General features: G+C 40.4%; 1 protein-coding gene across 1 annotated transcript; it reads right to left on the reverse strand.

The window, feature by feature from the left end:
• Positions 1-18,900: 18,900 nt before the first annotated feature.
• On the reverse strand, positions 18,901-54,457 carry SEPSECS (Sep (O-phosphoserine) tRNA:Sec (selenocysteine) tRNA synthase). The gene is made up of 11 exons (XM_059381885.1): positions 54,249-54,457; positions 53,294-53,448; positions 50,593-50,711; positions 50,103-50,261; positions 46,537-46,690; positions 44,657-44,759; positions 37,688-37,817; positions 37,483-37,574; positions 26,612-26,705; positions 24,786-24,876; positions 18,901-23,384 (listed from the first exon to the last, which is right to left on the reverse strand). Exons 1-11 carry the CDS (start codon positions 54,360-54,362, stop codon positions 23,081-23,083), a joined length of 1,515 nt encoding a protein of 504 aa, XP_059237868.1. The 5' UTR covers positions 54,363-54,457; the 3' UTR covers positions 18,901-23,080.
• Between the last annotated feature and the right edge of the window lie 17,632 nt (positions 54,458-72,089).

Raw genomic sequence — 72,089 nt, forward strand, 5'->3', positions numbered from 1 at the left:
TGAATCTTTCCTTGATGGCGTGGGTACCAACATGGGGTATGTTCTGTGTACCCTCTTTTCCATCCCTTAGACACTGTGTCCACTCCCAACCTCTGTAATTTACTGCTTGGGATGACCCTCACTTTCCTGTGTCCTCTCTTCCATGGTGTTGGCTTGTTTCTGTCCAAAGGCAGGTGCCCCCCACTCCAGGTCACACCTGGTTCTCCATTTGAGCAGCAGCAGAAATGACGCCTAGCATGGCAACAGACTTTATAAATATTTTCGATCTACTGCATTTCATATATATTAAGTATTAACCTTGTTTCAGGCCCTAAGCTAGCTGCTAATGAGAAGACAGTAGACAAATAATTCTAACCAAAATTGAAAAATAGCACTGAAGGTAAAGTCTAAAGCCTCAAACCTGTTGGATTGGCCTAGGTTGAAAAAAGGAAAACACCCAGCGTTGGCCAAGGTGAGGAGAAGCTCTGACAGTGTGTGTAGGGCTATAAATTGGTAGGACCATTCTGGAAAGCAATCTGGTGATATGTGACTGAAATAAAAATATCTATTCCCTTTGATGCTAAAATTCTAGTTCTAGGAACTTTTTCTAAGGATAACAGAACAAGGACACAAAGTTGTTCACTTGAGTTGTTCCGCAAACATCTACTGGGGACCTTCTTTCTATACACCGGACCTGGAGCTGGGTACTGGGCGGAGTGTGATCGAGCAGGCAGGACGATGGGAGAGCGTGGATCCTGTCCATGTATGAGTGTCGGGGGTGGGGCGGAGAGGGGTTATCAGAGCAGAAGGCCGGCAGCACCCTCAAAGTCATTCCAAGGCTGACCCCTGCCACATTTTGACAGAACAGCATACTAAGCAGCCATTTAAAACGTTGCTGTGTGTCTGTCGTCACTGTTGGAGGAAGCTCTCTGTGATACTGTTGAATAAGAAAAAATGCAAATTGGGAAACAGAAAATGTCTCATTATGTCAAGTGACACATAAATGTCTACATGAGTGTATACATAGAGAAAGGTGTCGAAAACTTCGCTATCAGATGTCAGAATGTTCAGAGGATTTGTTTCTGGCTCATAAGGTGTTGTGTATGTTTCTTTCAGACCTTTCTGTATTTAATTTTTTTACACGAGCAGGTACACCAAATGCAAATACCATCTTTGTAAACAGGAGGAATGAGTGAATGAGTGAATGAATGAATGAACCCATAAGGGAAAAAGCAAAATAGTATCAAGGCTTGTCCAAAGAACTCAGTCCCTGGGAAGGCAAAACCCTCCCACTCTGCCCCCAGGAAAATGTGAGCTCCCGGAGGGTATGGACTCGGGGAGCCAGTAGTAGGTGTGCATTTGCGTGGCTGCTGCCCTTCTCCTGTGTCCTAAGGTGACCCCCTCTCACCCCAGAGAGCCTCACAGGTCTTCCCTCCTCCAACAACAGTTGCACCCCGTGATTTTCCTGGGCCTCTTCCACCTGGGAAGCTCAGAGAGGCTGAGACTCAGACAACGGTTGAAATCAATCCAGGTCCCATCGGGCTGGGGTTGGCTGGCTGGCCCCGGGTTGTTGTTTCTTATCTGCAGAGGCTCCATGGAACTGGCTGAGTGACGAGGCACAGCTGAGGCTGTTAAATCTTCCCCGGCCACGCATGTGCTGTCAGGATTATTCACAGTGGCTTCGGTCCCCTGCCCGAGACCCCGTTTCTCCAAAGACACCCTTCCAAGCCCGATGCAAGGCTAATAAGCCCAAACCCAAATTGATCTCCCAGCTGTTCTTCAGAGGTGCTGCCAGCGCCCTTTGCCGAGCCAAGCGGTTTGGGATTGCCATAAATTGGGGCGAATTTTCATCCGGGGCTTTTCATCGGCTTCAGAAACTGTTCTCATTCAGCAAAGCCTTTGTGTTCCGGGTTTTTTGTTTTTAAGATTTAAATTTTTTGGAGCTGTTTTAAGTTTACAATAAAATTGAAAGGAAGGTGTAGAGACTTTCCATATATCCCCCTTACCGCTCCACGTGCATAGCCTCCTCCATTACCAACAACACTTATCACAAGGTGGTTGTTTTTGTTTGTTTGTTTTTATTAAGGATGAACCTACGTCACCACATCATAATCCCCCAGAGTCCATAGTTTACTCTTGGTGTTATACATTTAGTGGGTTTGGACAAATGTGTAATGGCATGTATTACCCGGAGCCATAATGGTGTTGGCAGTTGTGGCAAAGGAAGAAACAAATATAACAACAAATACTTATGTAGAGCTTGACCTTTCATAAAGCATGTGCCTGTATATAATCCCATTAGCTTCCATTGCAAAGCCAGGTTTTCCCTTAGATGCATAGCACTCAGTGGCCAGGCAGGATCCATTTACTCATTCATTCATTCACTTATTGAAAAACACTTTTGTCTGAGCTCTAACTTTTTCCCAGGCACTCTGCTAGGTGATTGTATTTTCCAGGGTATGCCAGAGAAACAGAGCTGTTATGATATTTAAATATAAAGGGAAAGGTTTATTTATAAGGAATCTACTTACAGCTATGGAGGATGACAAGTCCAAAACCTACAGGGCAGACAACCAGGAAGAGCTAATCATAGTTCAAGTCTGAAGACCGTCTGCTGGCAGAACTCCTTCTTGCTCAGTGGAAGTGAGTCTTGTTCTAGTCAACTGATTGGATGGGGGCCTTCAACTGATTGGGCGAGGCTCACCCACATTATGGAGGGCAAACCCTTTTACTCACTGTCAACTGATTTAAATGTTAGTCTCATCCAAAACACCTCACAGAAACATCCAAAATAATGTTTGACCAAATATCCAGGCACTATGGCCCAACCAAGTTGTCATCACATAAAATTAAGTACCATACTAATGAAGGCACTCAGCTGAGTAAACTCAGCCCTCCACAGTATGTACTGGAATGGTAGTACAAGACAGGAAGTGATACATGCTATGAAAGAGACACAGATAGTGCTAGAAGTCTGAACCGTGCTTCATTTGGCCATGAGTAAGAGGTACAGGAGCAAGGGGTTCACAGGAGGCTTTCTGGAGCAGAATGGGCTCTTGAAGGATGGGTAGTCTTTAGATGGGTGCACATAGAGGGAGGAGCATAGATGGCACGAGGTAGATGGAAGGGCGTGAGAAAAGAAAGATTCGAATCTGTTCATGGAGCAAGCCAGGAACAGATTACAGGTATGTAAAGAACTAACAAGCAATTTTGCAATCAAGAGAGCAAAGTCATAGCACCCTCGATGTTCTTTCTTGTCCTTTTGTGCCTTCCTATTGCCTGTGATCTGACTTCTTCCTTCGCAGAGTTATAGTTAACCATGAGTAAGGTAGGCTGTGCAACACACACATCCACTGCCTGCCCCAGCACCCGCAAAATGCCACCTGCGCCTCCTCTGGGAGATACTTTTCTCCAATCTTGAACCCGTCAGAGCCCACACTCGCGCTGCTAGAGTGATTGGTTAAGAATGAACACGTGATGCCACCGGGCCAATCATGCCTTATGGGGTGAGGGTTTCACTCTTAGTCTCCCCATGAACGTGAGAGGTGGTGGCAGTGAGCCAAGGCACACACAGGAGCGCAGTGCAAAGAAGGGAGAGAAGACGGGTCCTGGTACCTCCACACAGAGCCCTCAGAACATGGAGGAGGCTTCTGAGGGACAGAGTGTGAGCTCGAGGTCTACAAGCATCTGGCAATGATTAAAACCTTGACAGGAATATGAGCAACAACTGTTTACTGAACACTTAGTGTGAGTCAAACACGAACAAGTTGTCCCACCCTTGAAAGGTAATTGCTATTACCCACCCCCACCACCATTTTATCGCAGAAAAAACTGCCTCCAGAATCTAAGGAATATCCCCGAGTACCTTCATCAAAAAGTAGCAGGAAAATCAAGTTCAAACCCAGGTCTCCCTGGTGTGGAACCCCAAGCTCCTGCTTCTTCAGTGGTTCAGAAACACCTGGAAAGAATCTGAGGAAGTATGGAAATCCAGGACTCCCGCTAAGACAGGTGGGTCACTTGACCTAGAGGGGGGCCCCTGACACCCCTAATGGGCAGCCACCGCAGGAGATCGTGTGGGAGGCATTCCTAGTGCTGGCCGCTTGCACAGAAGCATGTGACCCCCACCTCCCAAACTCCCAGCAGCCCAGGGCGACTCTAACTTTGACTAAACACCGCCCTTTGGATTACATGATTCCAGTCACCCCTGATTCAGAGAACAGCCCTGTCATCTAGGGGGTGCAAGTCAGGGGTTGGGGGCAGGGGGCTAGGCTAAAGCAGGAGACTGCTCCTTCTCTTTTTAAAAGCAGCCGGTGGTTTTTAGAAAATAGGCTATACAGTCCACTAGGTAAGGAAAAGCAGCTGCAGTGGGAGACTCAGGGATGTTGGCTCCTGGCTTGTCACAGCTGTGATCCACGTTCAGTTCCACTCCACTTAGGAGCGCAAATGGCCCTGTGATGTTCCGGGAACAGTGTACACAGCTGGTCCCACCATGCACATACAACCCCGAGGGCCAGGGAAGGGACTAAGGCAGGGCATGAGCCTGACTCCATGTCTGGGGGTGACTGGGATATGTTTAACTTCTGGGTGGTAGAGATGGGGGTTGGGGGGCGGATGGGAGAGAGGTTGAGGTTGTTTGCCTTTTTTCTGGAGTTGGGCAAATGTAATCATTTAGGATTTCTTTTCTGAACATTCTTCTTGCTTAAAAAAAAAAAAGCCTGGGCTGCAATTTTGTTTTTATGGCCTCTCTCATGAGACCAGCTTTTATTTCAAAAGTAAAACCCTAGCACAAAGGGTAAGGAAGGTTGCAAACCTTTTGAGAATGGCTATATAGCATGGGATTTCATTAAAATGCTTCCACAACTCCTGTGTTATCAGGAAAAGACCTTTTGCATTACTGTAGAAACTCCAAGTTCCCTCTGATTTTATGATCCTGTAAGGCTCTTGTGCCATACACAGTGCCTGGCATGTGGTTGGTATTAAGCAGTTTTTGTCCCCCAAGGAACAAGAGCAAGAAAGAATGCTTATTGACCAACTGGCTTTTGTCTTCATCAGCAAGTTGCCGCAGGGACTTCAGTATCACATGAAATGTGAAATTATTACCAAACTGAATTTTAATGAAACATTTCAGCGTTGGGGGAAAGTTTAAGAAAAAAATGCAAATGCACAATTATCCTATGTTGTTACAATTTTAACATGGTTCTACAAATGAACTTTAAAACAATGTTCAGAGAGAAAAAACAAACAGAATAATAGGAGTGGTGCTGGAAAGCATTGTATCTATTTCTAAAATGCAAAAGAGAGATGTTTGGAACCAGGACTTAAGCCTTCCTCTCAAACTGGTCATTATTCAACATTCTTTGGCTACAATCAAAGATGAATCAGCCTACCTGTGCTATAGTCAGATCACATTTCTCCTTCTTGTCCAAAAGGCTGTTGTTAAGGGCTCTGATGATAAATCTCTCTCAAGATCAGGGTCTTCCAAGTCTTCAGCATTTCCCAGATCCATATTAGCCCAATCCCCAAAAGACTTGGAGTGGGTTTGGCATGACTTACTTATAGTGAACCCATGAGAGTACCAGATACTCTATTTCTTCTAATCCAGGGATGACCAAAGTGTCTAATATTTTTACAAGGGATCGTAATCACATCAGTCTGGAGTTTCTACAATTTACCCTTTTCTCTTAAAAAAAATAATAATAATCAGGAGAACCCTTTCCATTCCTGGCTATCTCTCACCACTCCCCTATCTCTTGATTCCTAGGCGGATACTGACAACAGCTCTATGGCTACGTCAGCAAGTTTTTCAGGGTCCTGGGGGTACAATTTAGCTGAGCCTTGGGAGTGGCCCTATATGCTTTCTCTCTCTTCCTGGTCTTTGGAGTCAGTTGTCTCATTCTCTGGACAATCGTTTAAAGGTAAGCTCTCTGAAGAAGCTAGAAACAAACTAAGCATGGTCATGGTCTCTTCTGGGCTTCCCCACAGGCTCACAGGTTCTGTATAATAACAGCTTCATCTCCTGAAGAACGTTCAACCTGTTAGACATTGTCCCACAGGCTTTACATACAGACTAATAAGTGATTCTTTCAAGAACTAAGTGAAGAAGGTACAGCTATTAACCTTGTCAAGCAGGTGAGGAACCTGAAGCACACCAGCCTGAAGTAGAAAAGGAGAAAGAGGATACAGAAGTCCAAGAAAGCTGCTGGCCTGGGTGGCCGTGGAAGCCACAGGAGCAGAAATAAGGAAAGCCTGAGGCTGGGGACTACTTCTAGACCTTGATTCAATGGGCTTAGAGTATCCATCACCATCTGGTCACAGTGACCACCTGTGAGAAACCCACCTTGCTAATACCAAAGCTGTCCGTTTGGGGCCTTTGCCCAGGACCTGTGACTTGTGGGACTAATTTTCTTTTCACCTGTGGCTACCTGTGATGGGTGTACAATAAATCATGGATTCTGCTGTCTTAGCTAAAGAAAAAAATGTTAAAGAAGATATTAAGGGGCATAGTTCATGTGGGGTAGCACCCTGTATGCAAACATATGGATGTCTTCAGAGCAAAAATGGATACATACACATGCAAAGTGGATTAAATGAAAACTAAAAAGAGCCCTACATTCAAGTCAAGTCAGATTTTTTTTAAGATTTCATTTATTTTTAATTTGAGAGAGAGAGGGAAAGCACAAGCAGGGTGAGGATCAAAGGGAGAGGGAGAACCAGACTCCCCGCTGAGCAGGAAGCCCCATGTGGGCCTTGCTCCCAGGACCCTGAGATCATGACCTGAGCCAAAGGCAGACGCTTGACTGATGGAGTCACCCAGGTGCCCCAAGTCAGATTTTTCTTTTTTTCTTTTCTTTCTTTCTTTCTTTTTTTTTTTTTTTTTTTTAGATTCTATCTATTTATTTGACAGAGAGAGAGAGAGATCACAAGGAGGCAGAGAGGCAGGCAAAGAGAGAGGGGGGAAGCAGGCTCCCTGTTGAGCAGAGATCCCGATTCAGGACTCGATCCCAGGACCCTGGGATTATGACCTGAGCTGAAGGCAGAGGCTTTAACCCACTGAGCCACCCACGCACCCAGACTTTTCTTTTTTAAACTAGATTTTCAGAGGTTTTGGTGCTGGGATGATGTTAATGGAGTGTGGCTCTGTTGCTGAGCAAAAGCCAAACTGAGACCCACATCTCTTCTCATACTTCTCATTTCTAAGAAGGGAGAGTGCTCCAGCAAAGAGCTTTTCCCTTGTCTCTGCGTTCTAAGGTCACAGTCAAGGTGTGTTTGGGGTGGGGTTCCTGGAAGAACCTGTTGAAGATAAAACCTTTTGTTCACTATACAAAAAGACAGTGCTTTTGCTCAATCAAAAGGTGAGAGGCAGAGACAGACGTCTTCTCAATGAAACTCGAATCTTCCCTTTAGTTCCAGACTCCATCTTTCCCTCCCTAATAAACTTCATTTCCCTGGGAAAATGTTCCACAGACATCTTCCCAGCTATGCGGAGCCCAGCTGTCCCAAGCTGCAGATGGTCTGGGCAATATCCACGGGGAGCCCTGGGGAGCCCTCGGGGCAACTCCCAGGACCTGCTAAGCATTGAAAATGCTCCTCTCCTGAGGATTTGCCCTTGAACCTGGCTGAGCTTATTCGTGCATGACTGAGGCAGCTGCTCACATAGATCTGCTGTCACTCAAGGACCACAAAGCTGGTCCAAGCTCAACTTCCTCCACCTCATCAAGGGGTGAGGGTTAGAATAGGGCAGAGGGAGGAAAATAAGATTCAAGGCCAGGTAGATTTGGCCTGCAGGCTTGTCCTTCCCACTTGCTTTGTGACCTTCGGCACGTGACTCAATCTTTCTGAATTTCAGTATCCCCTCTGTAGAACGGGAATCATGATTTCTCTTGCAGGGTTGCTGTGAAGATGAGACCAGATGGCATATGATAATATAGGAAAAGCCTAGGCCCTTAGTTTATAGCAACTATTCCTACATTTGCTGTTCCGTGAACCGCCCAGTGATATTCTTGGAACACAGTGGCCCACGGTTGCCTAGGCGGTATGTGGGAAGTGGGGTGATGGGGGTGGCGGGCTTGGAAGACATTTGGAGCAAGGCCCCAAGCTTCTCCTTTACCAGTCCATACTCCCCAAACCTCGGGCAATTCCACAGCTTTGGCGGTCCTCCATGGACTCACCAAAGAAGGTTGTCCTGGGTTTAGGGCTGGTTCCTGGGTCAGTGTTTGCAAGCAGTCACTGAAGCTCCCACCAGCTCATCTGTGTGTGACCTCACCTCCCTGGGGCTGGTAGACCTCTGCAGCTGGCCCTGCCCCAGTGCACACACCCCGCAATCCTGGGCACAGTTGGGCAGGGCACAGCCCCTCCGTTCCTACCAAGTGAGCTGGTGCAATGGTTGGCAGTTCACAGGTGCAGGAGCATCAGGGAGGGGACTCAGCCAACACTGAGTGCTGGGATGAACACCCAGAATAGCACAAAGGCCTCCTTAGCTTCCAGTCCATGTTAGGTTAGTTTCTGGAAAGACTTACCATACCTGTCCCTCTTGTCTACGCTGTGCCCTTCGCTCCTGTATCAGTTTAGATCAGGTTTGGCTATATGTAACAAGTGATTTCATGACAATAGGAATTTTAAAAGGTAGCAGTTTATCTGCCTCTTATGAAAAATGCCTCAAATAGCACAGGGAAAGTTTTGTGAAACTATCATCTTCAGAGGCTCAAACTCCTTCCTAGTTACTCTACCAGGCTTAGTGTGTCCAGTTTGGGGCTCAGGGTGGTGGCTTGAGTTCCAGCCATCACATCTGAATTCTTGGTTAAGAATAAGGAAGCAGAAAAATGTGTATTGCTTCCCTTTCAAGGAAACTTTCCAGCAGTCACACACAACAACTCTGCTTATTTCTCATTGATCTGACCTTTCTATGTGGCTACACTAAACTCCAAAGCAGGCTGGGAAGTTTCACTGGAAGGGTGCCATGATTCCCAGTTAAAGTTGGGATTCTAAGGGAGAGGTGGGAATATTGAAAAGAAAAGAGCAGTCTCTAGCCAAAGCTCAGTAAATCTTAGAAGGATAAATGCTGTAGCCCTTCCCAACCATGCCCTGGGAAATCCCATCCACTCAAAGCCTAGTTGACCTGTCATTTGCACAGGCTATGACTATGGTCTGTGTCAGAGTCAGAGGGTAGGAGGCAGGCTCAGGAGAGATGGATGGACAAGGCAGAAGCAACCACTGTTCACGTTGTGGCATACCCCCTCCTTCCCATAAGCACGTCCCCCCAAATCACTGCCAGAGCTATCCCTGGGCACAGAGGAGGTGACTGACCAGCAACAGGGCTGCCTGGGGGAGTAGGCATGCCACAAGCTGAACTTCCTCACTCATGCTTCACCCCAGGATGCCATCTGCTTGGCAACCCATGGTTCTCACCATTCACCACCCCGGGAGGAAAAAATGTCACCTTGCAGCATGGTCAGCGGGACTGCCGGGGGTCCCCTGGGCACATGCAAACATTAGAGCTGACCAACTGGAGCTTCAGGCCTAAGAGGGAATACTCCGCACGTCTCTTGGGCTCCAAGAGCCCTGCTCTCACCTCTGGACCTGTGTTCTCCCAGGCTCAGGAGTGTAGAATCATCAGAGCAGGTGGGTCTCTAGAGGATTCCAGGGAGAGGGTCTACACCACAAGCATCTGCTCCTGAAAGGAGGGAGTGGGGAGGCAGATTTGGGCTGATTGGGGCCAGCTGCCCACATGCTGAGCAGACAGACTCAGGGCTGTTTCCTGGATTCAGCTCCTCGGCATCTTTCTGCACTCACAAGCACCTTCTGCCGGCCTCTGTCCCAGTCTTGTCTGTTGATGCCAAGCCCCATAGATGATGACTCCTGGCTGGGGTCTGAATTCTCTGGGTGATAGGATCAGAATGCTCTTCCCAAAGTTCTCACCCTCTGCGTCCTCAGGAATCAGAGGTGCCTGTGTGGCTAATAGACAATCCGCTCACCCCTGCACCACCACCAGCATTGACACCAATGCCAGTCTCACTGGAACCTGAGCCAGGAGGGGGACACTAATGAGGCACAGAATGGGGAGTTCATCTGCTCTGGAAGAGGGCTGACCCTACGCAAAGCACCAGCGTATGCCTTGTCCCCTATTATCCCATTTGGCCTTTCTCTGGAGCCTAGGAGGTAGAGTCTATTATTATCTTCCCCATTTTTCAGATGAGGAAATTGAGGCCAGAACACAGAAATCCCTTATCCTGGTTTCCGGTCAGGAGACCCAACAGGCAGCCTGTATTCATTTAGTTTGGGCCTTTATTGTCACTGATGAGATTATTTTTAAGGGCATAACTTTGGTTTAAAAAAAAAAAAAAAGTATTTCTGCCCTATGGGCATGTCTGGATTTCTCTTCAATACATGATTTTTCATTAGCACCAGGTGCAGAAAAGGCTGAGGTTGTTTGAAAGAGGCAAGTAGATTTGGGGAGGACAAACGATTCTCCAGAAAGTAGCATCAGGGAGCTCTGGCACCTCCCATCCCCCAAGGGCCGACTTCTAACGAACGTTCTGCTGAATAACGAACGAACGTTCTGCTGAAAGCTTCGCGGTCGTGACATTTCATCGTCCAGTCCCTGCAGGGAGAAATCATCACCTGTCCCATCTTGTGGCTGAGGACACGGGGGCTCCTCTGGATCTGCCCAAATGACACACTTCATGACCAGCCAAACCAGCTGTAAACAGGCGTCGGCCCACCGCGGCCCAGAGCAAGCTCCAAATGGCCTCCTTATTTTTGTACAGCTCATGAGCTAAGAATAGTTTTTACACTTTTAAATGATTGAAAAAAAAAAAAATCCCAAGAAGACGAATATTTCACAATGCATGAAAATTATGTGAAATTCAGATTTCAGTGTCCATAAATAAAGTGTTACTGGATCACCGCCAGGCGCATCATTTACATACTGTCTGGGGCCGCTTTCGAGTAATTACGGCAGAGGCTGTATGGCCTGCAAAGCCTAAAATATTTACTACCCTCTGCTTGAGAGGAAAAGTTTGCCTGTCCCTATCACACGATCCTGTTGGAAACCCTTGCTCCAAAGTGTCCAAGGACGCTCTGAGGCTGGGGTCACAGCCCTGAGTGCTAGGGTTTCTAAGACCCTAGCCCTCAGAATGAGGCCACACAAGACACCTAGGTCATCAAACTTCTCTTGGACTTCACAGAAAAATAAGGATCATCACAGGGGCGCTGGGGTGGTTCAGTCAGTTAAGCGTCCGACTCTTAATTTCTGCTCAGGTCATGAATCAGAGTGCTGAGATCGAATCCTGGTTGGGCTCTGAGCTGGGCGTGGAGCCTGCTTAAAATTCTCTCTCTCCCTCTCCCTCTGCCCCTCTCCTTCTTCACACACTTTTTATAAAATAAATAAATAAATAAATAAATAAATAAATAAATAAATAAATAAAATAAGTAAGATCATCGCCATGCCCTGGCTGGCTCCGAAGACTGTGAGAAGATGAAAAATCGATAATGTATACAGAAGCATTTTGTAATCCGGAAAGCACTCTCTAGCAATGGGAGGGATTACTGCCTTATTGGATTCAGAGAAAGGTGATTGGTATAAGGGAAGTAAGACAGTGGGGTGGAGAGGTGGGGGTGGAGGGAAATATACTTTGCTCTTGCATGATTCATAAGAAAATAGAACAAACCTGCTAGAAACGGGCTTTTGTCATAAACCTGGTGCCCAGGGCTCACACAGTGGTTTGTTAGGCATTGCCCTGTGAAACTGACCCTTCAGCATTCATATCTGAGACTGGTGCATCTGCCCTGAAGTGGCAGAATCCCAGGTCAGGGCTTCCTCCCCAGCAGATCTTAAGGTGCTAAGAAGACATCCCTGCCCCCAAAGGGGCGCTGTGCCTTCTGCTCACTGGTTTGCCAGATTTCACAGAAATGTACTCCTATCTTTTTTCCAAACGTGTTAAAAATGAATATTTCTAGAACAGGCTAACAGTCAACCCTATTGGTTATTGCTCTAGAGTGAGAACGTCAGTTGATCATTTGTTCAAAAGATATTTACTAAGGCCCTTCCACATGCAGAGGAGAAGGAGGAAAAGGTACAAAGTAGATCAATGACGCCCCCCAGAAAGGAGGCAATCCAGAGTATGGGCAGGGGAGGCTGGGCGGGCGAAATCAAATCTGGTGCCATCACCACTGTGCGCTGAATGGACTCCATTTCTCAAGGTGTACTAAGCAAGTGAAAGATGGGAGAAGAAAAGGCAGCAGGAGTCTCAGAAGCTATGGTTAGGCTCGAATAGTTTTGCAATACAGAAGGCGCAGGCATGAGCCACATCTTGAGTGTGAAGGGCTATTTGGAGTTGGTGCCTGGTAACTCCGGGCTGGGTTGAGCCCCCTCCCCCATACAGAAGCCCTGCTGTCTTGGAGGCCCTCCACACAAAGGCCAGGCTGGAGCCCAACAGCAGCCCTGCTCTCCGGTCTATGCGCCCCCCCTCCTACATCCCCCCACTGGCACTGTGCATGCCTGACACTCAGCCGATCTTTTTAAAAGTGAGAGACAAACAAAACTATGTGCAGAATTGGATGTTTATTTCCACCATCTGCGTGGCAATACAAGTTCAAGTTTTAATGGCATCCGCTCTCCATCAGTATTAGGGGACCATTTAAACATCCACAGCCATTTACTGATTATAAACACACACTAAAAAAAAGGCGGCAAGTGGCATGTGGCCCCCGCACCTGCTGCCTTTGTGTGCGTCAGTCAATTTCATGCCTAGGAAGTGCCGGGCTCCGTGGGGATGGCCATATACGCAGCTTGCTTGGTTGGGAGTTGTGCTGTTTTTCTTTTTTTCAGGGGGAATAGCATAAACCAGGTTGGTCCCAAAATACTCTTATTGCAAATAGATGGGAATAAATGGAAAATAGACAACGATCATAAATGCAAACCAAAAAAAAAAAAAAAATCCTCTGAATTTCCTAATGTCAAAAGGTCCATTTGCTTGTAATTAGTAGATTAAAACTGGAGAGTATTTTTACTGGCTTTCAAGAAAAGTCCCTGGGGTCGCTGTGCAAAAGGCTCCCGTTTCCCGCCCTCCCACTGACCCTCCCACCTCACCCACAGCCACCCCTGAACGTTTGAGTCACCCGGCAATGGCAAATAGGGCATACATTGGATACAGTGAGAGTAGCCATGGAAATTGAAGGAACAAAGAGAACTTGATGTGTTTTATAGGGAAAAGTTTACCCCAAAGTTTTGTGAATGTTCTTTGGATCAACTTTTTTATCTTGCAAAGGGTTTCTCCATCTCCTTCAGACCAGCCCCTGCCCTGTCACGGGTCCACCCATGGCTTTGGCCTCTATTCTGGCCTTGAATTAGCTGCTCAATTTTGGGTCGCATTCTAGAAACCTGTGTTCTTATTGGGGAAAGCTGAAGGGGCTGGGGCAGGGGTGTCCCATTGGACCAGTGTGCTCCCTAGGACCTGTGGATCTCACCTTTCCAGGTTAACCTCTCCAATGAGAAGGGTTTGTGTTTTTTGTTTTGTTTTTGTTGTTGTTATTGTTGTTTTTTGTTATTTTTGGCTTTGTTTTGCTTTGCTCTGTTTTGGAATTTTTTTTTCCCCCTGCCCCTAACAGCTTCCTAGCTCTAACTCCTGTCTGCATTTGTGGTGTAAAGGACCCATTATTGCCTATGACCCGATTTTTGGAGGGAGAAGTGCAGAACAGCACTGTTTCTTGCCTAGTCAAAAGCTCCAAGTACTTCCTAAGAGTTCCTTTGTCTTTCTGATATGATGTACAAGACACGTGAAACCCAAGGCTAACTCTCGCCACCAGAGCATCACCTTCATTCCTCTAATCCATCCCAGGGGGCTTGTCTGCCTCCTTTCCCTCTGAACACTGGTTTTGGATGGCACTCTAGTTTCCAAGGCTCATTAAACCTGGCCAGCTGGAACCAATATAATGGCTCACTCCTTTGATACATTTATTTAGAACAAGGGTTCCTCTATATATCCAGAACGATTACCTCCACTGCCCTGTGGGCCAAAGTAGTTGGGGTTCTAATTCACAGCCTTATGCTGAGGAAGCTGGCGTTGAACTTGTACACACATATGGACCGAAGTCCATTTTTTAGGTAAACCAGCAAAACTGGGAGCAGGTCCAATCAAAACTTCCCCAGCATCCTGGGACATCTTTGGGAGCCCATGCAGAGCACAAATCTCCTTCATGAATCCAGTATCACCCATCTGTGGAAAAGTTGTTAGAAAAACACCAGCTCAAGTGTTTTGCATCTCCTCTCTCTGCACTGGTCACATTTTCATTGGTTCCTCGAGCTACTTCTCGCCTCTTTGCCCTTTTCCACTAAAATCTACCCCCAGGAAATCTTATTTGGATCCTGATTCAAACATAAAAAGAAAGGTAATTAGAAAAATGGGACACTGACAGCATATTTGATGCTATCAAGATATTGTTATTATTTTTTTTAAAGTGTGATAATGGTATTGTAACTTTAAAAAAAAAAGTCTTTTACTTAGGAGATACATATTTAAATGAGCTATCTGTGAAATGATGCCTGGGAGTTAATTAAAATAAGGTGGTGCTGGGGACACAAAATTAGACGTGAGTTGGTAAGTGTCAAAGCTGAGTAATGGATATGAGACTTCATTATATGGTTCTCTCTGCTTTTATATATGTCTGAAATTTTCTGCCAGAAAAGGTCTTTTTGTTTTTGTTTTAAATAACCTGTTCCTGAGGCACCTGGGTGGCTCCGTTAAGCATCTGCCTTCATCTCAGGTCATAATCTCAGGGTCCTGGGACTGAGCCCCATGTCAGGCCCTCAGCTCAGCGGGGAGTCTGCTTCTCCCTCTCCCTCTGCCTCTCCCATCCCTGCCGCCTGGCTGGAACTCTCTCTCTCAAGTACCTAAAACCTTTTACAAATTAAATAATTAAACAACCCACTCCTAGGGAAATGTGATAAACTCATCTACGGTAAAATGTTGCTAACTGATAAGGATAAATGGCAGCGTTCTATTTCTTGATGTATCTGCATTTTATTTTACTCTTTTTAAGATTTTATTTTATTTATTCTGAGAGAGAGAGAGTGGCTGGGCAGGGTGAGGAACAGACACAGAGGGAGAGAAAATCTCAAGCAGACTCCATGCTGAGGGCAGAGCCCAATGTGGGGCTCTATCTCATGACCCTGAAATCAAGACCTGAGTCGAAATCCAGAGTCAGACACCTAACGGATTGAGCTGCCCAAGTGCCCCAACATTAGGGATCTATTAACATTAGGGAGAAAACAGACTTAAGACAGAACAATGAATCCAACCTTGGCGGGTGGGGCAGAAGCAAAGAGCAGGGCAGGGAGGGAGCGGGCCAGGAGGGAATAGGCCATGTGAACAAGACCTCACAGCGCAGTTCATCTCCGTGCTCTTGTTTTCATCTGACCAAATAGGATCTAATTAATATCACACAGCTGTACTGTGAAATGATGGTTTTTGGTGCTACTTAATAAAAGATACTCTCCGTTTCTCTCACCAGGTAAATAAAAATAGCTACCGTCAGACCACTTGCTCTGAATCAGTCTTTGCTCAGTACTTGACACACATGAGTTCATAGGACCTTTATTAACCCTTTTGGATTTTTTGTCCCCAATTTCACAGATGTGTCAAAAGTGACTTGTGCAAGTCCCCTTGGCCCAGGGGGAGCCTGCATTTTAATTACTTCACAGCCACGACAGGGCCTTGAACGAAACTCCAACCGAAGGTTGGTCCGTGGAGGGGATTTACTTCTCTCCCAGAATACTGACCACTCATCAAAGTTGTGCTCAGTGGGGTGCCTGGGTGGCTCAGTGGGTTAAAGCCTCTGCCTTCGGCTCGGGTCATGATCCCAGGGTCCTGGGATCGAGCCCTGCATCGGGCTCTCTGCTCGGCGGGGAGCCTGCTTCCCTCTCTCTGCCTGCTTCTCTGCCTACTTGTGATCTCTGTCTGTCCAATAAATAAAATCTTTAAAAAAAAAAAAAAGCTGTGCTCAATTACAAAGTCTTGCCACATAGTCAAAAACATTAATTAGTATTTTAAGTTACAAAACATCTAACAAATGATGCCAGACAAAAACAACATAAGAATCTGGGATGGCCAACAAGTGAAAGATTAATTAGGCTAATGAGGAACTGTATTATGCATTCATATTATTTAAATAGTAATAGGCGGATGCCCCTCTGGGTTTGTCTGGTCTGTTTAGAGCCAGGGAGAGGGGTGGGAGATGTGGTCCCGGGAAAGGCAGGCAGGGGACTAGAGCGCACCTTGAGGCCACAGGTGTCCTAGGTTGGAGTCTCAGGGAAGCAGAGGCGGAGAAAGAACCTGCATTTTGTACTTAAGAACACAAGGGGTTTATGGGGAGTGAGGCCTGTCAAAGAAGGGGGGGCAGGCTGCAGCAGGGGGAGCCAGCAGATTGCAATGCAGAACCCACCAAATTCAGCCTGCCCTGTGGCGGGATCTGAAGCAAAGACAACTCCTTTGAGGACTCCTCCATCAGGTGGAAAGAGCCAGGCCGTCATGTCACTGCCTTGCTCGGAAATGGGCCAAAGGTGTGACTTTGGCTCAAAAACGAGGTTTGTGCTAAACTTGAAGGAGCTCAAGGCAGGGAGGCCGTCAGCTAAGTTCCCTCCCTGCAGCTAGGTAGTTAGACTTTTCTTGAAGTGGGGTCCGAGCAAGGTCTCTGTGTCGGCCACAACGACCAGGAGTTTGGGGACTCTGTTCTAGAAGTAGCGGAAAACCACAGAAGAGTTTCAATCAGACATGACAGGGTTTCATATATAGTTCTAGAAGTATTTAATAGTGCCTAGCGAATCATTCCTACCACAAATATTTGAGTCTGTCACAGGCCAGGTACTCTTTGGGTGCTTGGGATACATGAGTGGACGAAACAAAGATCCCGCTCTAGTGGAGGTTCTGTTCCAACCGAATGGACAGAGACAAACAACAGGACACAATAAATATGTCAACTACATGGTACGCTGGCTCTCTGCTCTTGTGTGGTTCGTGAGATCAGTATCCCCGCAGGGCTTGCTAGCAATGCTGACTTCGCCCCAGATCTACTGATTCCAAATCTGCATTTTAAAGAGAACCCCAGGAGATTCTTACACACAGTAAAACTGAGGCTTCATTCTCAATTTTAAGACCATTTTTAGAGACACTATTAAGGGAGGGAGGGGAGTAACCATGGTCTTAAAAATAAATAGTCTGGGGGCATCTGCTGGCAGCTCAGGTTATGATCTCAGGGTCCTGGGTTGGAGCCTCAAAGTTGGGCTCCCCATTGAGTGGGGAGTCTGCTTCTCCCTCTTCCTCTGCCCCTCCCCCACTGCTCATGCACATGCTCTCTCAAATAAGTAAGATCTTTTTAAAAAATAAATAAAAATAAATAAACAAAAGAGATGGTCTGGGTAGACATCATCAAAAAGGAAAATTCTGATTAAAAACAAGAAGCAGGGGAGGCGTGTAGCCAGCATCTGGGTGGCAGGGTTCCCATGCGGTGGCGGGGCGGGGGTTGGAGGTATCCGGGATCAAGGCCCTGAGGCACAGCAAGGCAGCCAGGTGGGCTAAAGTGGAGGAGGCAAAGGTAAAGCGTGGGAAGAAGAGTCAGAAAAATCCCGGAGGTGGGGGCAGGCAGGCCACATGCTGCAGAACCTCTGGGGCCAGCCAGAACTTTGGCATCTGCTCAGTAGTCTACGGAGCCACCATCAGAGTCCGAGCAGACAACTGATAGGATCCATGTCTTAAAGGTTCACCCTGGATATTGTATTCCCAATAGACTGCAAAGGGGCCTGGATAGAAGGCAGGGAGGTTCTTTGGGTGGGGGGACACAACGTGTGGTGGGGTACTGCAATAGTCCAGACCAGGAACAGACAGTTCATAGGTGGCTGGGAGCAGAGGAAGAGGTAAGGAGGGGTTTGATTCTGGATACTTTTAAAAGGTAGACACAATATGATTTCTTGATGGGTAAGACATAGACTGTGAGAAAAGAGAGGAGCAGAGGATTTCTCCAAGGTTTTTGGATTAAATAATTGAAAGAACGGAAGTCTATTCAACTGAGAAGGGGAAGGCTGTGGGTGGAACACGTTTTCTGGGGGAAAAGATCAAGGAATCACCCTTCTAGCATGAGGGAGATAAATGTCTAGCACATCTAAAAGATGAACAGGCAGTTTCATTGAGTATGGAGTTGAGGGAAGAGGTCTACTAGAGATGTAAATTTGGGAGCGTTAGTCATTCTGCTGAATGTGGAAAGTCATCTAAGAATAGGGCTAAATATAATGAACTTAGCTATGCTTGCGGGTCTGCTGGCTATCCCAAAAACTTGAGTCTGTAATACAGCCAATTTGGAAGTCACTATGGCATGAACTATTTCTGTCCAACTCTCCTGAGTTCTCCTGAGTGATCCGAATTCAAGTCCATAAAATAGTGAATGCATTTTAAATATGTTTCTTGAAAATAATTCTCAAGTTTAAACAGAAAACAAAAAGAAATTCATAGAAACTCTGAAAGTTAAAAAAAAAAAAAAAAAGGTGGTCATCTAAAATCAACCACACTTTTTAACTTCCCCTGGAGAAGGGACAAAATCCATTGATGACCCCCCTCAAAAAGAGTTCTACTAAATTAACTAGAAAATGAATGTATTTTAATTTAACTCTAGTACAAATTAACTTTATGTAGAGCATCATAGCAGTTATTAACAGAAAGTGCTATATCAGGCACTGAGTTAAATCTTTACATATATTATCATCTTATTTAATCCTCAATCCTGTAAGATTGTACCCATTTCACATATGATGGGACCAATACTCAGAGGTTAAATATGTGAGCTCATATGGTTAATAAGTACCCATGCAGAGATCCAGCTCCAAAGCAAATGAGAACTACCTGCAAAATTCAAACAGCACAATTTAAAAATGAAATCTGAAGAGGGAAGTAACACATTTTATTTTCAAATAAAAGATAAAGCGTTTCTTTTAGAAAAGATGAAACACATCTAACTTTCTGTAGTCAACAGATCTTTTGCAAAAGGTTGCTGTAATGTCATCTCTTTAAACAACAAACTAGCCCCCAACCCTGTGAGACTCGTGATTCCCATTATAAATAGGACTTTTCTTGCTGACTGGTACTGATGACTGAATCAAAAAATGAGTAAGTAATCTGGTGTTCATTATCTGTACTTTTCAGATTTTCTCTGAAGCCATGATTGGGTAAACTAAGGAAATGCACTGTCAATGATTTATTAAAAATTTATTTCATGTTGTAAATTATATAATTCATTTTTAAACAGTCTACATCGAAAATATTTTTTGAAACATCTTTCTCTTATGGTAAAGCGTACAGGGTAGCAGGCTGACATCAGCTTCAATTCTAGTAGGTAGTGTCCCCTCACAATTACACAGTGGAATGTAGCTTTTCTTCACATTTCTCTAGAAGTTCAAGTTGACACTGCTTACTAAAAACAGGACAGTATAAACACTTCCAGATTCTGCCTAAGGCCTTAGATTGACCTAAATAGTATTTAGGAGATTATAAAGATATATTCATTAGCCCTGCACTCATCAGCTGATCTGTGCACACACCATATGGCTGAAGGGACAGGAAAACAAGACGAAAGGCACAAAGGGACGTGGTGGGGACGCCTCGTACCTGTACACTAGGCGCGGCCAGAAGAGACAGAGAAGCACAATGGGACAGACAAGGAAAAGCTGCTGATGGGAACTGTTTTTTAACCGCTAACAGAATATTCATAGTTTTTATTTAGAAGGTACCTAACTTCTGAGATGACCAGGCTTCTGTGTATACAAACCAGATTAGATTTTTGTTCCCAAATAAAGTCAACCCCATGAATGCAAAATACAACAAAATCACTTAAGGGCTTGGGAGAAATTAGGACATCTTAGGAAATGAGAGGAGAAACCCCAAGTCTTGTGTGCACCCGATGTGTATGTATGCAAAAACCTTTCTCTGAGCGTTACATGAATGAGACTCACCAGTTTGCTTCAATTATTTGCTGTTAGCTATTCTCCTCTTTGAAAGAACACAGAATTTTACTCTCATGATGAGCTACTAATTCAAGATTAAAGTAATATCACTGGTTAAAAAAAAAAAGTCTTTAGTTCATTTTACTTTTACTAAAGCCTCTCATAGACATATTGTCCACAAATGAAAACACAGCCTATAGCTTAGGCTTGATGACAGTCATGACGGGGTGCTTACAGAAACAGAACCACAGGAAAGTTATGTGCTGGGGAGAAAATCAGAAAAAACTTAATTTATATTTAAATTTACCATTCTGTATATCAAGGGCCTATTGGCTGAACAGAACTGTATTCAATAATTCACATTCTATAACTTCACTCAACTAATGCAAAAAGCTAACTAGAAAGATTTATGGTTGAACACTGAACTCCTGAGGCTGGTATCACGTATCATTCCCTGATAGAGTGAGAATTCATCAACAGAGGACAGAAGAGCCAAATTGAGAGCTGGATTTTAAAATACCTTTCCCTGCTCTCTATAGAAGTAACACATTGTGTAGTGACCTAAAGAATATTTTGTGTTATTCGATTTTCCTTTCTGGGAAGACTACCACAGTCCAATGACTTTAAAAACCAAATTCCAAAACTCTACCGGAGAGCCTTATGAAGGGCAGCTGGGTCGTAAGGACAGGTCATCTTAGTCATGCCTGGAAAATGGATCAGCCATTGCCTCTCCACCACAGTTCAAGGGTAATGAAGGCCAACTATGAGGTTTACCGATCAGTACTAGCAACTTGAAGTGGATTTAATTGTACATACATACTTTTTTACACTTACACGTGGAAATGGGCCAGAGTGAGCAAAAACAACACTGGGGTGGGAGCAAAGGCAAGCCCGAATCAGCAGAACCTACAGCACCCCTTCAAAAACTCTTGTGAATTCCAGGACCTCAAGGTCAAATTTAAGTCAGCAGGACCAGAGCTGTTACTCCAAAACCTCTGAAAAGAAAGAACTAATAATAAAAACTGCAGCTGATTTTATGCACCAGGAATGAAATGTTACAACACATCTATCATTCACATGTGGGTTCATGTAATTTATCTTCAATTAGAATTATTATCTATTCAGCAGCTGAAGCCCAAGAACTGCTGATACATTGCAGATGAGAAAACATTTGCTGGTCTCTCGGCTCCGGCCTTCTCAAGCTAAATGACGCTCACACGGTATAGATCACTTGTTCTAGAAACCCGCCCTGGCTCCCTCATCCAGGAAGCTGTGCCAGCAGCACTTAGCATCTGCAACACGGCTCCATTCCCTCTTGCAGACTCCAGAGGCACGACTGGGACCCTTTTGCTTTATCGGTTCTACAACTCAGTCCCAAATCCACATAAAAAACCTCACACCACCTTTTCACCCAGGTATTACTCTAGAGTGTGTTGTTACAGCTATTAAAAAAAAAAAAAAAAAAAAAAAGATATCTAAAATATTAGAACCCCAAATACAATAAACAACTTAAAAGTAACCTTTACAATATTGATAATTAAATTTTATGACGTCTAAGGAGATCAAGCTAGGGTTAGAGTATTTTAACTTACGCACTGATGGGAGTGTCTGAGCTCATATGCGACAGTTTACACTACCAAGTGACAGAGAAAAACACAACCCAGAAACCAAGGCTGCATTCTCAACTGCAGTGTTTTTGAAAGCATGTTCAGTGGGATGTCAGTAAGTTTTTAGTTGAGAAAAGGGTTCCATGTTTGGATAAGGGCACTTAAGTTGGTTTCCAAGGAATTCTCAGAGCCTTTAATGTGCTGATAGGCAGGTTTACAAAGGCCCAAAATGATCTGCCCACAGAATACTTTATCCCTGTGAGCATCTCGTAGGAACACCGCTCCAGCGAGCAGGTCTTGAGGACTATGGCTTTGGCATTTTTGGTGTATTCAAAAGCTTTGCTCATTCCTCAGGCTTGGAGGCATTAGTCTATTTCTTAAAACATAAACAACAAAAATTGTTACAGCAAGTCTGGAATATCAGACTAAGAAAGTGGGCGTGTTGGGGGAGGGGGGTGGCAAATACACCTGTTCATCCTACTACATCATTTTCACCTTCCTAGCAAAAACAGATCCCCAAATACCCAAGTTAACCATTCTTGATAATGGCTGTGCACAACACCTGAACTAACCAGTATGCAAAGCCTGCTTAGAGCAGAAACAGTGGGAGAAAGCTTTCACTGGCCCAAATGGAAAAACACACAAATGCCATATAATCTCAGGTTTAGAACAGGCAGCCCATCTTATCACTTAAGAATCTAACGCTGTATAATTTGGCAAAATTTACTGCTTTCTTCTTTGAAGCACTACTGAATAAAGAAAGTTGCTGCAGGAAACTTTGCTTGAGGAGTTGGGTTAGGGTGGTATTTCTCCTTCTCAGCATTACTGAGATTTGGGGCTGTGTTCCAGAAAGCCGCTCACACACTGTGGGATATTGAGCAGCAGGACCCCTGGCCTCCAGCTCTAGATGTCAAGAGCACGCCACAGGTCGTGAGCACTAAAAATGTCCCCAGGTGTTGCTTAGATATAAGCAAATCATCCCCAGCTGAGAACCACTAAGTGAAAGCTAAAGCTTATGCTGGACTCTGCTTCCCTGGGGAATGACCATTTCACAGGCAGACTGTGACTTGCAGACACCAACATCTTGTAAATAGCAGTACTGGATCGTTCTCAATTCTCTGTGACCAGAAACAGAAGTCATTTGTGAATGGTAGAGAATGGTCAGGAGGAAACAGTTTACACATTTCCAAAAGAATTAGAAGTAATTTTACTTGTCACATTAGTAAGAATGATCTGAATCATAATGCTTAATTGACAAATATTCTAATAATTAGAAAAATCCTAATGGTAGTTTTATCTGCTAAGGAACATAGTAACTGAGGCAGTCTAAGAATAAAAAAACATAACAAGTCATCAGATGGCTAGCTCAGACCCGTCTGTACCTTGACCAAATATCCTCCATATCCTCCAAGACATTCTCAGTTCCGAAACCTCAAGCCCTATCTTTAAACTGCTTATTTGTACTGTAGCCTCATCACTTCCTTCAAGTAATCAAAAAGAAACCTTTCACATGTCATGAAGAATTCTGGGACGTGTCAAGAAGCACATTATCTAGTTTTAAAGCCATTTCTTCAATATCTACATCTTCAGTTTTGTTGTAATTTTCCACTGCAGATGCATTACTCTCTTTATTTTGTTCTTTTCTTACTGTCTTTAAACACTTGTCAAGTCTCTTCACGAACAAGTCCACATCCTGTGTCTTCATTCCAACGGCTGCTGCAGCATTGAGGTAAGCACAAGGGTAATTATTTGTATGTGCCATAAAGCCTCGGAAGGTGTGGCCACTCACAGCTTGCACAGACCCAAGAGGCACAACCCTAAAAGGGAGAAGATTTAGCAATTTAATATGTCTCGTGGTGTTAACAGAATATTACCCATAAACAACAGATATCAGTGTTACTAAGCCTTAGATCTACTGATAAAGAAATTAAAAGCAGCCATAAATCAGGGCCTATGAAAACAGACGGTGGCAGCCTTAAGATAAAATTATACAATACATGGCTAATCTCCGTAGAAGAGTGCTGCCTGGAGATGACCACTGACTTATCTTCCATTAAGAGCTATTACTTCTAGGAATCACAAATACCTTTGCACTTTTTTCAAAGAGAAAAAAAAGAAAATTATTTCTGTTTTTGTACTAAATATGGAATCTGACTTCACATATATATACTTCAAATGGAATACTGAAATTTCTAAGTCAAACCACGTTGACGAGTTGCTGTGTATCACCTCCAACAATCAACAAACTGAAATTCCACCTATCTGATCCATGCTGTGCAATGGAGGGATTTAAAGCAAGGATCCAGAAAGAATTCTGTGACTGCTTACAGGGGGTGGTGGTCAGCATAAAGGGATATTTGGCGATGGCACGTGTACTTGGTAAGCTTGACTTCATTGGCATACTTGATATAAGCAGATTTCTAATGGTACTTTAAAAAAAAATAAGTCAATTAAATCATCCTAAACAAAAAGACAAATAGTGGCAACACTAAAAGCAAGGCCAAGAAAACCATTTTAGAAGCGTCAAAACTATGCCATGAATGGATATAGTTCATCAAGGTAAAAGCTGAATTAATCTAAGATTTTTTCTTTTAAAAAGTTGTCCTTTGATGTGAAATCTCTAATCTCTGGTAGTCAGAGAGAAATTCTTTAATAAAGGCATGTAAAGAAGAGTACTTAGAGCAAGATATTTCTTCTCAAGTCCTTTTCCTCTGACCTCATCAAATATAAAATGAAAAATGAAATGCATTTTTAAGACACGTACATGTAAGAGCAAAAAGTACATTTTTCAAAGGCAGTACTTAGACAAGAATTGCCTAACTTTTGGTTTAGGAAATGAGTTTTTCCTTACAAAATGTTTTCATCTGAATTTAGTAATGAAGATGACTTATCTCTAGCACCAAAATGTGACACCCCTGAAGATGATCTAACAAAGGAAAATAACGATAAAAATCTGTACGGAGGGATGATGAAACTTTGTTTCTGGATGTCCATGAAAACAGACAAGGTCCCTATCCTTCTGAGACTGCTTCAAGTGCAGGCCTTCTACACATGGGCTACCATAGCCCTACACACTCTCCACCTCATTGCTCCTTCACCCATGAGGAACACTCACACGGAACTCAGCATATACTTGGGGTCAACCGTTTAGGAAAAATACTTTACAGTTAAGTTTTTGGAGATGTAAGTAAGTCCAGGCCTCTTTCACACATACCTACCTGGCTCCAGAAACCTGTCTGGTAAAAAGCATTGAGCCAAGCTGAGTGACAGACCTGTCCTGGTGTTCACTTAGTGTCTTAAGTGTCATAGCTGTAAAAGAAAAAAGGATCCCAATGCACCTTGGTTCACCAGCACAGAATCCCTCAAAAAATAAACACTTAATGAAGGAGACTCTACTTTTGTGTGTGTGTTAAAATACACATAACATAAAATTTACCATCTTAACCATTTTTAGGCATACAGCTCGGTGGCATTAAACACATTCACACTGTTATGCAAATACCACCACCATCCACGCCCATAATTCTTTTCATCTTGTAAGACTGAAACACTGCACCTACTCAACAGTAACTCTTCATTCTCCTCCTGCCCATCCCCACCCTCCATAACCACCATCCTATTTTCTGTCTCTATGCTTCTGATTACTCTAAGTACCTCTGACAAAAGGATCATATACTTTTTTGTAAGTATATGGAGACATTACTTTTTATTTATTGTCAAGTGGCATGATTTCATTTTAATGCACTAAATAAATGATAGTAAGGATCTGTTTACCTATCAGACAAAAAGATGTTAATACAAATTAACACAGTAAGAATCAGAATAGAATTTCCCTATCACCCTTCTAAAGTGCCAGTTGAAAATGGAACACTGACATGATCAATATGGCAGTTTATTCAAATTCAACGGTGCTTTAAGAACATGTAAGATGAGAATGTGGGCAATTTTCAGTACATATGTGAGACTAAGTAAAATCAGCTTCTGCATATGAAAAGGAGAATGATCTTTCTGATGTTACGTGAGTAAACTATATTCTCATCACTACTGCTTGCTACCATTTCCTGATAGGGTATACTAGATACTTGATAATCTCAACCACTTTTTAAAAAAGATTTTTAAAAACTTATTTGAGAAAGAGGGAGGGAGAGCAGTAGGGACAGGAGCAGAGGGAGAGGGACAAGCCGATTCTGTACTGAGCTCAGAGCCCAACATGGGGCTCAATCATGACCCTGAGATCATGACCTGAGCCTAAATCAAGAGTTCGATACCTAACAGATGGAACCACCCAGGTGCCCCTTAATCATTCTTTAACAATTTTGTATGTGAGGGGTCGTTGTCTCTATTTTATAGCTAGGGGAAAGGAGGTTAGAGGTTAGTAAATGGCAGACCTGGGATTCAGACCATACCTTATCATCTTCTACAACATTTACATAAATTAGAAACCAGCCAAGGACTAATTAGGGTGGGTTTTTTTTATGTATCAGTGGCAAATGGTTTTCCATGGAAGCCTATTCCTGAAATAGGCTTCAGTTACAAATGATTGAGTCCTTACTTTCCTTAGATACACATAAAATATGAAGTTGGGGAACTGTCATTCACAAAAAGGATATTGAGGAAACGTGAAAGTTAAATGCATAAAAGTCAACATTCATATTAACCGGTTTCATAGTCCTTGTACTACGTGACAAAAATATATAGTCCTTATACAAAGGAAATTATCATGAATACAGAGTTCTCTAACATAGTCAGGAAAACAATCACAGCATTAAAAACAACACAGATTTAATTTCTAATATTATAGTTTTTTGTTAACTGGTAGAAACTTTTTAAAATTTTTAGAGTTCTTACTAGTGACTAAATTATTTTGGTTAGAAGCAGGAGTTAAAGTATCATTTTCTGCATATGCTTTCCAAATTAATACTGTAATGAATTTAGAAATCATTGTAACCACAAAGAATTCATACTCTTTCTAGAAATACCAGCTCCCTGCTGGGGAGGGTTAAGAAGCAATGATTTTTTATTTTCCTTAAGAAAAATATATTACCTAAAGATATGGGATTGTGAGGTGTATGCAACAGTCTTTCATTGTAGCATTCCGACAGCTTCTCTAGTTGGCTGGACAAATAGGAAAACATTTCCTGCAACAACAAAATGGTGCATTTTTTAAAAAATCAAATAAATGCTTACTGCAACTTGCCAGATTAAATAAGACAAAATCTGTTTGGTGTGATGTCTGTGCTGTAAATTAACTCATCTACATGCCCTACGAGCAATTCTTCCTTTGACACAACATAGTGAGATTCGAAGCTGCCACAATGATCAGAAACCACAGGATTTAGGTAAAGAAGGCAAAACCAGCATATATCCTGCTTTGGGGCTATTATGTATCTATCACAAATTCATCCTCTTTTCAGAACCTCCAGGGCGACCACTGGAGTCCAAGCAGCCATCAACCCGTTCGTTCCCTGGACCGCAGCAAAGATTCTAAATGATTTTTCTGCCAACTTCCCGGCCCTTCTCATCTATTCTACATGCACAGGCCCTATGCAGTCTTTGAAAAGCATAAATCAGATCATGTCCCTCCCAATGACTGACTCCCTTCTCTGTAAGTATTACCTAGAAGGTCCCAAATGAACTTGCCAGCCAACACAGCCAACTGAACAACAATCATTTCCCTACTTAGTAGAGCATCACAGCAGCCTCCTTTCCAACTGCTGAACATGTCAAGCTCCTTCTAGGGTCAGAACCTTGATGCCTGCTTTCCTTGAATGGGACCTCCCTTTATGACTTCCCTATTCACGTACTCCCATCTCCCTCCAACCACTACATATTCTGGGTTCTCCACTATACTTATCACAATCTGAAAATACCTCACGGACTTGCTTAAATGAATACTCCTTGTGACTACCTGCTCAAATGGGAAAACTTGAAAGTGGGGACTTGGTGTTCTTCACTGTTTTCCAAACACCAAGAAGAATGTGCCAGACTTTTAGTATGTGAGTAACTTAGGAAAAAGTACTTTAAAATGCATTTCCTTTAAATTGCACAAACTCAAAATTAACAATATCCTCAAATCAAAAGAATATAGCAACTAAAATGAAAAACTGTATTCTTGGTCTTACTCTGGAAAATAAATAATATCTAATAGTAGAAAATAAAAATATTTTAGAAGTATAAAATTTCATGTACATATGTAAGTAGTTCAACAAAGTTTAATAAAATATTGTAAATAAATATTAAATTGTCAACTGTCTGACTGAAAATTATACTTTCTTCTAGTAAGCTCTTTATAAAGTGTTAAAATAAAAATCTGCCCAAATAAGTCTTTCCTGAAGATGCCCATTTGCACTCACCTCCTCCAAGTTATAGTAAAAACACATAAAACTCTAGAGATACTCCAAAGATCCAATTACCAACAGAGCTGGACCCAAGCAGAGACAGTAGAAAAAGATATTTCTACTTCAAAGGCCACAAAAACTGCTTCAATTTTTTCTAAGGTAAAGTTAGATAGTCTGATCCTACGAAATCCATCTTTTGTTAAGTAAAGATTAAAAAGAGGAAAAGTTATACCAAGTTTGTCAATTATTAATGAGTCTACTTAAGACCACAAACATTTTTTCCCTTGTCAACATGGTATATTTTATACTCTGACCTGAAAAAAATTTAAATAGTCATTCTTAAAATTTTAGACTATGTTGTAATATCAATGTTCTCATCAAGTCAGAACTGGGAAATCTTAGATCACTAAAATAAACTGATTTTTTTAAATGAAAAAGTTAACATCCATTACCTGTCATACCTAATGAAGCTACGAGGAAATGTTACTATTAGACGTAGTAAGCCTTTCTTTTTTAATAAAAAAAAGTGCTGAGAAATATTTAAGGAGGCAACTGTTATCACCACTTGCAAACTGTAAAAAGCTGTTTGGGGCATCTTTTCTTAGACATATAGAAAGGCCTTCCCTCTTATACTACTATTCTGACATTTACTTCAGAAGGTGAAGCAGTAAGATAATCAAATGGAATGCATAAATCAAGAGCTTTCCAGGCAACTGGAGTAATTTGTAATCTTTTAGTACTATACCAATGTTAATGACCAGTAGAACTTCTGGGTTTCATTTTATATTTTTAACAACTATAAAGTAATTAGATCACTAATTTAAATGCTCTGTATTATATATATAAAAAAAAAAGCAGTAACATATTTTAATTTAGATATAAACTGCTGATTTTTCATCAACTATGTTACACACCAAAGTCTTAATCTGCATCTCTCTTAGTTTCAAATTCAACTTCTCATAAGCAGAAACAAATCTGATAGACAGGAAATGCCTTTTATAGACTCCTACATTTTCTACCCGAACAGTAACAGCAAAATACTTATTTCAGCGATGAGGACAAATCTAAAATACTATTCTAGTATGGCTGTCACAGTAATCACACTGTGGTCACACATAAGCTAAGAGAAGCCTGATGAGTAATTAATATGTACTTAATTTGTAGTTAGCTATTTCCAAAAAAAAAGAAGAAATGTTTCCTTAGTAACACCCCTAGAGGCTGTTTTTAAACTTACTGAGACACACATGCTATTAAAAAATTGAGATTTTTCCTAATATTCCATTTCTAATACTTAAATCAGTTTTAACCGGTTCTAGCAATCACTTCCTAACGCCACTAGAATTCAGTTTTAACTGCAGCTAACATCTTAAGACTACAAACATAATGCTAAGGTAAAATAAATCTTACTTATCACTAGTATGGGAGTAATTAGACAAAAAAGAAAATATTTGTGAGTCAAGTTCACATCCATCTACAAATACTCTGTGTAAAAGGTAATGATAGGTAATTCAATAAGCAAAGAAGCTTAAATACCTTAAAGCGCAAGATACTGAATCCTATAACATTTGACAGTTTAAGGTCCTAAATGTCTCCCATTAATATCACTACATTTTAAAAATATCGTTTAGGAGATTGTACCACTATTTCCTACACTACTACTTAGCTAAGCAGTTTTTTCCTGATATATTAAAGGTACTACAAAACCTGCACTACTTTTTTTTTTTTTTTTTTTGCCACAGTTAAATCTATAACTGACATTTATTATAAAATACTTCTGTAAAGGGAGAAATTTATAAGCACCCAAAGCAAATGTATATAGAAAGATCTTACTTAAAAGAAATGAAATATTATTGATTTTCTATGTCTTTTGTGCTATATTTAACTTAATTTTAAAAGACTCTTCACTAGAGATAAACTGAACTGCATACCTGAATGCTAATGTCAGCTATATTTCTAGAATAAAAATACAAAACTTTACACCATAGTTCAGGATGTTAATGGACGGGAAGTTGAATTATATTAAGCATTATCTCTCACATGGCCTTTCGTAAACTGATTTGCAGTCGCGAAGCCCAACATTTAGCCTATCCCTCCCCATAGCCCCCAATGTGCATAATTCACAAAATTTTAAGGGAAAATGTCCTATGTAATCGTGTTTTCTGAAACATACTGTTTCATGTTACAAGAGCAGACGAAAAGAGAACTTTGCAAATTATTATAGGATGTCTTACAAGGTCGGTAATAAATCAGAAGGGAAACCTAACAAGTGGTCTAACATGTTCACAATACCATGCAAGGGCAGATGGACAAGAGCCTGTGGGTACGGATCCATGCAGACCGAGGTCCGTAGGTGTGGATACCAGTACTAAATGCAGCACACGGTTCCACCTGCGGCCTTCCGAAAGAACCTGGGCATTCTCGGCCGGCTGTGCAGCTCAGGCAAAAGTGCGACTTCCACACACTCTTCTGTCAAGACCCCACAGCCAGGCCCAAAATGAGATGCTTCTGTTGACATCAACAACTCCACTTTCAGGGTGAAATCTACTCATGTTTCCAAACTTAGCTTTGTTACAGAACAGTGTTTGCAGCTGTATGTCTGATGTTCTTCTAGAAGTTAGCTTGTCTTCCAGAGCCTCTGCTAACAAATGCTAGCCACTGGAGCAGCCATCTGCTGTCATTCCTCTTCTGTACTCGGCCAATTCAGCAGGTATTTGCAACAATGAATGATTATCTGCTTGCCCTGTTCAGCAAAGCACTCTTTCAAAAGAAAGCTAAGCAGAATGATGGCATTCTCTGGAAGCAAAGAGAAGTCAGGAGAAACTTCTAAGACTGCTCTTTCTTTCTGCTGAGAGAAACTCCTAGAAATAGTGTCTTAAATTTTAACCCCTTTTCTTAAAGGCCTCTTCAGTTAAATTTATGGCCATTTCTCCCCTGGTGAAGATGTGTGACTCGGCAAGAGGCTAAGGGCAGAGGTTCAATTCACACACACAGTTCCACTCTCTCTGATCCTTTCACCCTTCAAAAAAGAAGACTTGAGAAGGAATGGCTTCAAGCTGAGTTCTTGTCTGCCTCTACTGTGAAAAGATAAAGCCCTTTCTGAAGAGATATACTAGATGAAATAACCTCTAAAAATATCATTGTGGTGAATAAGGGCACAGGAAAAAAAATCCTAAGTTTTCTTTTAACACTCCTTTTTTTAGTACGCAGTAACACCGATAATATGAAAAGGAGCTCTCAGTGATGGTATATAAATAGCTCTGGCTAAAGCAAAATAGCTTTACCTCAGCTTCTCCAGAGCTGAACCGATAAACTATCACGATTAAATTTTCACAGTTCAAAAGCAAGTCCATTTAAACAAAAGAGGCCCTTACTTCTGCAACAAATCCAATAAAAAAACAATATTTATGCTACATATATGCAATTAGGGTTTATCAAGGACATCCACGTTTTTCAAGGAAAAGATCTGCCTGTTGAATGAAGTTGTTAAAGAGTAAACTTTAGTCACTTACAATGACAGAGTTCTCAAAGGAGCACTTCGATCCTTTGAAGATTACTTCAGGTAGTCTCTAAGTAAATTCTATACAAAGAATTTTTAAATAAAATCAATTAATATATTAGAGCCTTTGGGGTTTTACATACCTCCAGTAGCTAAGAACAGAGAGTCACGAGATCATAATTTTTAGGGCACCAATGCCTAGCCCAGAGCGGGAAAGCCCTCCCTCAATGCTGGACGAGTGAGCGGAAGCAGCTAGAAGAGGGTGATAAGACACAAAGCGCAGAGGCTTTAGAATCACGCAGACCTGGTTTCAGGGGCAGTTCTGGCACTTTTTGTGCTCTTTGGATAAGTACTTAATGTCTCTGCGCCTCAATTTCATCTGTAAAATGGGGGTAATACCTACCTCATAAACTTGCTTTAAGTAGCACATGAAATAATAAATATAATAAACCTCACAGAGCTCCTCGCACACAGCAAACATTCATAAAAATGCTGACTTCCCACCCACCGACTTTTCCCTCCTAGAAGAGTTTCCAGATAAAATGACATTAGTGGGGTGTCTGGGGTGGTGCAGTCAGGTGAGCATCCAACTCTTTGTTTCAGCTCAGGTCATGATCTCAGGGTCGGGAGTTTGAGCCCTGCCTGGGGCTCTGTGCTCAGTTCAGAGTCTGCTCAGATTCTTTCTCGTTCTCCTCTGCCCCCCAACCTCATACTCGCACTCGCTTGCTTGCTCTCTCTCAAATAAGTAAATAAATCTTTTTAAAAATAACTAAAAAATAGTAACTAACATTAGCTGGCAGGACCCTTACAGACATGTGCTAATATCCTGTAGCTACAATCCTATTCTTGTCCTATCCCTGTGAATTCAACTCTACTCCATCTAGAAAAAGGAAAAGAACAAAGTTCTGGATGTTACAAAGAGAGGCTACCCCTTGATATCTGAGATGGAGCCATCCGATTCATATATATCATCAGAACATAAAATCTGGCCCACAGAATATTTATACAATGATTAACAAAGTTCCCATGGGAAGCAAAGCCGGGCTACCTGCTGGATCTATTTACCAGTCAAGCTACATATTCTTACAGGTCCTTCCCAAAGCAGGTGGATTTTCTTTTTCATGCTAAGCAAAATTTACACACACATGGGTATTTGGAATTCCCTAAAAGTATCTGAAAATTTTAAAGTCAAAACCTCAATGTCAAAAGTCAAAAGAACCATGGCATCATGGAAATTCTTAGATTCCGAAAAGATGACAGGGCACCCCTAAAATCAACAAGTCCAAAATCCCAAGGTAAGGAAATTCTCTTGGAAGAGAAGTACCTGCTAGTGAGGAAGACCTACTTCCAGAACTATAATACTGGTCACACACAACAGGTATCACCTTTTCAACTCACTTCTTTTCACAAATTTCCAACTATAGCTATATAGAGAAATATTTCTATGACAACATCTAACTCATAATGTAAGTCAGGATCAAAAAGTTAATTTACTTTCTAATATCCAGAAAGATACTCATTCTGTGCAACATAAGAGATGACTATATGGAACTAAACCTAGGTGTTCCCAAATACCATCCATTAGTTCATTCCACCAACATCTGATGAGCATCTACTAATATCAAGCAAAGGACACGAAGAGTAGAGGGATGAATGCCAACTCCAAGGTGGACGCTAGTCTCCCAGACTACCTATAATCAAGGACAAAGTTTCATTTCAGAGACCTGATGGTGATTCTGGGGGGCATGCACCCAGATAATCAGCTTAATTTGTTAGTTCAATAAATTTAACTACAAAATCACTCAAGACCTGTTTTAGTTTACTAGAGCAAATATATAATAATATCAGTTATCATATACAGTTTCAATTCAAGAAAATAGGAAATATTAAATAGTATACTTGCTTGATATAATAAAAAGAGCATATAAAAAGTTTTAAAGTTTCTATCTATATTATAAAGAATAATCTTTAAATGTCTAGCTTAAGACTTTATGTAATAGTCTTATCAGAGCTATTATAGATTCCAAAAATGAATTTTTAGCCAAATCTGCAGAGGGATCATTGTAAGGTAAAGAGCAGCCACAATGTAAGGCTGTATCTAGGATAATGGAAAAGATCAGAAATAAAGAGGTAACTAACAAGTTATATTGTTATTTGGGAGTTATATATTATATATTTGTTAGTTATATTGTTATAACTAACAAGTTATATTTGTTATTTGGGATATTTATACAGTCTGTCTCAAACTCCATAAAATATTATCAACCTATGTATTCAAATGCTAGGACACTGTTATGTTTCTTCTCCAATTTTCTGCGATAGATACAAGTGACCTGTGTGCCCCCCAAACAATGGGTTTCAAAATAGGATGTGCATCATATTCATCAGGGAAGTCTGTTACAAATGCAGGTGTTTGAGCCTCACTCCAGAGTGACTGACTCTGAATTTATCCCAAAGGAAGGCCAGTTTTTATGAAGTTATCTAGAACAAACTCTCCAATAACTGGCATAGTACTTTGCTTTCTAGATTCAGTCTAAAGTACCCTTTAAGAGTTCGACAGTTATTTTAGCCATCCATTCGAGTTAATGATGACACCATAGGAGTCTAATAAATGGACGAGCTGTACTTCTGTAGAACAGATGTCTCTTCCTCAGGGAGGCCTTCCCCACCCCTGCTGGATCTGGGTTAGCTGCCACACACTCCCCTACCTTCTGCTTGTCCTTTTCATAATGCCGGACAGATTTTTAATTGTTTATTTAATATCTAGATTTCCCCTGACTATAATTTCCATGACGGTAGAGACTATGCAAGTCTCATTTGTGAATTTACCTTAGGGCCTATGCATAAACATTTCTCTGCCTGAATAAAAGAATGACAGGGTCCAACACTGCCAAAGTAATGTGAGAGCAGACTATAAAGGATCATGATGGCAGGCTAAGGAATATGGACTTTGTCTTGCTGGCAATCATAACCCAAAGCAGAAAAACTTGAAGAACTTTAAAATATTAATCTAGCACTATGCTATGCTATAACATAGCAAATTAGAGTAGACTAAAATTGGGGATTGGGAGAAGAACTGGTCAATTACTGTATGCATCTAGGTGTACTACAGTAAGGGTCTGAGCTACAAGTGGTGGCAGTGGAAGGGGAAAGGAGGAAACGTATGTTGAGAAACATTACAAAGGACTCAAGGATGTAAGGGGAATCAAAATCAGTGTTAGAAATCTAGTTTATTTATTTATTTATTCTTTAAGATTCTATTGATTTGAGAGAGAGAGAGAAGGAGCAGGAGCAGGAGGGAGAGGGAGAAACAGACTCTCTGCTAAGCAGGGAGCCCGATGTGGGGCTCGATCCAAGGACCTAGGGATCATGACCAGAGCCAAAGGCAGACGTTTAACTGACTGAGCCACCCAGGCACCCCAGAAATCTAGTTTAAAACAGAAAAGGGAATTTGTTGGTTCATCTCACAGCCAAGTCTACAAGCAAGCATGTCTCGATCCAGAGACCCAAATGACTTTTAGCTCGTTTCCCTCTCGTATTCTCGAGTCCCAAGAAGGCTTTCTTGGCATGGCCAGAAATATGGCAGCTGAGTATTATCTCCTTATATATCTGCAAAGCAGCAAACCCTCTTTCTCTAAAGGACCTATCAAACCTGCTGGATGGAATCTACCTCTACATGCCCACCTGCAAACCAAGTTAGCCAGATCACATGCCCACTGCTCTGAACAGAGCAGGAAGGGGTGCTGTGATTGATAGTTTCGCTAGGATCACCTGGAGTCAGGGATGGGCCATTCCCAACAACAGTGATTCTGCACAAGGCAAATACGGTATATCCTTTCTAAAATATAACTGAGCTTTTTTGGCCAGGATCACTAAATTTATTCATTGTTTTTGCCTCCACTGGCTATTAGTAGACCTAAGTCTGCAGATTTATAGCTATATAAGATAACTATATAGCTACCAGGCCGGACTACTTATCCATGTAAGGAAAGAGCAGTAGAGTTTAGAGGTTAAGACAGTAGATCAAAGGCTCAACTGCCTAGCTTTGAACCCATGTCTCACAGTTTACCTCATACATGTTAGTTCTCTATCCTTTTACTTCCTATAAAAATGAGGATAATGGGAACACCTCACAAAAAAACCTGTGAGTTCAAACATCTTTTTCATAGTGAAACAATCAGTTATAGGAGAACTAAGGCCCACTGGCATCTAATACAACTAAGCTCTCATATAAACAATATAAACCCATGATAGTTTTGCTCATTTATAATCAGGCTTCATCTATCATGTGGAAAAGGTTCCTTGGAACATTTATTGAGGTCTTCTCTTTGTAGCTACAATAATCTATGACCATGATGATTACCTTTGGGAGTATATCAAACCAGACTTTTATTCTAATCATTTGAAAATCTTTGTTAGGTTTATTGAGGCATAATTTACATACAGCAAAATTTCAGAGGCCCAGTATGTAGGGGTCCACTTCTATGAATTTGGGCCAACATGCACAGTTATGAAACTACTCCCATTGTCAAGATACAGCCCATCTTCCCATCCCATGAGTCCCTTCCCTCAACCCACAACTGTCCACCGCCGATTTTTTTCTCTGTCCTGGTATTTTTTGCCTTTTCCAGAATGGCATATAAATGAAACCAAACAACATGAGGCCTTTTGAGTCTGGCTTATTTCATTTAGTATAATGCATTTGAGAGCCATTATTTTGTTGCTTATATCAGTAATTTATTCCTTTTTATTGCTGAGTATATACGCACCACAGTTTGTTTATACACCAGATGATGGACATTTGAGTTGTTTCCAGGGTTTGGCAATTATGAATAAAATCACTATGAACATTTATGTATAGGTTTTTGTACAGACATAAATTTTCATTTCCCTTGAGTGAATAGCTAGGAGTGGGAAGGCTACTTTATAATGGTGAGCATATGTTTAACTTTATAAAAGCCATGAAAGTGTTTTCCAAAGTTACTGTACCATTTGTGTTCTTACCAGCAATGTCTGAGAGTTCTCTACTTGCTTAAGCTCTTTGCCAGCATTTCGTATTGTCAGAGTTCTTTATATTAGCCCTCCTACTAGGTGAGTAGTGGTATCTCCCAGGTTTTCAGGGGCATTTCCCAAAGACCGAGGTTGAGCCTCTTTTCCTGTATCTCATAAATCTTAAGAGATGTCCTCATAATACAAAGTAAGCAATTACCTTCCTATGGACTGAACTGGTGGGGGGAAAGGAATAACTAGAGGAAAGTAGGAACAAAATCTTTCAACTTCTGTTACATATTCAGAAGGCTGTGGAGAGGATCTATCAGAAAAAACATAAAATACATAAATATATTATAAATCTCAGGGATTATAATTGCTACTAAATGTTAGAGATTTACACAAATACAAAAACTGTACCAGGGGCCTCTAGGTCTCCCCGATGGGAGATGAATAAAACATTTTAGTCTGACCCACCCTGCCAACACTGTCTCTGTCTACAATTTTGGAGTTGTCCTGAATTAATTAAGCCAGTTTTTAGTGTTGGAGACAAAGTCCAGTTTTCAAGCACGAATGTCACTTTTCTTTTCACAGCCAACATAACCAATGAGTTCAGCATTCCAGTAATGACAAGAGATGAATGTATTACTTTAGAATGAGAAGCTGGCCAACTTCTGACCTGGTTCTTCCTCTTGTGACTGTCATCTCACACCTACACAAGCCTTCAGACTTGCAAAAATTAAAAAGAAAAAATTTGTCCATTTGTTTTTCAAGACTCTATCTTTAAGTGATAAATGAACTGAATTTTACTAAACTATATTAATAAGAATCTCTGATGTAAGACCTTCTTTAAAAAAAAAAAAAAAAAAAAAGGCAAACTCACCTGTCCAAGATCACTCACAATATCTGAATAAACAGGACAAAATGATTAAATGAAATCACCTGGAGTGATTCCACATCAAAGTAAATCCCTTAGGACCACACTAGCCATCTATACTCTCAAAGTGGTGAACCAAAGGCAAAAATACCAATAATTTGGAATAATTCTAGTCAAGATTTTAGACCTATTTTATACCTAAAGGGAAAGCTTACCTTTCTTTCTTTTAATAGCTTCTTATAGCCATTTGATCCAAGTGATAATAAAGTAATAAGGACATCTAAAGAAGGTGAAGCTGAAGCTCTTCCTGAGATAAGATAAACAAATTATATTCAGGAAGGGGGGAAAACCTTTAGAAATTAAGATTTTTTTTTTATAGTAGCCTAGGTATAAATGGATTTTTGTTAGTTATTTCTTTACCTGGATACATCTTGCTGATTTCCTGAATGAAGGAATCATTAAAGCCAGCAATTATAGCGCCACCTACTGGAACCATAAAATTTTTGTCCAAGCTCTGAACGAAAGCATCTATTCTGCCAACCCGAGCCCCCTAGAATGAAAGAACATGTAATGTTAAATATTGGCTTCTAGGAAAAAAAACAGCAACTGCTATTAAGAAATAAATACCATTAAATAATTCATGAAAAATCATAAATAGATCAAATATCTTATTTTCTTTGTAACAGTGCCAATAAAACATTTTTAGGCATGAAAAAGTTTTTAAATGTTGCTCCTTTTATGTGAAAGAGCACTTTATTTACAATCTGTTTTTATACAAAAAAAAAAAAAAATCATTAAAACCTCACAACAACCTCGGGAGGAAGGCAGAGTTTTAGTATTAGTTTAGGTGGGAACTCAGCTTTTCACCTTAAAGTTGGCTAGGAGAGTAGTTTCCTCCCCAAGAATAACAGTCCATCCTGCAACTATTAAGTCATTTTAAACACCCTCTGTGAGTTCAAGACTGGCCACCAGTATGTAATGGACGGCAGCCACCCATGTTGCCCATCAATCAGTTAATACATTTACATCCTTCTCTTTGATGCGGGGACAATCAACCATGTGCATGACCACTTTAAGCAACAAGCTCTGCTCCCACCACCACTCAGATCACAAAAAAGAAAAAAAATTATTTTTAACATCAACTAATGGAATTTTTTTTGTATACTCTTGGCAATGTTTCTGTATAACTCATGTTTCCTAATGTTATAGTCTTAGATGATCTCATTCTACTGCAAATGAACTTCAAGTGAAAATCTAACATCCCAGTGAAAAACTGAATACTTACTTACCAAAAACGTAAAAACTAAGTTCTAGTCCCCATCCAACATAGTCTGTGACCTTCTATCTAATGTGCTTCAATTTTCTCCTCTTAAAAATAGAGATATTATCTAAATTTCAACTAAGATCGTTTTTTTCTTTATCTGTAGTGACAGATTTTCAATCTGTATTCACAATCTACATTCCTATTAATATTACAACCACATTTGACCTTCATCTTCACACTTTCCCTCCACATCCATATCTGAGGGAGAATAGAAGGAGCAGATAGCTGGCCTAATCTGAGAGACCAGATCCAGGCAATAGGGAAAAGCACAAAAGCAGGAAAGGGAAGCAGACTACTTTGGAAGCTACCGCATGATTGTTTAAATCTTAACCTTTCCCTGTTACTCTTCTGATGTCCTCATAAATTAAAATCAAAGAAAATCTCACCATATCACAAGGAAACAGAAAGAAGCATATAATGACCGATGGAATAAATATCCAAACAGCACGCAAAGAGGTAGAACGCAAAAATAAAGAGGGATTCTTAGCGTTGTCTTTTATTAACATTTAAGTACTGTCCAAGGCTTCCTGAGAGAAATGGGAGTCTCAATCAGGAGCAGGAGTTTTAAGTGAACTATCGCTGCCAGACTTTGCTAGAACCCTCCATCACTAAAACACAGAAAGCATAAAGGGCAGCACACTCTGTGGCAAGAAAACAAACAGCCTGACAAATAACAAATGGTTTTATCAAAGAAACAGAGTGAATAAGCCCCAATATATACCTACATATGTTTCAAAAGAAAAATTAAATAAATGTGGAAGTAAAATATGGGTTTTTCATTTTTTTTAATGAAAACATTATTCTGCCAGTTTTACTGAGATATAACTGACACATTCTGTGCATGTTTGAGGTGTACAACATGATGATTTAATATATGCATATATTATGAAGCGACTACCATAGTAAGTTTAAAAACACCAGAAGACTGAAAGGGCTTAAATAAAACAGGGAACATATGAGCATGTGCTATGAAGGAAAGGGCTACCATTTATCAGCTCATTTGTTTCCTTGTTTATTCACAAAAGAAATATCTGGGCACTATCAGCTGCCAAACATTGCTTAAGGTTCTAGGAGTCCTGGTAGCAAATAAAATAGATAGCTATTCATATAATAAAAATTTCTGCCAGAATTTACTGGGAACTTACTAAACATCAGGCACTGTTCTAAGCACTCTATATTTTTAACCCATTTAGCCCTCATAATAACCATCTGAGGTAGATGCTACTATAATAGCTATTTTACAGATGAGAAAATTAAGGCATAATAAAATTAAAGTGGCCTGTCCAAGGTCAGAAATGTACTTAACACCACAGCTGGGATTCAAATCCAGGCAGTTAAAGCACCTTATTGAAAGTCACACAGGCGATCAAAGGCACAGCAGGGTCTAAAACTGAGGTAACCTGGAGGAAGAGCCCACGTTTATAAAACAAAGTATTATTCCTGTGGCATTTCCATTCTTCCAGTACCCAAGCCAAAGCCCTGGAGTCCCTGAATTCTCATTTCCTCATACCTCACGTCTGATTCATCGGCACACCCTGTAAGATCCACTTTCAAAATACATCTGAACCCAACCATGTCTTAACCCTTAATGGCCACCACCCTGGCCTGAGCCACCAACACATTTCATGTGGGCTCTGCAACAGCCTTCCACTCCTGCCTTCCTACAGTCTACTCCCCACATAGCAGCCAGAATGAGGGCTGAAAAATGTGAATTACGTCACTCTTCTGCTCAAAACCCTCCCGTGGCTGCAACCAGACCACGGATAAAATCCCCAATCCTTAGGGCACCTCAAATCTCTTACTATCATTGCTGTCCTCATTCACCCAGGTCCAGCCATATTGGCCTCCTTGCTCTTCCTCACATCCTCCGAGCACACTCCTGCCTCACTTACTTGCTGCTGTTACCTTCTGTCTGGACTCTAGAGAGCTGCAGGGCTCACCCCTTCCTATGACTCAGGGCTCTGTTCAAATGTTACTTCCTGGAGAGGACTTCCTGGATCACTCCATTTACTCTGACACCCCCTCCCCAATCCAGAGCATTTATCAAGACCTGTCATTCTTATTGTGTACTGTCTCCTTCTGCTTCAGGAGTACAAGGACACTGTGGTATTTACTACTATATCCCCAGTGCCTAACCTGATGCCTGGCACATCAGGGGAATCTGTTGAATGACCTGACAAGTAGGTCTGTGAATAAGTAGTATAACACCTACTTTTTGCAAATTCTTAGTAAGCAAAGCTGCTGCTTCCCACACTTTGGGAGCTTTATAATCCATTCCAACTCTAAAATAATCAATCTTATGTATTTCTGTGACTCTACAACATCCCTCTCCATTAATCTGTCCTACCATCCATATTCCATCAGTCTCCTAAATTAGTTTACTATATAAACAGAAGTACTGGTTCCTCAAAGCCATCTTCCTGGGGATGACACATCATACCAAAATATTTTATATGCTCTTCATTAAACCATTCTGGAGCATCATCTTTAAAATAAAAAAAAGAAAAAAACTGGGGTGCCTGGGTGGCTCAATCAGTTAAGTATCTCCCTTTGGCTCAGGTCATGGTCTCGGAGTACTGGGACAGAGCCCAGCATCATGCTCCTTGCTCAGCAGGGAGACTGTTTCTCCCTCTGCCCCTCACCCTGCTCTCATGCTCCCTCTCTAATAAATAAATAAAATCTTTCAAAAATAAAAATAAAATTAAATGAATAAAGCTGAAACACTTTAGTTATAGCTCTTTCTCCACTGACTGATTACTATAATACTATCTTCTCAAGAATGTATTTGCAATTTCAGCACTCTGTTTTTTAAGAGAAAATATGAGGCTCTGAATTCACACTGAACTAAATGGGCCATTTTGTAGCTACGGGACCTGGGGCCAGTCACTTAATCCTTCAGAGTTTGTTTCTTCATTTGCAGAAAGGAAATAAATAATAAGTACACCTTAAATTGTTAGGATTAAGCTAATAAACTTTACAAGTCTAGCAGAATGCCTGACAAATGGTGGGTATTTAATAAATGGCATTACTAATGGCATATTACTAAGAAGAACTATGGAGATGAATTAAAGCTAACTATAATTTTTTTTTAGAATGTCATCAACAGCAAGTCTCACTCAATAAGACCCAAGTATTTCCTTGGCTTAAAGCAACAGTGCCACCACCTCATTTTGTGAGGGCCAACTTGGGAACATTAAAACATTTAAGTACAGTTTTTTTCCTTTTAAGAAATGCTAATTTTAGAAGTTAATATAGTATCTGCAACAATACAGTAACTATTTAAATATCACTCACCCATCTTAAAGTGTTATTTTCTGATTAAAGTTTCAGTAAAATCACCTCACAAATTAGAAGTGATGACAAAGTACAGCATGCTTTCAAAAGAACTGAGGCTGCTAAAAACTAAAGAGGAAAGGGGGAAAGAGAAATAAAAACAAATCACTGAAACAAAATGTTTTCAAGAATTCCAGTATAGAGGGTGCCTGGGTGGCTCAGTTGGTTAGGTGTCTGCCTTCCGTTCAGGTCATGATCCCAGAGTCCTAGGATTAAGCCCTCCATCGGGCTCCCTGCTCAGCCAGGAGTCTGCCTCTCCCTCTGACCCTCCCTCTTCTCATGCTCTCTCTCTCTCTCTCTCAAATAAATAAATAAAATCTAAAAAAAAAAGATTTCCAGTGTAGAAAACTATACAACCTTTCTCGGCTACCATTCACATTGGAAATAATCTTGTCTGGAATTATGACGGAGGGCTGCCTAGGTGGATTAGTGGGTTAATAAGTCTCTGTCTTCAGCTCAGGGTCATGATCTCAGGGTCCTGGGATCGAGCCCCACATTGGGCTCTCTGCTCTGCAGGGAGCCTGCTTCCCCCTCTCTCTCTCTGCCTGCCTCTCTGCCTACTTGTGATCTCTGTCAAATAAATAAATAAAATCTTTTGAAAAATAGAATTATGATGGAAAAGTTCCTTAAAAAGTTAAGGAATAATGGAAAAGGATATGTAAGTAATGATAAATAGTCTTCCTCTGGCATAACATGCCTACCAGCCACTCCACCTGGGGATTTATGTTACATAAACTTATCATTTCCTCATTGGTGAGCTGAATTTGAGTTGGGCTTCTTACCTGCAGCCAGTTGTGCCCTGATACAACCTTTCAGTAAAGAAGTTAAGCAAATCAGCTAATACTATCATATAAACTACATTTATATGAGAAATGATACTAGTATACTCCAAAAATTATTATTTTTTTTTTACTAGCTAGGACCTACTGGGCTAAGGAGAATTCACCACTGCACTGGAGAAGGCCACAGATAATCCGTGAATAAGTCTTCCTCAGGTAACATAAACCACATGTGTGTCAAAATTGAGTATGTAATTAACACCATTATGCACATAGATTATATAACTCATACCATACATGGATAATAGCTATCCACATCTTAATACAAGTAATTAACCACTCTAAGTAAATATAATATTTCATTTATTCATCCAATTTTTCTAGGAACCAGTCACTGAACATCAATTATGTACTACATTCTGTCTTAAGTATTGAAGAAATAACAGTGAACAAAACAAAGTCCTTTCTCTAACAAAATCTTAATTCTAATTATTACCAATAGCTAAACAATAAAAAATAAATAAACATCATATCAAATGGTGATACGTGCTATGGAGAAAAAGAACAAGAGGCCATCAATTTTAAGAAGCACCCAAATTTTCCATACTACTAGGTAGGAAAAAACATTGTCAATTAACACTATAAGACACCACTGATTCTAAGACAACCCAATTTTAGAGACGTTATAATGTGGAAAAATGTGTACTTTAGAATAAATGAGTATGATATAAAATAGGAAAAGGGAGTCAGAAAATGCTGGCAAAAAAAAGGAACCTGAAATTTTAGATAGGGTGTCTGAGAGAGGTAAAAAGCCATGCAGCTCTCTTGAAGAGGAACCCAGTGAGTGGAAGGAACAAGAGCAAAAGCAGGGCAGTGCGCACACACATGGCACAATGAACAGAAAAAATGTGCCCGGAGGCAGCGGGTCAGAGAGGGCAGTAGTAAATGAAACTGGAGAAGGTGCAGAGGCCTGAGTACACAAAGCCTCGCAAGCCATGGCTATGCCTCTAATTCTGAGCAGGACAGGATGCCCAGGAGTATTTTCAAAATAAGAATCTACAACAGGGGTGCCGGGGTGGTAAATTCAGTCAAGTATCTGACTCTAGGTTTTGGCTCAGAGCATGATCTCAGCGCTGTGGGATGGAGCCCTGTGTCGGAGGAATCTGCTGGAGATTCTCTCTCCCTCTCGCTCTGCTCCTATCCCGCACATGCACGCTCTCTCTCACTAAAATGAATAAATAAATCTTTAAAAAAAAAAAAAAAGACTCTATGGGGCACCTGGGTGGCTCAGTCTGTTAAGCATCTGGTTCGGCGGGGGTCCTGATCCCAGGGTCCAGGGAGGGAGGGTTGAGTTGGGCTCCCTGCTCAATGGGGAGTCTGCTTCTCCCTCTCTCTCTGTCCTCCCCCAGCTCATGTTCTTTCTCTCTCTCTTTCCCTCAAAATAAATAAATTAAAAATTTTTTTTTAAAAGAATCTAAAACAGATGACTAGGATCTGGTTGATGCTTAAAATAACAAAATCGTAACTTTTTTTTAAACCTGCCAACTTCATAGTTATACACTCAAATGTTTACAAATGAAGCCATTTCCAACCTAGGATAATAAAGTATAGTGATTCCTTAAATACAGAATAAATCATCAATATAGTTTTAAAAATACAATACCAGTATATTAGAAAAGCAACAATACTGGTAATGAAACAATCTCAGAAAGTTAAAAAAAAATAAGCTACTAAAGTATTTCTATGTTGGTCCTGACCAAAGCTATCAGTCCAATTACCAGCAAAGAAGAGTCACTTTTACCATATGGATATTAGATGCCAATTTCTAATGCTCCATGGAGGTGAAGATGCCACAGTCGATTTTACTATATTAAGTAGTAAGAAAAACAAAGGATAATCTTGTAATATATTAAAATCATTTTTTCCCAACATTATCTTTTTAAACTCTCTTACCTGCTGGATGAGGTGCATACACTTTGAAGACTGCACTCCGTATGCATTGTTGACTATATGTGGGATGCCATAATTAGCACAGATCACAGCCAGTTCTTCTACTCTACAAACATAAATATTCAACAGAAAGACATATTCCTACTGTGCTTTTATAAATTACAGTGTGAAAACTTCTTTAATTCAAGTTATTCTTAATGTACACCAGAAAAAAAATGGGAAAACTGAAATTTCTACAGTGGTATTTTAGCATTTTCAACAGCAGGCACTTTAGGATAAACCTAAAAAAGCCTTTAAACTAATATTACCAATAAATGAGATAACGGGTATTTATAAAAATCTGTATGGATGGTAGCTTTTAAATCACTTTAAGATTTCCCATATAAAAAACAAGAAGCAGATTATAATGACCCCTTCACAAGGCGGTATGTTCATTTTTAAATGCTTTTGGTTGCTTATCATACTAAAGCTAATAGCTGCAAAATAATTAGCATGTCTTGAAATCTTAAGAAATCTTACATTTAACATCTCGTAAAGTAAAAAATACATTTTCAAGTAGACTTTAATGTATTAAAAAATACAGAACATTAAATGTTTCAGTACCAAAATAACATTTTCCAACAACTTGCAACTAAAGGATCTTTTAAATAGCTGCTCGTTTTAAATTCACTCTTACTTTTTCATTTGACACTCCTTATATTAAAACAATTTGAGAGTCTAACTCTATGCAAAGTAAGGTAATAAATTTCAATTAGAGTGTAATAAACGATGTTCCCTTGCAAAACCAAATACTACTTATGACTGAGGCCATTTCTAATAGAAATGTCTTCACATGCTATGAAGCTAAAACTAAATCCTATGATTTAATAAAGTTAATTTTTCTAAAAAATGTCCTTTCTACAATACAAAGAATTTGGAAGCAAAGCATTTTTACTCAATAAAAGTTCTTTCCCATAAGGATGTATTTCAAATATATATTATATGGTTTTATTATTTATTTTGCAAAATACATTTTCTTTTTTAGATGTTTAGATTTCTTTTTTAGATGTTTATTAATATGTTCTTAAAGTACAGATAGGAATGACATTATTCTGTTCTTCTGTCAGAGGTTTTCAGTTTACTATTTCCTTAAGGTATTATGAATTAAAAAGTCATTTTATCATTCATTTTCATAAACCTCACAAACTGACAGAGGAACCTTTCTATTACTCAAAGTAATCAAATGTTTTTTAAAAACAGAACTTTTCTGGGTACAAACAAGTATTTTCTTCATAAAAGTCACTTTTGTATGTTTGTGTTCTAATAAAAGCATTCCTTAATAATAAAGCTCCTTGAAAGTATGATACTATAACATAAAGTACTATTTTAAGAAGGAAAAAAAAATCACTTGTGAATTATTTTAAATATACAGAATTGATCAAATCTGCTAGTATTTAGGGGGTGCATAAAGGTATTTAATGAAAGGCAAGGAGACAAAAAATATTCTCCATGTGGATCAAACTGTATTATAACTTAGTGGCCAATTTAAGATGTCTGTCAGATAGAAGAAATGATATGCCTCTTTTTTACATTTCCTTTGACTGATCTGGTCCCACAATATTCAGTCCAATTAACTGATAAAGACAATATATACATACACCTATTCAAATTAAGACTATAAAGGAATAAGCTTAATGTAAAGAAATAAAAATATATTTTAAATTTAATAAAATCAGAAATTCAAACATATTAATAACTGTGCATCACTATTTTCCTAAAATTTACTCTTGTCAGAAACATTCATTAGATAACAGAACTAAAAAGTGGCATTTAAGAATCTGTTGATAAAAAACTAAAAAAAGACCCAATGAAAACCTAAAGGACAATATTTGCAAATGATTTACCTATCAGGCACCCTTGGAGCAAAACAGGATGTAGTGGAATGAACACACAGAATGGAATCAGGCCCAAGTTCCTGGACTTTAGACTCCACTGCTTTCAGATCTGTGCGCAGCTCGTCACCTTCTAAAACATTCTCTATCACCACCGGCTCAAAACCTAACCAAGCCAATCAGAAATCAAAAATGTTAGATAAACTAAAATAAGGGAAGATCCTGGAACTCTAGGAAGCAGTGCTATTCCACATAAGAACTCTAAATCCGGTCAATGAACCCTCCCTGAATAATAGAGACATGGCTTGATATTGGTAGGACTCAAAAGCAGGCCAAAATAATGTGAAGGACTAGTAGACCACAAATAGAACCACAAATTTACTTAACACTTAGATAGGACTACAAAGACTAATTCTGGGAAGGAAAACAAATGTCAAATAAATACCTATGAAAGTGATAACACAGTCATTAATGACAAAAAGAATCATTTGGCACAATTCAACTTCAGACACCAGAAAAGTAAATCTACTCATTCTCTGGCAACATTTCACTTTTTTTAAAAAAAGATTTTATTTATTTATTTAATTGACAGAGAGAGAGAGAGACAGCAAGAGAGAGGGAACAGAGCAGGGGGAGTAGGAGAGGGAGAGCAGGGAGCCAGCCCAGTGTGGGGCTCAATCTCAGGACCCTGGCACCACGACCTGAGCGGAAGGCAGACACCTAACTGATTAAGCCACCCAGGCACCCCTGGCAACATTTCATTTTTAAGTTCACTTTATTTCAGAGATGGACAAGAATAACCATATAATTCAGGTACTAAAACAAGTCACAATCACCAACTTAATATCTTACTCCTAAAGAAAAAGTAATGAACTTTAGTAGTTTACCGACCACTGACCCATCCCACAGTTTCACAAGGGCCTTCTACAATTTAAATATAAAAACTATTTCTCAATTTTCATTTGAATTAGTACACTTAACTAGCATATGATCAAAGATCGCCCCAAATAATAACTGTGTAATCTTGTATGGTGAACATTTAGGTATCCATAAACTTCAAGAGTTTTATGTGCAATATATACACCAAACACTGCCCAGAGCACTTAGATAACCAAATATTTTGTAAAGCTACTAAGTACTTAGGGTATAAGTAAAATCTAAGTGGTCAGAGTCTTACAAATTGGATAGAAAATAAACTTGGGAGGGGCGCCTGGGTGGCTCAGGGGATTAAGCCGCTGCCTTCAGCTCAGGTCGTGATCTCAGAGTCCTGGGATGGAGTCCCGCAACGGGCTCTCTGCTCAGCAGGTAGCCTGCTTCCTCCTCTCTCTCTCTCTGCCTGCCTCTCTGCCTACTTGTAATCTCTCTCTGTCAAATAAATAAATAAAATCTTAAAAAAAAAAAAAAAAAAGAAAAGAAACTTGGGAGATTTTATACATCAAGTTATTATGTAGTCACATCTTCAGTATTCCTAAATAGCAAATCTACAGCAGGCTGGACTTTCACACTTAGGGGCTCTAAGAGACTTAGAAACCATTTACCTTAACTCACTCATTTCAAAGATAAGGGAGCCAAAGTTCAGGAAAATTTAGTGGCTTCCCCAAGGTCATACAGCAAATTAAAGCACAGTTATAAGCAAGCAGTTTTCTTCTGTGCTTAATAATCCATATCAAGTTGTCTGTATTCTATCTACAGAAATATAAAAACATGGCCACTATTAAAATCATCAATTCAATTATACTGGCTCAGAGATGTCCGGGTTTTATATCTATACCTTCACAGCTTTCAAAACAAAAAAAACTTAAATAAGTAGTGCTTCCTAATGACAGCTTATTTTCTATTATTTTTCAAATTCTCTTGACCCAACCCTATTTTTGCCTTCAAACATTTAAAATGCAAGGTTTTTTTGGAGGGTACAACTATCTGGCTTCCTAAGAATATAGGCTATCCTAAGAAAGGATAAACTGTACGTTGTAATACAAATCCCAATATCTTTTGGAAAAGTTTCCCATTTTTCAATATGGCAACCTTTCCCATAACTTTGGTAATTAGTTCTTTGGTTAACAGGATATAAATAAACAGACTTGACAACTTTATACTACTTAACATAAATCAGTCTATCTTTTTATCAATTTCTGCTATAAGTCCTTACTATGAATCCCTTTAAATGGATTTCTTTAGGATTATTTATGCAGTTTAATTATAGGCTAATATAGTTTACTTCCTACAACAGACTGAAGCTATTCAAAATTAACCTTAAGTTCCCAAATTTACCTTGACTTAAGCAAGCTAAATACTAAAATACCAACGTAAAGTTTTTGCCTCACCTATATGTAATGATGCCTGGATCCTTACACTTGGGTTTATGGTAATAATTTATATGTATCCCATTTATGTATCTACACCCACCATTCCTGAAGCCCCTTAGTACCTTTATGCTCCAGGGATTACTGCTGGGTATTTCATATGTCATCCTGCTCAATGCTCAAAACAATGTTGTGAGACAGATAATCATATTCCCATTTCAAAGAATAGGGATATATGATACAGCCACTCCACTTTGGAGTATAGACCCTACAGAATTCAAAGCAGGGACTCAAACAGGTATTTTTGCACCCATGTTTACTCAGCATTATTCACAAGAGCCAAAAGGTGAAAGCAATCCAGGTATTAATGAATGAATGAATGAACAAAATGTAAGATATAAATATATACAGAGGAGTATTACTCTTAGAAAAGGAAAAAAATTCTGATACATACTACAACATGGATGAACTTTTAAAGATATTGTGCTATATGAAATAAACCCAGTCTCAAAAGGACAAATACACTATATTCCACTTATATGAAGGACCCAGAGTAGTCAAATTCATGGAAACACAAAGTAGAACGGTGATTTCTAGGAACTGGGGGTAGCAGGGAAGGAGGAGTTATTGTTTAATGGGTAGAGATCCAATTTAAGAGGATGGAAAAGTTCTCGAGATGGTGTTACATAATGATTGCACAACACTGTGAATATATTTAATGTCATAGAATCTTAGCCTTAAAAATGATTAAAATTGGGGCATCTGGGTAGCTCAGTTGGTTAAGCATCTGCCTTAGGCTCAGGTCATGATCTCAAGGTCCTGGGATGGAGATGCCACTGGGCTCCCTGCTAAGCAGGGAATCTGCTTCTTCCTCTCCCTCTGCCTCTACTCCCCCCCGCTCATGCTTGCACTCGTTCTCTCTCCCAAATGAGTGAAATATTTTTAAAAATAAATAATCAAATTAGGGGCGCCTGGGTAGATCAGCGGGCTAAAGCCTCTGCCTTTGGCTCAGGTCAAAGGAGCCTGGAGCAGGGAGCCTGCTTCCTCCTCTCTCTGTCTGCCTCTCTGCCTACTTGTGATCTGTCTGTCAAATAAATAAATAAATAAAAATCTTTTTAAAAAAATCAAATTAAAATGATTAAAACAGTAAATCTTATTATGTATATTTTATTACAATAAAAAGGAAGAATAAGAACACATTTAGTTTCTGTTTCATTCAATCGCCTCTAAAAGGGTGAATTTTCTACATTATATATGTCACTTTTCTTCTTTTACCTGCAGTGATCATGGATTTAAAGCAGGACTTCTGGTCTATTCTCGGCCATATAATATACTTCGCCTTTGGTCTTTTATGTCGTAATGTTAAGAAACACAAGGTTAGACTCATACCAGTTGCCATGGGAACTACAAAGCAGTTGGTCACTGTAGGGACACCTACAAATAAGAAGTAAAGGAGAAATTAGTGATTTCACTAAAAAACCAGCATCCTTCTTGAAGAAATGATATAATTCTTCAATCAAATAATAAGAGTTATAGACAGTGCTTCCTCTGTACTTGACCTCAGGAAGCTCACTGCCAAATTCATCTTCCAGGTTTATGGCTCTGATTTTCTATTTTTTCCTAAAGGATTTTTAAAAATATGTATGTCTTTATGTCTTTTCAAGAGCCCTTCAGGACCTGTTTGGAAAGAGGCATTAACAAAAGATATTAAGCAAAGGTGGGTGTGGCTGGTCAGCCAAAATATTATGATTAATATAGTACATACCAGCCAACTTTAAGATGTCCAGGACCAAAGAATTGGTAATTTTGTTCAAAAGGCTAGAACCTGCAGCTTTTGGTTGCACAGCAGAAATATCACCCGATCGTCCAATTCCATGAATGAACCTAAGCAAAAAATGGGCCAACAACTGGACAAAAATATTCAGTGTTCTAAGTAATTCACTGTATTAGTATACAGATACAATAATAAAAAAAAAAAACACTAGAGGCAACACTTGACTATTGCAGATATATTTCATAAACTATTAAAAATGTGAAAATATCCTAGTTAAACTGAAATCAATTGCAGTAGCTAGTCTCCAAAGATGGCCACCATCAATTCCTTTCTCCCTACGCACACACACTACTGTCAACACCAAGAAATGGAATCAAATTCCTCTCCACTTGAATCAGAATTGGCCTTAGTGACTTGGTTGGCCAGGAAGCATCTAGCGGAAGTGATGCTCTGGAATTTCTGATCTAGGTCAAAGAAGACCTAAAGCTTCACCTGGCCTCTAGAAGGGCCTGCTCTTGCAGGAGCTCCCTCCTATAACCCAGATGCCATGCTGGGAGAGGCCCATGCCAGGTGTGAAGGCCTTCTGAGCTCCCAGCCATCTAGTCATCCAGTCAACCTAGTTCAATTGCCCCAGTTGACCTAATAGGCCAACTTCTGACTACAACTGGATGAGAGACTGGAAGCAATAATCATACTGCTGAAGCCCAGTTAACTTACTACAGAACTGTGAAAGACAATAATAAATTACTGTTTTAAGCCACTAAGTTTTCAGGTGGTTTGTTAGCAGCAATAGAAAACCAGAATGTATGTGACATTAGATTCTCTTCTTTCTTTCATTTCCTTAACCAGAGCAGTGGACTAAGTTCCAATGGGGATGAGCTATTATTTCAAATATAGACTTAATTTAAAAAATACTACAGGTGACCTTGGGAGGGGGGATTGGGGTGCCTGACAGTCAAAAATCTATGAATAACTTTGATTCCCCCAAAACTTAATTATTAATAGCCTTACCAGTAACATAAACAGTCAATTAGCACATATTTTGTACGTTATATGTATTGTATAGTGTTTTCTTACAATAAAACAAGTTAAAGAAAATGTTATTGAGAAGATCATAAGGAAGAGCAAATACATTTACAATACTGTCCTGCATTCATTGAAAAAAATCCACATGAACTGCACAGTTCAGACCCATATTACTCAAGGGTCAACTGTATACACTCCTTGAAAAATCAGTGTGCAAATCCACTCATTTTAAATTAGATGAAATTATACACATGAAAGATACATCTGAGTATTTTTCAAAATCAAAAATCTGTTTGTACAACCTATAGTAATATCAGAAATCCATCACACTGGGATTATCACAGAACACTGGTGTCATACTTCATCACTACTGAAACATAACGTACAAAGCTGTTTATAGCAGCAATGGCCACGGTCGCCAAACTGTGGAAAGAACCAAGATGCCCTTCAATGGACGAATGGATAAGGAAGATGTGCTCCAAATACACTATGAAGTATTATGCCTCTATCAGAAAGGATGAATACCCAACTTTTGTAGCAACATGGACGGGACTGGAAGAGATTATGCTGAGTGAAATAAGTCAAGCAGAGAGAGCCAATTATCATATGGTTTCACTTATTTGTGGAGCATAACAAATAGCATGGAGGACAAGGGGAGATGGAGAGGAGAAGGGAGTTGAGGGAAATTGGAAGGGGAGGTGAACCATGAGAGACTATGGACTCTGAAAAACAATCTGAGAGATTTGAAGGGGGGGAGGAGGTTGGGGGAACCAGGTGGTGGGAATTAGAGAGGGCATGGATTGCATGGAGCACTGGGTGTGGTAAGAAAACAATGAATACTGTTAGGCTGAAAAGAAATAAAAGCAAACAAACAAAAAAACAACAAAGCATTTTTAACAAGTATTATAAATCATGTTATCAGCCCATTTTAACCACGAATTTTTCAGCCAAGTTACAGATCATTATCATTAGTTCTGACTGCAATGGTTTTGATTGAAATAAAATTCTACTATGCTCAGAAAAATTTCATCACTGAAAATTTCAAGACAGGAGTTTTTAAAAGTTTACCTATATTTCACAGAAAAGTGGAAGAACAGAGAAATGATCATATTTGGAAACACTACCAATTAAATGGTTAGCAGAATTGACAAAAAGCTTTCTAAAATATTGCAAAAGGAAAGTGACTTAATAATCTAAAGTTTTAGCATACCATTCCTACATCTACTGCAACAAAGCAAGCTATTTATAAACTAGGATTCGGTTTAGATACAGATAAACATTTTAAAGTTCCACCTACATATCATTCTCTAAAGAACCGTGCAATACCAGAAAAGAAATATGGCAAACCATCAACAACCTTAACATAGTTTAAACTCTTAAAACCAAACAGATTTATTATGTTAAATGCATGGGCAGTACTCTTAAACACCCAGAACGTGACAGGATAACTAGAACCTTCTCCCAACTGTCTCGAAAAGCAACTACTCACACAAACTGCTTCCATCTCCCTGTTGCATCTGGTTTGTATGTCCATTTGAATAGGGAAGAAGGAGGTCACCAACAGATGTTTTATAATTTAACATTAGTATTAACACCATTGTTTTTAACAAAAAAAAAGAAAAAAGAAAAAAGAAAGAAAGAAAGGTTTTCTACTTTAAAAATATACCTGTAATGACGCCGAGCAACTAAGGCAGATGCCACTCTCCCTTCCCTTTCTCCCACACCACAATTGCCCAGGAAATTGTTGCTATCCATGATTGCAAGTTCATGTAAAAAAAGTTCAAGTGTACTTTCATCCCAACCATCCTCTGGACACTTGCCCTGGAAAAAAATAGAAAAGCTTGTATTTCAGAAAATCATCCCCTAGAACTGTATTCAATGAATTTTTAAAACTTTGCAGTGTATATTTGGCCATGCTTCTTGCTTTCTAAACTTCAGACATAAATTCAGCACAAAGAAGAAGCCTCGAAGAGGCAAAACATTTGTTACATTGCATTCAATTATCTACAGATTCCCAGAAGGGATAATAAATGAATACGATGACATTTACTCGGGCTTAAAGTTACAGTAAGTTAAGGTAACTGAAAACCAATAAACTGTATCTTCAATGAGGATTCTTCAAACCAGACTGCTAAGAGTAGGTCTTGTCAAACTTGAGTGAAATTAAAATTCGGGTTACTGGCAGGAACGAGACCCGTAAGGTTCTGCAGCAGTTCTGGGGTACGGTGTCCTGGTTTACAAACACAAAGCACTCCCCGAGTCCTTGGGATAGTGAAAGAGAGAAGGTGCGAACTTTGCCCTCTCCGCAAACAAGAGAGTAAAGCTACTGGGACTTCCCCTCACTTCACGTCCCCAAGTTAGGAAAAAACAGGACTCCAAATCCGGACTCCCGCAAGCTCCCTTAACTACACGCTCTGGGTGTTGCTGGTTTATGGTGAGGCTGAGCATTTGCGGAGAGCAGCAAGTCAGCACAGCGCACGGCAAGCTGCGAGACACTCCGGGCACAGGTCTCAACCAACAAACAGGCGCGGGTGCGCAGTACGCGGGACTAAAGGGGCGCTGGGCGGAGCCAGAGGCTCTGGGGGGCGCGGCAGCTGGGGAGGGACCCGACAGCTCGGTACCTTCTCCAGAAGCAGCCTTATGAGGTGCTCATGCGAGCGGCGGGCCTCACAGCCCTGCCGCACATAAGCCGGCGACACCAGCTGCTCGCCCGCCGCGAAGCTCTCGCGGTTCATTTTGTTGGTGGCGACCGTGATCAGCAAACACTCGACACACGCCGTGCACACTAACTGAACCAGGATGCAGCTCGCCGCCCGGACGGTACGGCAAGGCCTTGGGACAAAAAGCTTGTCTCGCTTTCGCACATGCGCAAACTGCCCCAGTTTGTGCACCAGAAACCGTGGGTTTGAGCATGCGCAGGGCTGTCCGTGTGTAAAGCGGGTTTCGGAGTATTCCTGAGACTGACTTGAAGAAAGACCTGCCGTTGTGCTGAGAGGCTGAGGAGAGTAAGGGGGAACGGAACTGTCTGGGCTTCTCTGGAGAAAAGCTTCCGTAGCTTGCTCTATGTTCCAGTTCTGTTGAAGGGTCAGATCTGTGCAGTCTGTGCTTTAGTCTTTCTTACACCGTGTTTCTCATATTCCAGAACCTTTCCTCCTTACTTTCGTAGGTCTCCGTGTTTGCCATTGCCTGACATCCCGCTATGAAATAGCAGTGCCTCTGCAATAGAGAATTTTTACCAACACTAATCACCCACCACCTGATTTTACTTTTTTTTTTTAAGATTTTATTTATTTATTTGACAGAGAGAGATCACAAGTAGGCAGAGAGGCAGGCAGAGAGAGAGGGGGGGAAGCAGGCTCCCTGCTGAGCAGAGAGCCCGATGCGGGACTGGATCCCAGGACCCTGCGATCATGACCTGAGCTGAAGGCAGAGGCTTAACCCACTGAGCCACCCAGGCGCCCCTGATTTTACTTTTTTTGTACACCCCACGACCACACACCAATGGATGTAAATTTTCTAAAGGTACAGATTTGGCTTTCGTTGCTATACCCCCCAAGCACCTGGAACAGTGCCCAGAATACAGTAGGGCTAAAAAACAAAAGCAACAACAAACAAAACAACAACAAAAACCCCATGTTGATGAATTGCTTTGACCCTTCAACAACCTAGCGCTCGATATGGGAGATGCAGAAATGAAAAGGTAGGATCCCTGCCTTCAGTTTCCTTGCCCTGGTCTCCTTGGGTGAGCCGACAGTAATTCCTGACATTGTTCTTGTTCAGTGGTCTGCTAGAGTCCACTCGAACTGGTTCATACTTGCTTTCCAAGAGCTGATTGTTAAATGTTCAGTAATTTTATGGGCTGGTTTTTAAATACGGCTGTTTTTTAACAATAGGTTATGTAAGTTTACAGTAAAGCTAACTATATGAAAAGCAAACGTGGTAACTACACAAACTTGTCACTTCCTACCTACTTTTTCTAAATTTCAGGTTATCTGTGCTTTGGAGATTATTTACATCTCTTGTATCTGGACAGTGGAAATAGGACATGATGGTATTCTGCCGCACATCTCTTTTCAACTCCCTTTTAAGCGGCATGGTATTGTGAGTTTGAAATTGGCCATGGTGGGAGTATTTATATAATAAATAGTCAACAAATGCTGCAAATGAGGCTTTGACCTTCCTGCCACTCCCCCCAGGAATTAATTGTTTAACAAGTACCAATTCACTGCTGTTCCTACTAAGTGTTCCCAGGGTATCAATACCCACCATTTGTCATCCTGGCACTTGTCAAACTGCATTTCAGTTGTTAATTTTCTGTTTTCCTCAACTAGACTGTGAGCCCTTGTTGACAAGGCAATATTTGATAACTGTGTTCAAAGCACTGAACTAAACACATAATAGATATTTGACAAATATTTATTGAATGATAGACTATTGAGAACTTTGTGAAATTATGCAGAAAGATAAAACACAAAAATAATGAGAATTTAGCTTATTTTTTAAAGTAAGCATAAACTTTTAAACTTTTGAAATGATGAGTTCTTATTCCCAAAATATAACTCTTCTTGCAATTTCTCCTTTGGGAAAGCCTTCAAAACTGATTTGTCGATCACAAGCAAATGTGCAAAAATCACAAGATCCATCTCATTACTGAGTGGATACCCTAGGTTTCTGAGCCAGCAGTTTCTCTCACCTTAGTTTCTAGTCTTAATTTGGGAAAAAATGTTTGTTTCTACAAACTAAATCCATAATCAAGCTCTGCCTTCATAGAAGTTATTTTTAAAAATACAAGTTCTGGAGATAGTTGCAAAAGAAGTGTTCCAAAATTATTTTCATCCATTCTCTCACCCAATGTGTACTTATTGAGCATCTAATATTTTTAATAGGACGTCAGAATAATTTCATTGCCCTTACAAGACATAACATTGTTAAAAATAGATCCAACATTCATAGATCTGAACTTTGCTTGTGTTGCTGGTTGTATGACTTTGGATATATTACTCATATTCCCTGAGCTTTGCTTTCCTCACTTGTAAAACAAAGACATGGAGAAGACCATCATGATGATTAAATGAGATGTAATTTCTCGGGCCATCTTAGCCTTGATGGACTTGACAAGGACCAGACCCTATCTGATAGGATTAGAACCCCAGTCCATAATCTCTGCAACAGGTAGCTCAGGAAGCCAAACTACAACCCCTGCATCAATCTTGCCAGAACATTTAGGACTCAGTCAATGCCTGCCAGCTTCCCGGGTTTTTCACTCTCTTCCAACTCAGGACCAAGCAGAGAAAGCCAGATATGCTCTCCCTAAACCAGTGATCTAAGATGCTCTTTTCTAGTTAACCTACCTCCATCTTCCCCTTGCCAACAAACCCCAATCAGAGCTCATCTGAACCCTTCCCAGTTTTCACCATAAAGCTTTTCCACTTCCCTGGCTGCCCTTGAGTTTGCCAAATGCAACTGATGGTGACTTACTCCCTTGCTCTAGTGAGCTCTGAATGAATAGTTTCTGTTTATTATCTGGGTGGTCTTTGTTTCTTGCCACAGTTTTCCTGAAGACTGCACTGAGACACGTTCTGCACTGTCCATCCCCTCCAGGACCCCAAGCTTTGATCCAATGTGGTCCCCACAGAGGACTCTTGTGCCTTGAAGTGTGTGGTTTGTAATGTCTGTGCCAACATCATCAGTGCTGGGTCCAAACTCTGCTATCTTTGCATTGAGTTCCTCCGCTATTTATTCTACTTAAGTTATCCTTGGTGGAATCACACTATTCCTTTTCATCCTTTTGGGGGGGGGCTCTCTTTTATACTTTCATTTTGTATTGTGTTATCTGAAAGTATGATTTGTCATAAGAAGGAGGATCGTAGGGTAGAACACAGCCATAGGCCCTATAAACCTGTTGTACAAGCCAGCCTCACAGACCAATGAGTTTGCAGTTCTCACCAGATGGGCATCCATTTAGACAAACTTCACTGTGGATCAGTTTTATTAACTGGGTGATCAGTTTTATTAACTGGGTGAGGCACCCCTTCCTAATTTGCCTTTAATTTAGAGGGAGTGCTCTCTCTAATTTTCTACCTGCCAGGGAGTCAGTGTTTGGTGGGGGCCAGCCTTCAGGCGGGGCTCTTGACACACAAAGAACACAAGCATCATTTCAGTCAGTCTTTGCAGGCTCTTCTGGGGTTGTCTGAGCCTAAATCCGCTCCTCCTCCAGGAAAAACTGCTGCTTCTTGTATGTGTTGTCATTATAATCCCAGCTCTAGTGGCTGACTCTCTAAATGGTGTAACTTCAGCTGTAAGGATTTGCACCTTCAGTGGCCACTCTGCGGAACATTTGACTTGAATAAATTTTGTATTTAATGGGCACCCTAGAAAAGAGGGGGAATTAGGATTTCCTAGGTCAATGGGCAGCAGTTTTTAATTGGTATAGCAACACCTCCAAAAGAAATTCTGGTTCAAAAATAATTTCATTAAAAGATTATTTGGCCAAAGCTAGTGAGCAATTTGACAAGCCTAAGCAACAAGAAACTAAACTCATTTCCTAGTAAATCCTCCCTCTCCTTGTCTTCCCCTTGCCTCCCTATATCCAATATCCCCTTTCCTCTTTATCCTTCTCATCTCTGTCTTTCTTCACTTCTGTCAATTACGTCTGTCTCTTCCTCTTGAGCAGACCCTCTATGATTTCCCAACAACCTTCTAGCACCATAATATGTCAGTTGCCTCTAAAGATCCATCTCTCTTATGAGCCAGATATACAGCAACTGTAGAATTTAAACTTTGGACCCAAGATGAATTAAGAGCTGTAGTCAAGGGCCTCCCTACAAGACCCCCAACAAGAAGGAACTATTCCTAGAAGAATTTACAATTATTTTGTGTGTATATGATTCAGGGTTACCCAGCCTACATCAGCTTGTCCATGTGTTGGTCAGGACCACAGATGCTAAATCTTGAATAGCAAAAGCTGATTGGATTGACCCAGAAAGAGATCTACAGCATCTCTTTTGCCAAAATAAAGCTAGGGTCAAAAAAAAAAAAAAAAAGCCTGAAAAGTAGGGCAAAGCCTCTTACCAGTAATATCCCTAAACATTTCCAATAAAAATTGATTGGACCATAATTTAATAATAAAAACAGAAAAGTAAAAATGTAAGAGATTTTTGTGCTAGACTAGAAAATCCCTCTGACAACTTTTGGGAGTTCACCAAAGGTGTCGGTGTGAAAGAAGCCCTTTCATCTCAATCTGTCAGTGGAGTTAAACCTGAAGCTGAAGACTGATTCAAAAATAGAATAGGAAATAGCATCTTTTCATGAACAGTTGTTGGAACATTTTAAGAAGGGTTTCAAATAAATGGGTGATGGGTATTAAGGAGGGCACTTATAGTGATGAGCACCGGGATTTTTATGTAAGTGATAAATCACTAAATTCTACTCCTGAAAATTAGTAGGTCTACTAATAGACTTATTATTTTGTCTTTCAAGCAACTCCCAGTTTTTTTTCCTACCTGCCAGTTCTTGACTGTAGCACTTGAATCCTTGAATGAAAACATTACTTTCTGCTCTGTGATAGCATTCCTGCAAATTTAATAAGGAGAGACTTACTCTACAAATGGAATTGTAATATTAAATGCTTAACAGAGGAACTATTAAGGTTCTGGAGGACTCCTCTATTCATAATCAAGTTGTGTCTGAGATAAATATATATATATATTATATATTTATATATATATATATGCATTTGTCCTCCTAGATAAAAACCTTGTCATCACACCTGACATTCTATGACTCTTAAAGTCTCTTGATGCAGAAAAAAATAATTGGAGCAGAACCCAGAGAGTAGATAGATCCTACCAAACTGCTACCCAATATCTCCAATATCCTTTGAAGCCAGAAGCAAAGGAAGGGAAGCCAGAAACAAAAGAAGGGTTCAAAGCTATAGTTGAAGGTCTTATATCCAGGGGCACCTCGGTGGCTCAGTTGGTTAAGCATCTGATACTTGACTTTGGATCAGGTCACCATCTCAGGGTCATGATCTCAGGGCTGTGCGATTGAGCCCTGTGTCTAGGCTCTGCACTCAGTGCGGTGTCTGTTTGAGATTCTCTCTCTCTCTCTCCTTCTCCCTCTTCCCCTCCCCTAAATAAAATCTTTGAAGGTCTTATATCCAAAGGCCTTCTCAGACCATGCACAAACCCCTGTAACACTCCACTCTTGTCAGTAAAGAAACCAAACAGGTAAAGATTAATTTTTTCAAGACTTCAGAAAAATCAATAAAATTGTTGTCCCTTGCTTCCCACTAGTACCTAACCCAAATATCATCTTGACATAATTCTACCTAAAGTGAGTTGCTTTCTTGTAGTCAATCTTTGCTTTGCCTTTTTCAGTGTGCCAATACAAGAAAGCATATTGCATTCAGTTATCATGTCTCCTTCATTTCTTGTTTTCCATGACTGTGACAATTTTAAGGAATACTGGTCAGGTATTTTCTAGAATGTCCCACAATTGGAGTTGGATATTTTCTCATGGTTAGACTAGGGTTATTGGTTTTGGAGAATGCCACAGAGGGGCACTGCCCTTCTTATATCAGGTGTACATTATATTCAAATGACTTAATCACTTATGGTATCCTAGATTGGATTCTGAAGTGGAAGGAAGACACTAATGAGAAAACTAGAGAAATCCAAGTAATAACTGAAGAGTGGTCAAGAGTATGTGTCAAGTTGGCTTCTTAGTTTTGGTAAATATATTATGGTAAGATAAAATTAACATTAGGGGAAACTGGATGAAGGATATAGGAAAACCTTCTGTTTTATCTCTGTAATTCTAAAATCATTCCAAAATAAAAAGTTTATTTTTAAAAAATTAAAGGGACATTTTCAGATAAAAACAGAATTTTCGCCAATAGAGCACCATGAAAGGAAACCCTAAAGGGTGTCCATAAGACAAAAGAAAAATGGTTTCAGATGGAATATCAAATGCAAGAAGGGGTAAAAAGCAACAAAAATGGCTAGTTAATTGTGAGTGAAAGTGGGTTAATATTAGCTATATAAAAAACTACAGTTATGTGTTGAGGGGTTTATATAAGAGCTTAATTGATGTTTAATTAGGGAGGGGTGTAGTAAATAGAGTAGAAGTGTCCCAAGGGCTTTGTATTCCCAGAGTGGCCCATAGAGTTTATTAGAAGGGAGAATCCTGGTGTTTTCTCCAGACTTGCTAAGTCAAAATTCCCATTTCAACAGAGTCTTCCTCTGTGATTTACATACACATTAAAGTTTAGGAAATTCTGTTCCAAAGGTATTTGTATTATCTCAAAAGAGAGTAAAAGTACCAATTGACATTAGATTTTAACAAATATAGAACTTATTTTTTAATCCCTAGGGTAACCAATTATGAAATAGTAAAAAATTATATAATTTCCAAATGAATACAGGAAAAAAAAGAAAAATAATAAAAAATGACCAGTTCAAAAGAAGGCAGGAAAAAGAGAAAAAGAAATGGGTAGGACACATAGAAACCCGTATTAAATATAAGTGAGCTAAATATTCCTTTTAGAAAATGATAATTATCAGACTAGATATTTTTTTTAAGACTTTTATTTATTTATTTATTTTACAGAGAGATCACAAGTAGGCAGAGAGGCAGGCAGAGAGAGAAGGGAAGCAGGTTCCCCGCTGAGCAGAGCCCAATGTGGGGCTCCATCTCATGACCCTGGGATCATGACCTGAGCTGAAGGCAGAGGCCTAACCCACTGAGCCACCCAGGCATCCCATCAGACTAAATTTTTAAAAACAAAAGCAATTGCATGCTCTTTCCTGAGAGCACATCTAAAACCAAAACCTATGAAAAAATTAAAAGTTGAAAGAAAAGGAGTGAGGAAAGTTATAACTTGCACACATTTACAAAAAGAAAGCCAGCATAGATTACTAATAATACTTTAAAAGTAGACTTTAAGACAATTAGCATTATTAAACATAAAGAGGAATACATCATAATGATAAAAGATTCAATTCATCAGGAAGATAGAATTTCTAAATTTGTATATACATAATAACATAGTCTAAAAATATGTAAGGTCAAAACTGAAAAAAATGAAAAATAGACAAATTTACAGTCATACTGGGATATTGAACTGATAGTACAAGTTAACCCTCCAAATTAGTAAAGACACAGAAACACAATGTTTGGCAACTTGACCTAATGCACATTCGTAGAATACTATACCCAACTGCAAAGCGTACATTCTTTTCAGGTCCACGTGCAACATTTACCAGAATTGACCATATCCTGGGTCATACAAGTCACAACATATTTCAATGCTGCGAAATCATGCAGAGCGCACTCTCTGACATAAGGCAACTAAGCTAAGAATCAACAATAAAAACAAGGCTTATTTGGAAATTAAGCATAATCTATACATCAAAAAATATTACAGTAGAAATTAAAAAGAATGTTTAACTGAACGGTAATAAAAATACCACATATCAAGATTTACAGGAAATAGCTCAAACCATACTTAGAAGGAAACTTTTAAAGTATACAAGAGAGGAGTGGGGGGAATAGGAGGGAAAGCATAGAGTAGAAAAGGGGGAAAAAAAGGCTTTACTCTCTGAGCTAAGATTTTATCTCAAAATTTAGTAAAAGATCAGAAAATAAACCCAAAGAATATGGAAAGAAAGAAGAAAGACCAGAAATTAGGGAAATAGAAAACAAAAAGGAGATTAGCGAAACCAATAGTGGTTTCTGTGGGGGGAAAAAAAGCTACAGGTGAAGTGAGGAGAGTCCAGGTCCAAAGACCAGGAAACTGCAAGAAGGCAGTGTGGGGAGGTTGATGGGCAGCAAGGGGCCAAGGAGGGAGAGAAGGGGCCAGGTTTTCAATGGGGGATTTGAAGTGAAATGCTATACCTTCTGGGAGAAATTCCCATCCTCCATATCCTTATGGAACATTTAGTAAAATAGTCTTTTCTTATTAATCCACTAAAGGTTTGGGTGTATTTAGGGGGTGCCTTGAAACACTATATCCTGCTGTCAGGGTGGTCACAGAGTGAAATAAATACAGCTCAAAAGCACCTGGTCCTCTGATTTACACTAATAAACATTTGTACCGAGCCCCCGTGCTGGGTGCTGCTCTATCCTTACCTGCAATGGCTCATCCAATCCTCCCAGGAACACTACAATGCAGGTATGAGTATCTTCACTCCACGTTAGAGCTGGCAAAGCTGAGTGTTAAGCAGGATGGCCCCAGTGGTCAAGGGAAATAGCCAGGATTGTGACCAGACGTCTGACTTCAGGGACTGTGCTCTCTGCCACTCTTCCACCCTGTCAATATGTAGTATCAGGGTTCTATCCAATGGGATGTGCATGGAGTAACAAGATTAGGACCAGAGGGGAGAGAGGACAAGTTGCCAAGAAGTGTACTGAGCCACAAAGCTCATTAGACCCTGTGAACAGAAGAGCATCCCACCGTAGAAGGACCGAAATTCCTTGATGCTGAAAGTGCAGAAAGCATTATAGACCCTTCTGCCCCTGAACCACTCACACCTCTTCCGTCAGCAATATCGTCGTGCCTGACTCCACCCCTTCCTCCCCCTCCCCCTGCCAATGCCACCATGTAGACCAGGCCTCTGCCATCTCTCCTTGGACAAATGCAGTGGCCTCTCTGCACTCCACTCTCCACTTTGGCTTATCATCCCTTATCCCACTCTAGTCCTCACTCAGCAGCAAGAAGTATCTTTTAACTATACATCAGATCACATGCTTCCCCTTTAAAGTTTGCCCAGCAGGCTGAGCATGCAGTCCATGCTCTTGATCTTGACTTGTAAGGCCCTACAAGGTCCAGCCCCCCCACAGACACTGAGCACCACCCTCCCTCAACTGGTGAGCTCCCACCGCACTGACCTCCCTACAGACCCAGAAACACACCTGTTTCTTTTCTCACCTCAGGACCTATACACATGCTCTGCCTGCTGCCTTCAAAGACCTTGCCCTCTTCATTTTGCATGGCTGGCTTCTAGTTCCCCTCCAGTATAAATGTCATCTCATGTGAGAAGCCTCCCCTGAATGTCTTATCTAATCAAGAACTTAATTTGAAGTAAATGGTATGTATATTCACTTAAAATTCTTTTACGAATTGATTGCTTATGTAATGTCTGGAATGGGAGCTTCTGGAAGCTTGTATTTATTCACCTAATCTTCCTAGAACTTAGCACAGGGCCCAGCACATGGGATACATTCACAAACATTTTTGAATGAAGAAATGATAAGAATGGATTCCAAAGATAGCTTATCATTTGGTGGTTGCTGAATGAACCCAGGTGAGGAGAGAGGACAGAAGGCAGACACACAGGAACAAATTGGTGACATCTCAGATTATAAGGACATTTTGAATTGTAGAGGAGATATTTTCCATTGGCAGATGCAAATAACAAATAAGGACTGTACCATTTTGTCATTCTATTCACATGTGTTCCAGAATGTTTGGGGTAGGGGAAATGACAAGTGTCTTGAGAAGCATGGCAGGATATGGCTGTCATCAACCTCATTAACGAGGCCTCTTAAGCAATTCAAAGCAAAATAACTTCCACGCCAACGCCAAGCTTCAAAGAGCAGTTGGAAGGAGGGAGTTGGGGAAGAGCAGAATCAGTAACTAGGTTGCTCAGAGAAGTCTCTTGTGATTAGGGGGGGAAAAGTAGTAATTACATTTTGCTGAGACTCAGAATTCAGAAACTTGGTCTCGCCTTCATCTTCTCTATTTCAGATGGAAAGAGATGAAATGAAAGTCGATGTGGATGTAGCAGAAGGTAATTTAAGACCTTCCCTGGGATGAGTAAAGCAGTTCTCTCTCCAGAGGGTGGAGAGGTAGGTAGAGAAACCGCCTCTGAGCACTAAGTCTGCAGAGATGGATATAATCCCTATAAAAGCAGGAGCGAGAGAAAAGCTGCAGGAAACTTGTCTGGGGTCTATGAACTGGCCCAGAGCCTGGGGCTTGCTGACACTTGAAAGAGAGAGAGAGAGTCTCCCAGCCCTTTGACATAGAGAAAGGGCAGGAGGTAGAGCCCGGATAAAGGCAAGTGGTCAAGCGGTGCTGAGGAAAGCGGCTCTGGAATCAGGCAGATGGAGTCCTTGACTGGCTCTTTGTCTTCCTCCCCATAAGTTTGTGTGAATTACCGGGTCTCTCTAGGTCCCAGGTGTGTCTCTGCAAAAGGGGGATCAGAATAATGAGGGGAAGGCAATGAGGGATCACAGGGGCTCAGCTCAGCACGGGGCCCAAAGAAGCACTTGGCAAATGTGAGGCCATGATCTCTGGTGTTACAGCTAGTCATGGCCATGGTAGTGAGGGAGCCACTGGACCTGGAGCGTGCACTGGCTTGCCCAGCTTCCTTCTCAGGGACCTTACCCGAGGCTGGATACTACAAACTACATTCTCCGAACACCCTCCCAACATGCATTCCAGAAGCAAATTAAGCGTAACTCATTAGATGTACTTGCATCAGACTTGGAAGGTGGAGAGCATTTTCTTGCTTCTTTCAACTGCGTTGTCATTGGCAAGCAAGGCAGTGGTGCCATGAGGGTTTTTTGGCCTTTTAGGGTCCATCCTCTGGGTGTCCAGAGGCAGTGTGGCTTCCTGACACAAGAACAGTCTCGGAGTGGCTTCTTGGCATCATAGCCCCCATGGTGATCTTAGAGGTGATAGCTCCCTTGGTGGATCAGTTCTGTAGTATTCTGGGAGTCAGTTCTAGAAGCCCAGTCTAGAGTCCACATCTCTAGACCACCTAATGATTTTGTAAACATCTTATTCCCTATACTAAGTTCCCTCATAGTTAAAATATCCAGAGTCACATCTGCTTCCTTCATTCAATCCTAACTGCTACTCTAGGCATTTGCATTTCTTTTCTCCAAAATCTCACTCATGTACCACATTTTTTACAAGTGAAAAACAAGTTCAAAGCATCATTCACTTCACCAAAAATAAATAATAACTTTTTGTGCATAATTCACACCTACAGAAAGACTGATGAAATGCCCTATCCCTAAGTAACTAAACTTAAGGCATCATCGTCCCCTGTAACAGATGCCCAAACTGCAATTACAATGCTGAGAAGGGAATATCAGGGTCAGAGTTATCAGAATACAGCCAAATTCACAATCACAAACCAAGAAAGTGAAGCCAAATCAATGCACTTTCTTAGAGAATGTTGAAAATGGAGACATTGAGCGAAAAGAATTTGTCCAGTACCGCCCAAGAGAGATTGAGCAATGATGACTCAATATGAGTCTTCCCATTAGTTTGACAGATTCAGCCTTTTCATCAAGAATGACTCATCATGCCTCCCTAAAGACTGTATGACTTAAAAATACCCACTCCCTTTGCAATGGGCTCAAGATGTTTTTGGAAGGAGCAGGAAATAAGCACAGTCTGCATCCTTCTCATCTTAGTTGCCCTATTGATAAAAGATCAGGCTGACAATTGGACTTCTATGCTGGTGGGGTTCTCTTCTCTATCTCCACAAACACTAATAAGTTAGCATTCTAGACTTATTTCAAACCTTGTGAGTCTGAAATCATCTTATCAATGTTTGAGTTCTACAGAGCCTGAGAACCATTTCTGCAGAGAACTGAGAACCATTTGTGAACCTCTAGACCTGAGTCAGAATCTTGAGCTTAACTCTATGAAAGCCCATCAACTCTGAGACTGTCTTCTGTACTCAAAGTCTGACTTGCGTTCCCAAGAAGATGAACATAACCTCTTTGGTCAGTTCTTAATTATGAGCATGTGGCTTATTCAAAACCATGTATTTTCGTTAAATTGGGAGACTAATTGAAAAGACAAAGCTCTTGGATTTAAGAGATAGAGGTTCAAATCCTGACTCTATAGCTTCCTGGCTCTGTGCTCTTGGACAAATTATTTTACTTCTGTTTCATTTTCCTAATCTATAAAAAGGAGCCAATATGAATACCTCCTTTGTATGAGATGATGGATCTACAAAGTAACTATGTTCAATAGATAGTAGCACTCAATAAATTGTAGAAATTGATATTATTTGCTGAATGCTGCAGGAATACAAACATGGGCAAGCCACAAGCAAAAACCCTTTAGAAATATCTCATCTAGTAGAGGAGGATGCCATCTGTATATAGGTAACTATAATTAATTATCTGAATGAGATGTGCTATATGGTTGAAGACCCCATTCAATTTAGACATCAAGCTTAAGTGGGAGGTAGCATTTGAAAGTGGATTAAGGCTCTGTCTAAAAATAGAAAGAGTGCTCCAGGAGAAGGGAAGAGAAGAAGGAGACCAATAACGGTGGAGATTTAAAAAAACAAAAAACAAAAACAAGCCTGGTAGGCCTTCCTGGGGAAGGCCCTCAAGGCCAATTAGAACTTGAATAGTTGGATTGCAAAAGCAACCACAAATGCCTCTGCTTCCCGACCTCCACACCCTTAGGTAACTGTCATCCTGGTGCTGAAATTGGTCATGCAATTTGCTTTGACCAGTAGGGTGGATGGTAGCAAATGTGATTCAGGTAGAGGTAAGAAAAGGGCTCGCACATAAGGACTTACCTGATGCCGCATGTGGAATCTTTCTGCCACCATGTGAACAAGCCAGCTCCATCCTGTTGGATGATGAGGACAAAAAACGTAGTCTAGTTCCCCTGTTGCGCCAGTCCATAGTCAGCATCGCCCAGGGAACGACGACCTAGTGTCCTGCAGCTGGCTCTAAATGTAAGCCTCAGCCCAGTAAAGACCAGCAAAAGAATCCTCAGCTGGACCCAACCCAAATTAAAACCCACAAGACTGTGAACGAAATAAATGGTTGTTGTTTTAAGCCACTGTATTTTGGGGTGGCTTGTTAATGCAGCAAAATCTTACTGATAATGAAAAACCATGAAAAGTAGGGACAGGTGAGAGATGGGATATGCTATCCAGATGGAAGTACACTTGGGAAATTGGAGGTCCATCATAAATACTAGATTAGACAGAATAATTATTAATGTAAATAGAGTTTAAAATAAGTAAGTTGATAAGTGGTTATTCAGTGTGAAGGTAATGTAATAATAATAATATCATACACCCATATCATAATATCCTACACCCTTGCTGCTCGAGGGTTGTCTATGGGCCAGAGGCATCAGCATTTTCTGGAGCTTACTGGAAATATGGAATTTGGGCTTCACCCCAGACGTGTTGAAACATATTATGAATTTCAGCAACATCTCCAAGTGATTTGTTGGCACTATTAAATTTTAAGAAACAACTATCCTATCCTAAAAATGCAAACTGAATCCATGTTGAGCACTCGCCTAATCCTTCCTATTCTAGTCAGATTGTTTTATTTTAGATATTTCAGTACACCCTCTTTGCTATCTTCTTCCCACCATAGCTTTAGTAAAATAGGAAAAAAGACAAACAAATAAAAAATCTTTATTATTATTATTATTATTTATTATTTTTATTAACATATAATGTATTATTTCCCCAGGGATACAGATCTGTGAATCATCACAGATCATCACAATCATCTTACACACTTCACAGCACTCACCATAGCACATTCCCTCTCCAATGTCCACCTCAACCACCCTCTCTGTACCCCCACCTCCCCCCAGCAACCCTCAGTTTGTTTTATGAGATTAAGAGTCTCTTATGGTCTGTCTCCCTTCTGATCCCATCTTGTTTCATTTTCTCCTTCCCTACCCCACAAACCCACCACCCTGCCTATCAAATTCCTCATATCAGGGAGATCGTATGATAATTGTCTTTCTCTGATTGACTTATTTTGCTAGGCATAATACCCTCTAGTTCCATACACATTGTTGCAAATGGCAAGATTTCATTTTTTTGATGGCTACATAGTATTCCAGTGTGTGTGTGTGTGTGTGTGTGTGTGTGTGTGTGTGTGTATCACATCTTCTTTATCCATTAATCTGTTGATGGACATCTAGATTATTTCCATAGTTTGGTTATTGTGGACATTGCTGCTATGAACATTCGGGTGCACGTACCCCTTCAGATCATTACATTTGTATCTTTAGGCTATATACCAAGTAGTGCGGTTGTTGGGTCGTAGGGTATCTCTATTTTCAACTGTTTGAGGAACCTTCATGTTTTTCTAGAATGGCTGTACCAGCTTGCATTCCCACCAACACTGTAGGAGGGTTCTTCTTTCTCCGAATCCTTGCCAGCATCTGTCGTTTCCTGACTTGTTAATTTTAGCCATTATGACTGGTGCGAGGTAGTATCTCAGTGTGATTTTGATTTGTATTTCCCTGATGCCGAGTGATGTGGAGCACTTATTTCATGTGTCTATTGGCCATATGGATGTCTTCTTTGCAGAAATGTCTGTTCATGTCCTCTGCCCATTTTTGATAGGAATTTTTGTTCTTTGGGTGTTGAGTTTGATAAGTTCTTTATAGATTGTGGATACTAGCCCTTTATTTGATATGGCATTTATGAATATCTTCTCCCATTCTTTTAGTTGTCTTTTGGTTTTGTTGACTGTTTCCTTTGCTGTGCAAAAGCTTTTGATCTTGAAGTCGTCCCAGTGTTCATTTTTGCCCTTGCTTCCCTTGCCTTTGGCAATGTTTCTAGGAAGAAGTTGCTGCAGCAGAGGTCAAAGAGGTTGCTGCCTACGTTCTCCTCAAGGATTTTTTTAAAATTTATTTTTTATTTATTTTCAGCATAACAGTATTCATTATTTTTGCATGCTCCATGCAATCCGTGCCCTGTATAATACCCACCACCTGGTACCCCAGCCTCCCATCCCCCGCCCCTTCAAAACCCTCAGTTTGTTTTTCAGAGTCCATAGTCTCTCATGGTTTACCTCCCCTTCCAATCTCCCCCAACTCCCTTCTCCTCTCTAACTCCCCATGTCCTCCATGCTATTTGTTATGTTCCACAAATAAGTGAAACCATATGATAATTGACTCTCTCTGCTTGACTTATTTCACTCAGCATAATCTCTTCCAGTCCCATCCATGTTGCTACAAAAGTTGGGTATTCATCCTTTCTGATAGAGGCATAATACTCCATAGTGTATTTGGAGCACATCTTCCTTACCCATTCGTCCATTGAAGGGCATCTTGGTTCTTTCCACAGTTTGGCGACCGTGGCCATTGCTGCTATAAACATTGGGGTACAGATGGCCCTTCTTTTCACTACATCTGTATCTTTGGGGTAAATACCCAGTAGTGCAATTGCAGGGTCATAGGGAAGTTCTATTTTTAATTTCTTGAGGAATCTCCACACTGTTCTCCAAAGAGGCTGCACCAACTTGCATTCCCACCAACAGTGTAAGAGGGTTCCCCTTTCTCCACATCCCCTCCAACATATGTTGTTTCCTGTCTTGCTAATTTTGGCCATTCTAACTGGTGTAAGGTGATATCTCAATGTGGTTTTAATTTGAATCTCCCTGAGGGCTAGTGATGATGAACATTTTTTCATGTTGTCTGATAGCCATTTGTATGTCTTCATGGAAGAAGTGTCTGTTCATATCTTCTGCCCATTTTTTGATATGATTGTCTGTTTTGTGTGTGCTGAGTTTGAGGAATTCTTTATAGCTCCTGGATATCAACCTTTTGTCTGTACTGTCATTTGCAAATATCTTCTCCCATCCTGTGGGTTGCCTCTTTGTTTACTTGACTGTTTTTTTTTTTTTTTTTTTTTTGCTGTGCAGAAGCTTTTGATTTTGATGAAGTCCCAAAAGTTCATCTTCGCTTTTGTTTCCTTTGTCTTTGGAGACGTATCTTGAAAGAAGTTGCTGTGGCTGATATCGAAGAGGTTACTGCCTATGTTCTCCTCTAGGATTCTGATGGATTCCTGTCTCACGTTGAGGTCTTTTATCCATTTTGAGTTTATCTTTGTGTACGGTGTAAGAGAATGGTGGAGTTTCATTCTTCTACATATAGCTGTCCAGTTTTCCCAGCACCATTTATTGAAGAGACTGTCTTTTTTTTTCCACTGTATATTTTTTCCCGTTTGTCGAAGATTATTTGCCCATAGAGTTGAGGGTCCATATCTGGGCTCTGGTCTATGTGTCTGGTCTATGTGTCATATCTGTTCCACTGGTCTATGTGTCTGTTTTTATGCCAGTACCATGCTGTCTTGGTGATCACATGCTTTGTAGCAAAGCTTGAAATTAGGAAGCATGATGCTCCCTGTTTTATTTTTGTTTTTCAACATTTCCTTAGAGATTGGGGTCTCTTCTGATTCCATACAAATTTTTGGATTATTTGCTCCAGCTCTTTGAAAAATACCAGTGGAATTTTGATTGGAATGACATTAAAAGTATAGATTGCTCTAGGCAATATAGACATTTTAACAATGTTTATTCTTCTGATCCAAGGGCATGGAATGGTCTTCCATCTTTTTGTGTCTTCTTCAATTTCTTTCATGAGTGTTCTCTAGTTCCTCAAGTACAGATCCTTTACCTCTTTGGTTAGGTTTATTCCCAGGTATCTTATGGTTCTTGGTGCTATAGTAAATGGAATCGATTCTCTAATTTCCCTTTCTGTATTTTCATTGTTGGTGTATAAGAAAGCCACTGATTTCTGCACATTGACTTTGTATCCTGCCACATTGCTGAATTGCTGTATGAATTATAGTAGTTTGGGGGTGGAGTCTTTTGGGTTTTCCATATAAAGAATCATGTCATCTGCGAATAGAGAGAGTTTGTCTTCTTCATTGCCAATGTGGATACCTTTTATTTCTCTTTGTTGTCTGATTGCTGTTGCTAGGACTTCTAATACTATGTTGAACAAGAGTGGTGAGAGTGGGCATCCTTGTCAAGTTCCTGATCTCAATGGGAAGGCTGCAAGCTTTTTCTCATTGAGGATGATATTTGCTGTGGGTCTTTCACAGATAGATTTTATGAAGTTCAGGAATGTTCCCTCTATCCCTATACTTTGAAGCATTTTAATCGGGAATGGATGCTGGATTTTGTCAAATGCTTTTTCTGCATCGATTGAGAGGACTATGTGGTTCTTCTCTCTTCTCATATTAATTTGTTCTATCACATTGATTGATTTGCAAATGTTGAACAATCCTTGTAGCCCAGGGATGAATCCCACCTGGTCATTTTAATTTCTGTCTCACATTGAGGTCTTTCATCCATTTTGAGTCTATTTTTGTATGTGGTGTAAGGAAATGGTCCAGTTTCATTCTTCTGCATATGGCTGTCCAGTTTTCCCAAAACCATTTGTCAAAGAGACTGTCTTTTTTCCACTGGACATTCCTTCCTGCTTTGTCGAAGATTAGTTGACCATAGAGTTGAGGGTCTAATTCTGGGCTCTCTATTCTCTATTGATCTATGTGTCTGTTTTTGTGCCAGTACCATACTGTCTTAATGATTACAGCTTTGTAATAGAGCTTGTAGTCTGGAATTGTGATGCCACCAACTTTGGCTTTCTTTTTCAACATTCCTCTGGCTATTTGGGGTCTTTTCTAGTTTCATATAAATTTTAGGATTATTTG

Source organism: Mustela nigripes, chromosome 1 (assembly GCF_022355385.1).
Source record: "Mustela nigripes isolate SB6536 chromosome 1, MUSNIG.SB6536, whole genome shotgun sequence".
Lineage (NCBI taxonomy): Eukaryota > Metazoa > Chordata > Mammalia > Carnivora > Mustelidae > Mustela > Mustela nigripes.

What these genes read in the sequence shown, in the direction of transcription:
- SEPSECS (XM_059381885.1), bottom strand. Translation starts at nt 54,362, where the DNA reads ATGAACCGCGAGAGCTTCGCGGCGGGCGAGCAGCTGGTGTCGCCGGCT. An exon ending in GTATGCACCTCATCCAGCAG is followed by an intron (nt 37,818 to 44,656) that starts GTAAGAGAGTTT and finishes CTTTCATTCTAG; the next exon opens with GGGGCTCGGGTTGGCAGAAT. An exon ending in TCACAATCCCATATCTTTAG is followed by an intron (nt 24,877 to 26,611) that starts GTAATATATTTT and finishes TTTCTTTTACAG; the next exon opens with CTATGACACTTAAGACACTA.